Source organism: Stegostoma tigrinum, chromosome 8 (assembly GCF_030684315.1).
Source record: "Stegostoma tigrinum isolate sSteTig4 chromosome 8, sSteTig4.hap1, whole genome shotgun sequence".
NCBI classification, from domain to species: domain Eukaryota; kingdom Metazoa; phylum Chordata; class Chondrichthyes; order Orectolobiformes; family Stegostomatidae; genus Stegostoma; species Stegostoma tigrinum.
In genome coordinates this window covers 98,455,813-98,527,901 of record NC_081361.1, presented here as the reverse complement: position 1 = coordinate 98,527,901, position 72,089 = coordinate 98,455,813, and the positions used below count along the sequence as shown (strand labels likewise).

General features: G+C 43.4%; 2 protein-coding genes across 6 annotated transcripts in view; both read right to left on the bottom strand.

Annotated features, from left to right (window-relative positions):
• LOC125456081 (di-N-acetylchitobiase-like) overlaps window positions 1-24,927 on the bottom strand; it is a 29,915-nt gene extending 4,988 nt beyond the window's left edge. For 2 of the 4 annotated variants that reach the window (XM_059648167.1, XM_048538775.2), the window contains exons 1-6: window positions 24,544-24,927; window positions 23,212-23,350; window positions 19,142-19,338; window positions 11,167-11,338; window positions 10,984-11,081; window positions 1,256-1,417 (exon numbers count right to left, since the gene is read on the bottom strand). In XM_059648167.1, coding sequence (XP_059504150.1) covers window positions 1,256-1,417; window positions 10,984-11,081; window positions 11,167-11,338; window positions 19,142-19,338; window positions 23,212-23,350; window positions 24,544-24,696 — 921 coding nt within the window. In that variant the 5' untranslated portion in view covers window positions 24,697-24,927. Of the gene's footprint in view, window positions 334-1,255; window positions 1,418-10,983; window positions 11,082-11,166; window positions 11,339-19,141; window positions 19,339-23,211; window positions 23,351-24,543 lie in introns of all 4 variants that reach the window. The other 2 variants (XM_048538773.2, XM_048538774.2) reach the window with 2 other exon arrangements.
• Window positions 24,928-43,892: 18,965 nt separating this feature from the next.
• Window positions 43,893-71,104, bottom strand: LOC125456620 (di-N-acetylchitobiase-like). 2 transcript variants are annotated; one of them, XM_059648266.1, is made up of 7 exons: window positions 70,956-71,104; window positions 69,813-69,951; window positions 65,930-66,126; window positions 57,467-57,638; window positions 54,630-54,727; window positions 46,591-46,752; window positions 43,893-44,594 (listed from the first exon to the last, which is right to left on the bottom strand). In XM_059648266.1, the coding sequence occupies exons 1-7, from the start codon at window positions 71,073-71,075 to the stop codon at window positions 44,391-44,393; spliced, it is 1,092 nt and encodes a 363-aa protein (XP_059504249.1). In that variant the 5' UTR covers window positions 71,076-71,104; the 3' UTR covers window positions 43,893-44,390. The 2 variants fall into 2 exon arrangements, with proteins under 2 accessions (XP_059504249.1, XP_059504250.1); XM_059648267.1 differs by lacking the exon at window positions 65,930-66,126 and having other exon boundaries at window positions 69,813-69,929.
• Between the last annotated feature and the right edge of the window lie 985 nt (window positions 71,105-72,089).

Sequence of the window (72,089 nt, the reverse complement as noted above, 5' to 3'; positions counted from 1 at the left end):
ACCTTTGCAAAACTAAACTATTTACATAAGGTGTATAATCTGTTCCTTACATCTACATTACTTTATTTCATTTTTTTTAAATGTTGGAAACTAGCTCACTAAGATTTAAATTGTGTGAAGATTAATGGTTCAAGTTCTCCATTTTAATCTGATCGGGCAGAGAGCATTCCACATGTCTTCGGTTTGCATTGCTGCTGTCGGATTCGCGCTGTAGTTTAGGCTATTTCCAAACCAGGCCCCGATACCACCAAGTTTTAATTTCTTCACAATAGATGACTTTAATGAAAGACTCTCTGGGTCATCATACCAGACCTCATGGTAAGTATCTTTATCCTGCCAGAAGAACCAACAAGAGTTAGATATAATTCTTATTCCTAAAGGGATAAAAAGGTATAGGGAGAAAGCGGGGACAAGGAACTGAGTTGGACAGTCAGCCATATTCATATTTATGGCAGAATACGTTCAAAGGGCTGAGTGGCCTACTCCTACTCCTATCTTCTATGTTTCTACGTTACTTAGGCCAATGCACAGTTCCAGACACAATGCTGAATATCTGCTGTTTCAGTATTTAACATACGTTGAACTTTTAATTGTATTAGATTGACAAGTTCAGGTGATCTGAGAAACACGTTGTTCAATACTGAATCAGAAATTTCTGCAGAAACTCAAAGTCTGGCAGCATCTGTAGAAATAAAGAGTTAAGAGTCCAGTGACTTTTCTTCAGAACTTGTTAGTAGGTGGTATATATATTATGCTAAAGACAGGGTGGGGAGGGCATGGAGAAGGAGTGAGCGTACTGATGGAGATGGATACCCAGATAGAGAGAAAACACACGTAGGCACATGGATTACAGTAAACCAGAAGCAAAGAAAAACTGATCATGAAAACCACAAGTAGGTGTAAACGGGTTTCCTATGCTGAAAGCAGCTCATGTGATGACAGGAACTCGGGTATGGAGGTGGGAAAAGGGCATGGATGAAGATATTCAGGAAGATATTATGAAGATATTATGGAACTCAAAGTATTCACCTGTGGATTGGACAAAATGTTTAACAAAATGCATTGGTTTTGTTTCTTTTCTATTAACTCCCAATGTCTTGTCAGTTGTCCAATTTCTCATATTTTTGACTGCACAAATTGGATATTCTGAACTTTGCTAAACTCGGTGCACAGCAAGTACTGAATCATGAAACACTCGCTCGACAAGGAATGGTGTAGTGCCAAGCCTCCACTGTGTTTTTTCTGATAGTCTTACCTTGTAAACAAAATACGGGGATTTGTAGTTATCATCCCAGTATCTGCCAGTGATTGATCTGGGCAACATCTGCATGATCTGTTTGTATTCCACCTGCTCTACAACTGGAGAGCTGCACGAAACACTTTCAAAAGGAAATACTTTCAATTTGCATCTTCCAGGCTGTAAATTACAAAAGGAGTGAAACAATAGTATTTGTGCTTACAACTGCTTTGCTAACATCAAAACCATAAAAATTAACTGTTTCATCTCCATGTTTATAGGCTGAGAGACAGTTAGCAACAAAAGCTCAATTGAAATGTTCAAAGCTTACTATTTGTATTAAGAGTTACGGAGCTCAGGGAAGATATTGTTGTCTTCACAGCTGATGGTAATCCTGTACAAGTCCACTCCCAGGTAGTATAAGTATTATTTCCTTTTTGATCACTGTGGAGGTCAGTCATCGAAAATAGTCACAAACCAATGTACTTTTAGCAAGGTTTATGACCTTATCTGATTGTACTGACAGATAGGTCAGGTCCCAGAATGAAATATGGCATGACAGATCATATGTTTAATTATTTGGTTTCTTATAGTTAACCTTGAGGTGTAAGGGACCACAATTTGTGTTCCTTTTTGGACTATAAACAGGAATGGAGGTTTAGTACTTGTACTTAGCTGAAATGCCAGAAGAATTTTGCAATTTGTAAAAGTCAAGCATGTCCAGCAAGTGAAGCAACATTGCTATTCGAGTAGTGAATGAACGAGTCAGAGCGACACCTGGAGTTTTTGAGATAAGGATAGATTGCCTGATGACTGTCCTTGGATTGGTCCAGCTCCAGTTTTCTACAGATCTGTACATGCAGAGCAGCCAGAGTTCTCTAGATTCCCCAAATAAATGTACTGTGTGTAGCCTATTTAGATTGATACGTGGTCACGAGACAGGCAGTCTTTTAAACAGATTAAGGAAACAACTTGAAGGCAAAAAGGCAAATTTTCAAAGTTGGTTTATATGTCCAGGCTTCCAGAGTGACACAAAGGTGCATGTGAAGTACCAAAGGCGCATTTCAAAATTTCACTGGCAAAAGTCAAATATTGGGGAGCCAAACTTATTCTAGGCAGAACATACCAAACAGGAGACAAAGTTTTTGTGTTGTTACCATTACAAGGTGTTCCTTTGAAAGTGAGGTAATTAAGAAAGATAGTGAAGTGAGTCATCTGGTTCATAATCCCAATTGCAGCAAGAAGAACTGGTTATGTACGTAAACATGTTAAAGTGATATCATCATTGAGAGGAAGATGAGAAAGAGCAAGTGTGTTGGGTGGGAAGAATAGTGGAAGATGACAGGGACAGCAAAGTTATGGCATAAGAGAGGCTGGCAGTTCACAAAGTGAACCTTCTGCAATCCAACTAGCTTACACGGAAATAGCATGACAGCTTGCCGATGTATTCTCATATTTAAAGCGCGAACAACAGTAAGATCTTTTAGATTACAGGGAGGCAACAGCCTAGTGGTCTTGTTGTTGGGCTGTGAACCCAGAGACCCAGGTAATGTTCTGGGGACCTAGTTTCAAATCCCATCACGACAAATGGTAAAATTTGAATTTAATAAGCATTTTGAATTAAGAATCTAATGGTGTCCATGAAACCATTGTTGGTAGCGTAAAAATTCATCTACTTCACAAATGTCCTTTAGGGAGGGGAATTGTCTTCCTTATCTGGTCCACCCTACATTTTACTCCACACGCACAGCAATATAATAACTTTCTGCTGAGCGATTATAGACAATAAGTGCTGGCTTAGCCAGTGACACCCGCATCCCATGAATGATTTTTAAAAGAAATATCACAAAGAAAATTCAAGAAAATTTGTAAAGCTATACTGAGGTGTACAATGTTATCCAGACATGATATGGATGTAGGGCAATCCATACCATTGTAACAGACTCCTTGTTGGTTAAGCAGAGAAAATAAAACAAGCTCAGGTAGAAATGAAGACTTAATATATGCTGAAAAGAACCTAGCCAAAGCAGCTACAGCTCACCTGTGCTCTTTGTTGCGAAACTAGATGGCTCAACAAGACTCTGCATAGATTACAGGTAAGTAATGCAGCAACAACAGGTATATATCGAATACCTCAGTTGGAACATTGTACTGATCGGATGGGCAGTGCCTCATTCCTTTCTAAGATTGATCTATTGTACAGGTGCTGGTAAATAATATTCACATCAAACTAAAAGAGAGCCAAGAGCCAAAGAGACAGCCTTTGTTACACCAAATGCATTAAAACAATGGGGAGTCATGCCATTCAGGTTATGAATCATGAAAGCCACATGACTCCTGAACCAAATCACAGCTAAAGTGCCAAACTGTGTAGTTTATTTAGACGGAGTTGGAAGAAAAAGTAAAGTTGGCTGGTTCAGCAATAAATCTCTGTAGGAATAGAAGTAACTTCCCCAGAACACATTGTATGACAGGGATAACAAGGTGTGGAGCTGGATGAACATAGCAGGCCAGGCAGCATCAGAGGAGCAGAAAAGCTGACGTTTCAGATCTGGACCCTTCCTCAGAAATGGGGGAAGGGAAGGGGGCTCTGAAATAAATAGAGAGAGGGGGAGGCAATGATAGAAGGTGGATAGTGGAGCAGATAGGTGGAGAGAAGACGGACAGGTCAAAGAGATGGGATTGAAGCCAGTAAAGGTGAGTGTAGGTAGGGAGCTAGGATGGGGTTGGTCAGTGAGGAGGGAGGGGTGGGTAGGTGGGAGGAAAATGGATAGGTCAAGGAGGCGGGGATGAGGCTAGTAAGTAGGAAGTGGGGGTTGGTCAGTGAGGTGGGAGGAGCAGATAGGTAGGACAAAAGATGGTAAGGTCAAGGAGGCGGGGGCAAGAGGGGAGGCTGGTCTTGAGAATGAGGTCAGGGGTGGGGAGATTTTGAAGCTTGTCCACATTCAGACCATAGGGCTACAGGGTTCCCAGGCAGAATATGAGTGCTGTTCCTCCAGCCTTCGGGTGGCATCATTGTGGCACTGGAGGAGGCCTAGGATGGACATGTCATCCAAGGAGTGGGAGGGGGAGGTGCAGTGGTTCACGACTGGACGATGTTGTCATTTGTCTGCTTCCGCATGGTTTCCTCGATAGAGAGGAGGCCACGTCATGAACAGTGGGTACAATATACCACACTAGCGGATGTGCAGGTGAATATCTGTTTAATGTGAAAGGTTTTCTTGGGGCCTGGGATGGAGTCAGGGTGAGCTATAGGGGCAGGTGTAGCACTTCCTGCAGTTGCAGGGATAAGTGCCAGGGGTAGTAGGGCTAGTGGGGAGGGTGGAGTAGACAAGGAGAGTCCCGAAGAGAATGGTCCCTCCGGAAGGCAGATAAGGGTGGGGAGGGAAATATATCTTTCGTAGTGGGTCAGATTGCAGGTGGCGGAAATGGCGGAGAATGATGCATTGAATCCGGAGGTGGATGGGATGATGTGCGAGGACAAGGGGAATTCTGTTTTTGTTTCTATTGTGGGGAGGGGATGTGAGGGGCTGAGGTGCAGGAAATGCAAGAGATGTGCTCGAGAGCGTTTTCAACCACTGTAGAGGGGAAATTGTTGTCCTTGAAAAACGAGGACATCTGGGATATCTGGGAGTGGACCATGTCATCTTAGGAGCAAATGCGGTGGAGGCAAAGGAATTGAGAATAGGGGATGGCATTCTTGCAGGAGGGTGGGTGATAGGAGTTGTATTCTAGGTAGCTGTGGGAGTCAGTGGGCTTGAAATGGATATCAGTTTCCAGGTGGTTACGAGAGATGGAGACAGAAAGGTCCAGGAAGGTGAGAGAGGTACCAGAGATGGTCCAGGTGAACTTAAGGTTGGGGTGGAAGGTGTTGGTGAAATGGATGAACTGTTCAAGCTTCTCGTGGAGCTGGGAAATAAATAGTGAGAGGAGGGGTAGGGTGGGGAAGGTAGGTGGGATGGTGATAGGAGAGTACAGGTAGGCAGTGGTGAGAATTGGCCAGTGGAATGGGTGGGCAGGTAGGTGGGAGAGAAGATGGACTGGTTGTGTCCTGTCAAGGAGGTGGGGATGAAAGGGAGGGTTGGACATGGTACAAGGCCGGAGGTCTCTAAGTTAAAACCAAGCTATTTAAACAATGAATGCAATCAGAAAAACTTAAAATACACAACAAAACAAGGGCTCAACTGATTTCCAGAAACTTTTTATTACAGAGAAGCAAATCTGATAAATTAGACTGTTGGATCAAATCTTTCAATTCTGTTTCACTGATTCTCCCCAGTTTCTATCCAGTGAATTGTGGAGTCTTCATGTATGAATATGCACAAAACTGAGAGCTTCTATTTTCTTACCATCTCATAAGCTGCTGATTTTTAACTTAATGCTCCAGGTCTGGAAACTGCATCAACTTAATTTTTGAACTAAGTAACTGTTTTCCATGATGTGCACTAAGCTAAAACTGCCTTTAAGAAAAGAACCAATAACTCCTTCCCAGACAACAAAGTGTGGAGCTAGATGAACACAGCAGGCCAAGCAGCATCTCAGGTGCACAAAAGCTGACGTTTCAGGCCTAGACCCTTCATCAGAAAAAGGGGATGGGGTGAGGGTTCTGGAATAAATAGGGAGAGAGGGGGAGGTGGACCAAAGATGGAGGGAGGAGACAAGAGAGTTGCAGTGGGAGAGAGATCCCCTGAGGTTGGTCCAGAGGGAGGAGGGTAACTTCTTCAGGTTAGGCATCCTGGAAAAGGCTTCGCAGTGAGGTTAAAATTGTGATCAGAGATAATGGGAACTGCAGATGCTGCAGAATCCGAGATAACAAAGTGTGGAGCTCACATACCACCCCACCAACCTCTGGATCCTCACAGACCACCCCACCAACCTCCGGATACAATGCATCATCCTCCGACACTTCTGCCATCTACAATCCGACCGCACCACTAAAGACATTTTTCCATCCCCACCCTTGTATGCCTTCCGGAGAGACCACTCTCTCTGCGACTCTCCTGTCCGCTCCACACTCCCCTCCAACCCCACCACATCCGGCACTTTTCCCTGCAAACGCAGGAAGTGCTACACTTGCCCCCACACCTCCTCCCTCACCCCCATCCCAGGCCCCAAGATGACTTTCCATATTAAGCAGAGGTTCACCTGCACATCCACCAATGTGGTATACTGCATCCGCTGTACCCGTTGTGGCTTCCACTACATTGAGGAAACCAAGCGGAGGCTTGGGGACCACTTTGCAGAACACCTACGCTCGGTTCGCAATAAAAAACTGCACCTCCCAGTCGCAAACCATTTCAACACCCCCTCCCATTCCTTCGACGACATGTCCATCCTGGGCCTCCTGCAGTGCCATAATGATGCCACCCGTAGATTGCAGGAACAGCAACTCATATTCCACTTGGGAACCCTGCAGCCCAATGGGATCAATGTGGATTTCACCAGCTTCAAAATCTCCCCTCCCCCCACTGCATCCCAAAACCTGCCCAGCTCGTCCCTGCCTCCCTAACCTGTTCTTCCTCTCACCTATCCCCACTTCTCACCTCAAGCCGCACCTCCATTTCCTACCTACTAACCTCATCCCGCCCCCGGAATGACCTATCCCCTCCCTACCTCCCATCTATACTCTACACTCCACTTTCCTCTCCTCCATCCATCTTTGGTCCGCCTCCCCCTCTCTCCCTATTTATTTCAGATCTTCTCCCCATCCCCCTTTTCTGATGAAGGGTCTAGGCCAAAAACGTCAGCTTTTGTGCTCCTAACATGCTGCTTGGCCTTTTCTGTTAATCCAGCTCTACACTTTGTTATCTAAAACATGCACATCACAGGAGAAAATTGCCTTTTCCCCCCCACTAAAAGAACCCCTGCCATATTCCTTCTCTCTCTCTCTCTGCATGTCATAAAACTCAAGTCAGAAAGCATTGCAGTAATTAACTGCCCAGGCGGCTTGCTGGTAATCACCTTTTTTTTGAAATACTGTTTTGAACTTTGTGTTCAAAATGACTTTTTTAAAATTCACTTGTGGGATTGGGGCTGGCCAGCATTTCTTGCCCATTCCGAGTTGTCCTTGAGAAGGTAGTGATGAGCTGCGTTTTTGAACAGCTGTAGTTTATTCCCTTGGGTTGACCCACAATGCTATTAGGGAGGCAATTCCAGGATTTTGACCCAGTGACAGCGATATATTTCCAAGTCAGGATGGTGAGTGACTTGGAGGTGATGGTGTTCCTATATATCTGCTGCCCTTGTCCTTCTAGATGGAAGTGGTCATGGGTTTCGAAGGTGCTATCTGAGGATTTTGGTGAATTTCTGCAGTGCATCTTGTAGATAGTACACACTGCTGCTACTGAGCGTCGGTGGTGGAGGGAGTGAATGCTTGTAGATGTAGTGCCAATCAAGTGGCTGCTTGGTCCTGGATGGTGTCAAGCTTCTTGAGCGTTGTTGGGGCTGCATTCATCCAGGAATGTGGGAAGTATTCCATCACACTCCTGATTTGTGCCTTGTAGATGGAGGTGAGTTACTTGCCGCAGTATTCCCAGCTTCTGGCCTGTTGTTGTAGTCACTGTGTTAATGTGGTGAGCCCAGTTGAGTTTCTGGCCAATGACAACCCCCAGGATGTTGATAGTGAGGGATTCAGAGTTGGTAACACATTTGAATGTCAAGGGGTGGTGGTTAGATTGTCTGTTATTAGTGATGGTCATAACCTGGCATTTGTGTGGCATGAATGTTACTTGCCACTTGTCAGTCCAAACCTGTTTATTATCCAGATCTTTTTGCATTTGAACACGGGCAGCTTCAGTCTCTGAGGAGTCACGAATGGTGCTGAATATTGTGCAGTCATCATCAAATATCCCCACTTCTGACCTTATGATGGAGGGAAGGTCAGTGATGAAGCAGCTGAAGATGGTTGAGCTGAGGACACTATCCTGAGGAACTCTGACAAAGTTGTCCTGGAGCTGAGATGTCTGACCTCCGACAACCATGACCATCTTCCTATGTGTCACGTATGACTCCAACCACCGGAGCGTTTGCCCACCGATAGCCATTGATTCCAGTTTTGCCAGGGGTCCTTGATGCCACACTTGGTCGAATGCAGCCTTGATGTCAGGGGCTGTCACTCTCACCTCACCTCTGGAATTCAGCTCTTTTGTCCATGTTTGAGCCAAGGCTGTAATGAGCTCAGGAGCTGAGCGGCCCTGGCAGAACCCAAACTGGGCGTCACTGAGCAGGTTATTACTGAGCAGGTGCTGCTTGATAGCGCTGTTAGTGACACCTTCCATCACTTTACTGATGATCGACAGGAGACTGATGGGGCGGTAATTGGCCGGGTTGGATTTTTCCTGCTCTGTGTGTACAGGACATACCTGGGCAATGTTCCGCATTGTCAGGTAGATACCAGTGTTGTAGCTGTACTGTAACAGTTTGGCCAGGGGAGTAGCAGGTTCTAGAGCACAAGTCTTCAGTACTATTGCCGGAATGTTGTCAGGCCCTGTAGCCTTTGCAATATCCAGTGTCTCCAACCGTTTCTTGATATCATGTGGAATAAATCGAATTGGCTGAAGACCGGTATCTCTCATGCTGGGGACCACTGGAGGAGGCCGTGATGGATCATCCACTCAGCACTTCTGGCTGAAGATTGTCTCGAGTATTTCTGCCTTACCTTTTGCATTGATGTGCTGGGCTCTTCCGTCATTGAGAATGGGGATATTTGTGGAGCCTCTTCCCGCGGTGAGTAGTTTAATTGTCCACTACCATTCACAACTGCATGTGGCAGGACTGCAGAGCTTATATCTGATCCTCTGGTTGTGGGATCACTTAGCTCTGTCTATCACTTGCTGCTTTCGCTGTTTGGTGTGCAAGTAGTCCTGTTTGGTGGCTTCACCAGGTTGATACCTCGACTTCAGGTACACCTGGTGCTGCTCCTGACAAGCCCTCCTGCACTCTCCATTGAACCAGGGTTAATCCCCTGGCTTGATGGAAATGGTTGAGTGGGGGATATGCTGGGCCAAGAGGTTACAGATTGTGTTGGAGTACAATTCTGTTGCTGTTTATGGCCCACAGCGCCTCACGGATGCCCAGTCTTGAGTTTCTCGATCTGTGTGAAGTCTGTCCCATTTAGCACAGTGATAGTGCCACACAACACGATGGAGGTTGTTCTCGACGTGAAGGTGTGACATCTGTCCATAAGGACTGTGCAATGGTCACTCTTACCAATACTGCCATGGACAGATGCAACTGCAGCTGGCAGATTAGTAAGGATGAGGTAAAATATGTTTCTCCCTCTTGTTGGTTCCCTCACCACCTGCTGCAGACCCGGTCTAGTGGCTCTGTCCTTTAGGACCCGACCAGCTCGATCAGTAATACTGCTGCCAAGCCACTCTTGGTGGTGGACACTGAAATCCCCCTCCTAGAGTACATTTTGTGCCCATCCCCAGTGCTTCCTGTAAGAGGTGTTCAACATTGAGGAGAGACTGATTCATCAGCTGAGGGAGGCCGGTATGTGGTAATCAGCAGGAGGTTTCCTTGCCCATGTTTAACTTGAAGCCATGAGACTTCCTGGGGTTCGGGATCAGTGTTGAGGACTCCTAGAGCAACTCCCTCCTGACTGTATACAACTGTGTCTGTCCTGCCAGTGAGACAGGACCTAACCAGGGATGGTGATGGTGATATCTGGGACATTGTCTGTAAGGTATGATTATGTCAGGATGTTGCCTGACTAGACTGAGAGACAGCTCTCCTAGTTTTGGCACTAAATTCCCAGATGTTAGTGAGCAGAATTTTGCATGGTCAACAGGGCTGTTTCTGCTGTTGTCTTTTCAGGACCTAGGTCGACGCCAGGTGATCCGTCCAGTTTCATTTCTTTGAGTCTTTGTCGTGATTGGTAAATCTGAGTGGCTTGCTAGGCCATTTCAGAGGGCAGTTGAGAGTCAACCACATTGATGTGGGTCTGGAGTCACATGTCGTCCAGACCAGGTGAGGGTGGCAGACTTCCTCCCCTGAAGGACATTATTTAACCTAGGTGTTCCCAACAATCGGCAATGATTTCATGGTGATCAGTAGATTTTTAACTCCAGACTCTTTTTTGAATTCCAATTCCACCATCTGGCATAGTGGGATTTGAACCCAGGTCCCCAGAACATCAGAGATAATGGGAACTTCAGTTCGGTTTCTAGATTAATAGTCTAGTGATAATACTACTTCCCGACCTCTAAATTAAACAAGTCCGACCTTTGTGAAACATAAATCTAAAAATCCATTTTCACCCAAAATCTCAACTAAAACTATTGTAATATGAGCCTTCTTCAGAGTTTGGGAGTTCAAGTACAGATTTGGAAAAACTGAACAGAACCATGGTCAGATTCGAAGGATTGAACCTTCTACTACATTTCCAATGTTTCTTTAGATCTGAGCAATTTACAATCTATTGCACAACTGATAATAGTTTATAATACGAAATCTACAAGAACACAGTTCTTAGAGCACCCTGATGAATTAAACTATTAATTGTAATGAATAAGGTCCAGACAGACAGTACATTAATGTAAACTAGAGAAAAGTGAGTGAAGGGCAAGTACCAAAATTGTAACATTTCTGAAAAATTCTAGAAGGAAGCTAACTAATTTCAAAATAATGGGCTTTTCCAAAGTAGATGCCCTGATGGAGCAATGAGTGTGCCAGAGGAATTGGTTTCCAAAAAACCAACTTTACTCTCGTTTCTTGCATAATGCAAACTAACCATTTCTCCTTACCTCATAGAAATGGTCACAAGAGTAGTCATAACCAAACCATGGGAGTCCAAGTACAAGCTTTTTGGGATCCACACCCAGCTTGATATAATAAGATAGACCTAAATGGGCAGAAAAATAATGGTCTTAGGTCAACATTGATAAGGAGTAGGCACAGTCTTCACCAGAAGATCATACTGTTCATACCTGATAATGTCTCATCATAGGGAGCATTTGCTTTCGCAAAGCAATCGTCCCTCATTTCACGTTGCATGTCATAGGCCCTCACATATAAAAAGTCACAGGACTGTGCTAACGATGTGTAATCATAGCACTCACCACCTGTACAGTCTGGAGTCCAAGGAATACTCAATGAGACCTATGGAACAAACAAGAGAAAGTTAATCATATCCCACAACTTATATTGAGTAAGACTAACATTATGTGATTCTTTGAAGTGCTCCCAATTGTGAATGGCTTATGGGAACTGTGAAATGAACAGGGTAGAAGTACACCATTGATGGTGACATTAGAGCAAAGGAAGAGGCCATGTGGCCCAGTATATCTCAACCAGTGCAATTCAGCCAGTCTCAGTCTCCCCATCTACACTTTACACGTTATACTTACCCAGATTTTTCTCAACCTGCCATAATCTTTTGCCTTCGGTCGAATCTCCCCTCGGTCTTCCTTGATCCAAGGACAAGTCCAGTTGCCCCAAACTAACCTTGGAGCCCCACTCCAGAAACTTGGAACAACTTTGATGAGTGTTCAAGTCACAGTCTTAAGGAATACCACTTACCTCTTAAAATGTGTGGACCAGAACTACCTTCATAATTTATTTCTGGAATATGGGCATTACTATCTGGGACAGCATTTATTCCTGTCCCTTGTTGCCGTTGCAAAGGTGATAAGTTGCCTTCGTGCACCGCTGCAGTCCATACGCTGTAGTAAACTCATAATGCCCTTAGAGAGGGTATTCCAGATTCTTGTCTCAGCAATACTGAAGGAATGGCAATATATTTCCAAGTCAGGATGGTGAGTGACTTGGAGGGGAACTCACATGTGGTGGTGTTTTCATGTATCTGCTGCCCTTTTCCTTCTGGAGACTTGTGATGGTGGGTTTGGAAGGTACTGTGAAAGCATCTTTGGTGAATTTCTGCAGTGCATCTTGTAGATAGTACATTATGCTGTGACTTAGTGTCAGTGGGATAGGGAGTGAATATTTGTGGATACGGTGCCAATCAAGCAGGCTGCTTTGTCCTCAATGGTGTCAAGCTGCTTGAATAGTGACGGAGCTGCCACTCATCCAGGTAAGTAGGGAATGTGACAGTATGGTGCCTTTAGAGAAATGTGTTCTTTGCTATTTTTCTTCCAGAGAGGTGTTGCCAGAGTGGTACTGGAATGTCTGCTTCAGACAGGCATTTGGTAAACAGCTTGTGAATCCTCCCGCGCATTTTTCTATTAGAATGAGACTAAAGACGCCTGAGTGGGTAGGATCAGGGCTCACACAGACCCAGGAAGGCTTTTAGTTTAGCTTACAGTTAGTTGAAGATTTATGCTGGGTGCCAAGCTAAAAGCTTGCGTTCTCTGCAAGAGTGAAGTTTCTTTTTGATTCATTCACAGGATGAGGGAGTCGCTGGCCAGGCAGCATTTGTTGTACATCCCTAATTAAGTGTCAACCACATTGCCCTAGGTCGGGAGTCACACGTAGACCAGGCCAGATAAGGATGGTAGTTTCCTTCCATAAGGGGCATTAATGAACTAGATGAGACTTTCCTGATAATCAACAATGGTTTCATGGTCATCATTAGACTCTTAATTCCAGATTTCTATTGAGTTCAAATTCTACCATCTGTCATGGCAGGATTTGGACCCAAGTCCCCAGAACCTTATCTGCATCTCTTAAAAGTAAAGAGTGTTTTCCTTAAAGCCTAGTGGTAGACCAATCAAATCACATCTAGAACACAGCATGTTACACTTGCCTTTAAATAAATGTAAAAGTTAGCTTCTAGTCTATCTCCGAACACTACTTTGGGGAAAGGGATCTGATCTGGTCCATAAAAAAACTGGGAGCTCTTGTTTTGGATAAAAAAATTCTCTAATTCTAGGTTGGGTTTTGCTTTATTGGACTCAAAAACAGTGAGTGGTGAGTGTTGGTGTCCTCTAATTGGATGCTGCACATGGTTGGGTTACATAAGGATTACCTTGTGTAATAATGGCTCTTTCAGAAGCTAAGGATTTCCTGGGGGAGTAAGCAGTCACTTTGGGTGGTTTACTGAAGGTCAGAGGTTTCAGAACTGGGGGACAAACTGAAGTTGGGATTGCCTTTGTCCCTGAGGAAAGGTGTTGTAATTGCAGCAGTAACTCAGCATTTACAATTGCCAGGAATGCAATCAGAATCTTTGGAAATGGCTAAAATTCAATTGCAAATAAAGCGGTTTGAATTACTGGCAATGGCAAGAGTGAAAAAAAGAAAGCAAAGCAAAAGAGAGGGAGACAATTACAGTGGAACAAAGAGAAAAAGAGTTAAAACATTTCAAATATGTAAGCGGTGGTGATGACCTGGTAGTATAATTACTGGGCTATTAATCCAGAATTCCTGGTAATGTATGAAGACCCAGGTTCCAATCCTGCCATAGCAGATGGGGGAATTTGAATTCAATAAGTATCTAGAATTAAAGGTCTAATGATAACTATTGTCAATTGTTGGAAAAGCCCATCTGGTTCACGAATGTCCTTTCGGGAAGGAAACTGCCATCCTTACCTGGTCTGGACTACATGTGACTCCAGACCCACAGCAATGTGGCTGTCACTTAACTGCCCTCTAAGCATTTAGGGAAGTGCAAAAAATGCTGACCTGGCCATGACTCCATATCCTGTGGAGGAATAATAAAGATATGAAAAGAAGGTGAAGCAGTTTGAAATGCAATTATAAGCAGAAAGAAGGGTTGAACTTTGACAACAAAGGGAGAAAGAGAGAACTTTTGAACTTCGGAAGTTGGAAATGAAAAGTGAAAGTTGACTTAAAATGGCAGAGGTAAAAGTGACAGGTGGGAGTTGAGATGAAGACAGTGATGACGAGCAATCCCATTGTAGCCAAAGGCCTGGTGGGTATCTGGTTATTAAATATGTCCACGCGTTACCAAGGTTCAATGAGAAGAATGTAGAAACCTTTTTTACTTCATTTGAGAAGGTGACTAGATATGTGAAATGGCCACTGAGCTTGTGGATATTGTTGATTCAAACGAAGTTGGTAGGTAGAGCTAATGAGGTATTTGCATCACGATCAGACGTGGTATCTCGGGAGTATGAGGAGGTGAAAAATGTCTTTTGTTGCATTTGCACGAGCACCAGAAGCCTACAGGCAAAGTTTCAGGAATCTAAGAAGGGAACCTGGTCAAACATATGTAGTGTTTGAAAGGTTGAAACAAAGTAACTTTGATAGGTGAATAAGGGCTTTGAAAATTAATCAAGTATACGAAATATTCTTAGAGAGACTGTTACTTTTGAGAAGTTCAAAAATTCACTCTCTGAAGTTGTGAGAACTCATGAGGAAGAGCAGAGAGTTAAAACTGTAAGATTAGTAGTAGAAATGGCAGGTGATTATCAGTTACATCGTTCATAACTTCGGGGAACACGGTGGCTCAGTGGTTAGCACGGCTGCCTCACAGCACCAGGAATCCAGATTTAATTCCAGCCTCGAACGACTGTGTGGAGTTTGCACATTCCCCCCCATGTCTGGATAGGTTTCCTCCTGCTGCTCCAGTTTTCTTCTAGATTCCAAAGGTGTGCAGGTTAGATAGATTAGCTACATTACCTGTAGTGTCCAGGAATGCGTAGGTTAGGTGGATTAGTCATGGAAAATGTAGGGTTACAGGGATAGGGTAGTGGGGGTGAGATGCTCTTCAGAGAATCAGTGTGAACTTGTTGGGCCAAGTGGCCTGTTTCCACACTGTTAGGATTCTATGAACTCAAAGTTGGCTTCTCACATCAATTTCAAGATGTGAGGGATAGAAATTGGGGGACAAAGAAATCCTCAGGTGGTAAGGAAAAGGACAGGCTATTGACAATAGTTTACCACAGGTTAATAGGAAACATGGGGGAAGAGAAATAAACAAAAAAAAACCATCAGGTGTTTTCAGTGAAAAAGTAGGCCACATGAAGTCACAGTATTGGTGGTTTTAAAAGAAAACAGAGAAGATGGGTGTGGGGAAACAGGGTAACCCTATGGGGTTGTTGAAGTGCTAATGGAAAGCACAGTTGAATCAAAAAAGTTACAAAAGAATGTTACAGCCCGGTCATGAGTTGGTTAAGAAGAAAGTGCCGGATTGCTTAAAGAATTTACTCACATGGGTAAGGTTTATTCATGTGTACCAGGAGGAGTAGGTAAAGAAAATTGCGATTTTATGAGATATGGAAGCAAGTCAATCTATTCTGGTGAGAAGTGTCCGATTAGGGAAAGTGCCTCGGAGAGTCCAGTGAAAAGCAGTGATGTGGTAGTAAGAGTAATAGGAAAATTCTCTTTTCTGAATGTGCAGTTTATTCTCAGTAATGATATAGCTGGATCACAGATGGGAGTGATGTCTTCTGTGGTTGAAAAGCCAGTGGAAAATCAAGCAACTGAGGTGAAACAGCAAGTAGATCCTGGATTTTTCATGATTGTATGGTAACAAGGTCACAAAGCCACAGGTTGAAACAGGAGGAGAAATCAAAGAGCAACAATGATGGAATTGTAGTTCAATTATCAAACTATTTTTGATCAAGTGATTGAGAAAAAACAAGAACAGATGGAAAGTAAAGTGGGTATTTTTAGTTCAGAGTGGTTTACTGAATTACAACACAAAAAGATGGAAAGGTAAACAAGTTCAAGTTGAAAAGCATACACAGAAGAAGAATCTGACTGTATCCAGAATGTCACTACCTTAAAAGTGGTTAAATATACATTATTTGTTAAGTATTTCAAGAGACTGAAGGTCATACCAATTTGTTTTATTTTTTAACTGTGATGTAAGAATAAAGTGTGTTTTGCTTAAAGCCTGATGATGGACCTATCAAATCACATTTGGAACATAGCATTATACACTTAGCATAGACCCTGACTTTTACATTTATCAAGAGGGGATTTATTAAAGGATGATAGTTGATTATCTCTTGTTGGACATGGTCATTGTCTGATCATGACCATGGGTAACCATTCAACACAGTCAACCGTTCCCACTTTCTCTCCATACCATCTGATCCCTATAGCCTTAAGAAATATATGTAACTTCTTTCTATGAAAGACAAAGACAATTTGATGCCTCACTGCTCTCTGTGTGAAGAAAATTTGCCTCAACTCAGTCTTACCCCTGGTTCTGGTCTCCACAGTCATCAGAAACATCCTTCTTGCCTTTATTCTGTTTGGCTCTGTTAGAATTTGAGGATTTTATGAGATCCCACTCACTTCACCTACCTCCACCCCCTCACCATTTCTTGTAAGCTCCAGTGTATATGATCCTAAGCCAGTGTCTCTTCAAAAATCAGTTCTTCTATCCCAAGAATCAGTCTTATAAGCCTTCATTACATTCTTCCCTAGCCGAACTATCCTTCCTCACATAAGGAGACCAAGACTGCTTGGAATGCTTCAAAGCATGGTCTCAGCAAGGCCCTGTACAATTGCATCCTTGCTCCTGTTAAGTCTGTTCTGCCTCTCCCTTTCTCCACATGTCCCACCTGGGACATGCTCATATTAATTCCTTTTGTGCATTCATCTGCCAAGTATTTTAGATTATATCCATGCAATCAATCAGCATCATATTCACTGTTTGGCAAACTTTCACATTTACTGTAAACAGCATAGTTGTGTACCTTTGTCTCAAAATGAGAAGATTGAGTTTCATCCTGATTGAGGATTGGACATGACAATGGAAGTGAACATGATATCGTGGGAAGTACTGAGTCTTACAAGCTGTTATCAAAATACTCATTACATTCAATTCTCCAACGCTCAACCATTTTTTTGCCATTCTTTTACTCCTCTGTTTAAGGCAAAAAGTCGTGACCAAACTGCAATCTCAAAAGTGCCGTTTGTATTTTCATAATGAGCCTGAGTATCCACATGCTTTAAAATTAAGCCAAACATTGAGTGCTGGCAGGCTGTTGATCATTGGCTGGGATGGTGTAGTGGTAGAACACAGTTGGTGACCCTGTTTGTTCACAGTTTCTGTATTGAGGATGTTATGTAGCTATTGGATGGTAGATTTAATCCATCCTGCCTCACTGAATCTCCAGTACGACGTACCCTTCGGGGGAAATTGGACCTGTAAGGGAGCTCAGCTGAGTTTGAAAATAACTTCTCAGAGTAACATCACAGCAAAGTCACGAGTTGTAATTGGTTTTTCAGCTGCTACCATTGAATGCTATGCTTCAACTCTGGTAATTCTGAGACATGTAAACTTCTAAATGAGCAGAGGCAAAGTAAGACTAAGAGATTTCAGAGTACAGTGGAGAATTTCAACCTACTTCTTGTCTCCAGTTTATAGTTAGTAGAATAAGAGTAAGCTTAGAGTACGTTAACGTACAAATAATTAAAGTTAGAGTAAATAAACAAATTTAAAAGATTAATATGCGGCAGAAGTCAGGATTTGAGGCTAATGGAATTGATGCCTTAACCAGAAGACATCTGTGAACTTGAATTCAAAACTAATTGAGAAGGGCCAGTACTTGTGAGGTCTTGTGAAAGCATTTTAACAATAACTTTTTTGTTGAAAATGTTACCCAGTTAAAATGTATAGAGTGCTGTTTACTACTTAAAGGCTCCTTAATTTTGGAAGAGATAGTAAGAACTGCCGATGCTGAAATAAGAGATAACATAGTGTGGAGCTGGAGGAACACAGCAGTCCAGGCAGCATCAGGGGAGTAGGAAAATTGATGTTTTGGGTTGGAACCCTTCTTCAATCTTGACTCGAAACATCAACTTTCCTACTCCTCTGATGCTGTCTGGTCTGCTGTGTTCCTCCAGCTCCACACTGTTATCTCTTAATTTCAGAGGAACCCTTTGTAAATGAATAGATAACTCTTAAAGAATCATGCGGGGATTGTGTAAATACACAATTTCCTCTTGTGGTGATTAGAATCAGGTGGATCTCATTGACTATGAGATCCTTAATTGGGATTGTTAATTTGGGCCAATCGGGGGCCCTGGGTGAGAGATTTAAACATAAGATTCAGAATCTCCTCACTTCAGGCGACTGACTCTGATCTTGCCAGCTACAGCCTGTGTACTGCGCACATGTAAACAAAGTGGGACTTGGTGATAAGACATTGGCCTCTGTGCAGTTATTTTTATCTCTCCTTTACCAAGAGTCTTGATGGAGATAATAAATATAAAAGATTTCCCATGGCAGGAGGCTCAGTAAACAGGATTCACAGTTTCAGAAAATTGCCCTCAGAGCCAGACATGAGGTGAGATGAGTGTTTTGCACATGGAGTTGAAATGTAGAGTGAAAGTTGATTCAATAGCAGCTTTCAAAAGGGAACTGGATAAAGATATGAGATAAACTGGAGAGCTATGAGGGGAGAGTAGGGAGTCACTGGTTCTTTCAATGAGCAGGCACAGGGCATGATGGCCAAATGAACTCCTCCTGTGCTGTGTCATTCTTAAACACATGTGATAGTTACAGTTTAGATCTAGACAATGGTGGAAGCTGTGCGTCGATCCAGCTGTCTCATTGGAGGCTCAAATTGCTGCATTACCGAGACCTGCTGTACCTGCAGCTGAGATAATAAAATGTGGAGCTGGATGGACACAGCAGGCCAAGCAGCATCTCAGGAGCACAAAAGCTGACGTTTCGGGCCTAGACCCTTCATCAGAGAGGGGGATGGGGTGAGGGTTCTGGAATAAATAGGGAGAGAGGGGGAGGCGGACCGAAGATGGAGAGAAAAGAAGATAGGTAGAGAGGAGAGTATAGGTGGGGAGGAAGGGAGGGGATAGGTCAGTCCAGGGAGGACCTGCTGTACCTGCAGCTGAAGTTGATTCAGTGTAAAATAGCTTAAAATTGCCTTATGGCAGGATGATGGTCTAAGAAACAGCAACTAGAAATCACCTCTCCGGGGAAAAAAAGATCCATGTTTATTTATAAATATTTAATTAGTTAAACAAATAGTGTCTCTTTAATACAATTTTTGAAAAAAAATCTTTTACCTGAGATCCAGATAATTTCTTTCTGAAGACATTTTTAACCAGTACGACAAGCTTGTGCAGTCCTTGAACATTTGAAGCATGCTCGGATAGTTCCAGATGCAGTCCGTCCAGAAACTGACGCTTTGTGAAAATCAAATTCTGATTAATCCATTCATTTCGTTGAGATACATCTCCCAAAATATTCCGTTCCACATTAACTGAGGCATAAAGAAGCATCATTTTAAAAACTTTAGTCCAGGAACAGACAGTCTCACAGCACTTTACCAAACAAAACTGCCAACTTCAAGTGGAAAGGAGGGTAGGAAGAATTATTTCAAACCTGCATTTACATAGTTCTTTTACATTTTCAGAGTGTTTTTACATATTGAGAGATACTTGCCTTAATTAGCCACCATGTAGAATACAGGAGTAAGAAAGTTGTTAGAACTTTATAAAACATTGGTTAGGCCACAGGTGGAATACTGTGTGCAGTTCTGATTGTCCAACTGTTGGAAGGTTGTGATTACAGTGGAGGGGGCGCAGAGGAGATTCACCAGGATGGTGACTAGGATGAAAAGTGTCAGTTCTGAGGAGAGACTGAATAGGCTGTATATATTTTCCTTAGATCAGAGAAGGCTGAGGGCGGTGGGAGATCTGTGTAAGGTATACAAAATTATGAGAGGCATTGAGGAATTGTGAAATTGAGGATTATCAGATCAGCCACGATCTCAGTGAACGGTGGAGTAAATTCAAAGGGCTGAATGACCTACTTCTAAACGTACATTTTGTGCCTTATGGCCTTCAGTCAAAGATGGGCAAATAATTCTTCTTATTACCAACTATTGCTCCACCTTGGCTGATGAATCAGTGTAACTCTATGCTGAAGCTTTACTTTGAGGAAGCATTCTGTGCCATTTTGCGCACAAAATATACTCTGGATAGAGGACCTAGGCCAGGTAATGGACTAGTGTTATTATTGTTGAGTATTAATCCAGACACCCAGGTAATGTTCTGGGAACCTGGGTTTGAATCCTGTCATGGCAGATTGTGGAATTTGAATTCAATATTAATCTGGAATTAAGAGTCTAATGATGACCATGCTGATTGTCAGGAAAAACCCATCTGGTTCACTAATATCCTTTACGGAAGGAAATCTGCCATCTTTACTTAGTTTGACCTACATGTGACTTCAGACCCAGAGCAATGTAGGTGCCCTCTGAGCAATTAGGGATGGGCAATAAATGCTAGCCCAGGCAGCAGTGCCCACTTCCCATGAACGAAGTTTGAAAAAAATCTACTCCTAGAGGAGTCTGTTAGAACAATTACTGACAAGTTGGTTGAGTCCTGAAGAACAGAGTTGCTAGACTGGATCAGTGGCAAATGGTCAGAAAAGAAGCGGGAATAAATGTGACAAAATCCCATCTTCAAACTCAGGATACCATACACTATATTGTGTGGTAGTACCACTGCGGTAACTAAGAGAAATGCACATCAGAACTAGCAAAGTTGTGTATCCTTGCAGCACTTTAGGTCACTGCAATAGCAGAATTGTATTTAATCCATAATCTCTCACTTCATGGCTCAGCGTCTGCCTCATTTGGGATTGAAATTCCCAACCAAAGTACTGACGACACGTTTCTAAACTTGCCATGCCCTGAACAGGCTGTTTCAACACTGACCAAATTTCTGTAATTAAGTACCTATTGATTACCATGAAGGCATTGTTGATTGTTGGAAAAAAACCCACCCGGTTCATGAATGTCCCTCAGGGAATGAAATAAGCCATGCTCACCTGGTCTGACTTACATGTGACTCCAGACCTACAGCAAGTTAGTCAACTCTCAGCTGCTCCCAGAAATGGGTAAGGAAACTATTCAGTTGTATCAATTGATACAAGTTTCAACAAAGAAATTAAACTGACAGACCACCTAGCATGGACCTAGGCACCTGAAATGATAATGGCAAAAACAGCCCTGTCAACCCCGCCAAGTCCTCCTAACTAACAGCTGGGATCTGGTGCCAAAGCTAGCTGACTTGTTTCACCAGTTGGTCAAGCAACAGACTGACTAGTCATATTCACGGAATCATGCCTTACAATATCACAGACACTGCAATCAGCATCCTTGGTTGTATCCTCAAATCAGTCAGAGGTTAGAAATACTGTGGTAAGTAACTCCTGACTCCCAAAAGTCTGTCCACCACCCACTAGGCACAATGGGGAGTAATGGAATACTCCCCATTCACCTGGATGGGTGCAGCTCCAAAAATACTCAAGAAGCTTGATGCCATCCAGGAGAAAGCAGCCCACTTGACTGGCACAACATCCACAAACATTTACTGTCCCCTCCACTGATGCCCTGCAGCAGCAAAGTTTAACATCTACAAGATGGACTGCAGATATTCAGCAAAGATCCTCAAATAACACTTTTTGAACTCACAAACACCTCCATCTAGAAGAACAAGGGCAGCAGATACAAGAAACACCACCACCTGTAAGTTCCCCACTTACCATCCTTGTTTTGAAAATATATTGCCATTCCTTCACTGTGGCTGGGTCAAAATCCTAGAATTCCCTCCCTAACAGCGTTGTCTGTCTACCTACCTACAGTACATAAACTGCAAGTAGTTCAAGAAGGCAGCTCACCACCACCTTCTCAAGACACAACTGGAGATAGGTCAATAAATGCTGGCCAGCCAGATATGTCCAAGTTTCTCAAATGAGTAAAAAACAATGTGGCAAATTATCTAAGAATGCCTTGATGCGAAAGTGCAGAACAAATTCAATTAAAATTCAATTTAATTTCTCCAGATTTAATTTCTTCTTGATCACGAGCAGGTGGTGACAGGACTATTAGTGTTAAGGAAAGCAAATGGATGTTGACATTTATTGCAAGAGGTACGGAAAATGACAGGAGTGACATTTTGCCACAATTGTACGGGGTTTTGTGAGACCACATCTTCATAGTGTATGCAATTTTGGTCTCCTTATTGCAAAATCGATATCTTTGTGCAAGAAAAGGGCCACTCAATTGATAGCTGGGATGAAGTTGTTATTGTATAAGGAAAGTTGGAGAGATGGAGCTTGTGACTATCAGAGTTCAGAAGAAAAAGGGGCTCTCACTGAACAGATCCTGAGGCAATTTGACAAGGTGGATTCTGAGATGTTATTTTGTGTGAGAGATTATTATGGGGGACACATTATAATAATGCTGGATTGCTCATTCAAATAGGTCTTAGGAAGTATTTTTTTCTTTTCAGAAGGTGATTAATGCTTGGAATTCTTTTATCCATGTGGGTACTCAAGGTGAGTTATTAAATAATTTTAAGGCTCAGATGGATCGAACCTTAAGTCAAAAATGACTGGGGTTGGACAAGTGAGTGGTGTTCAGACCACTGTCAGAGCCTCCATGATCTTAGTGAATAACAGAGCAGACTTGAGGGGTCAAAGAGCCCAAACTGCTTTGAAATTGTATGTGATAAATGTGGATAGCAACACCAAAGAGATAAAGAAAAAACCAAAAGAACTGCAGATGCTGTAAATTAGGAACAAAAACAAAGTTGCTGGCAAAGCTCAGCAGGTCTGGCAGCATCTGTGGAGGAGAAAACAGAGTTAAATGTTTCAGGTCTGGTGACCCTTCCTCAGAACTGATAAACATCTGTATTCACAGAGAACATTGAACACAGAAAATATTATCTAGAACACTTAATGGAACCCACACAATATTATAACTGGAAGAAGTATCCATTATTTTATGAAAGAATAGTCCAACAGCAAGTAAGATTGTATAGACATCAGAAGAGTAGACAAAAGCTTCTTGTGTTACAAATGGGATACGGAAAAATCAGCAAGGCTTTTATCAGAGCAACAGAGCAACTTCAACATGACCGTTACAGATAGCACAGCCATTTAATCACAATAAATACACAGCACATTAACAGACCATTCAGCCCAACTTGTTGATGCTAGCAATTATGTTCCAGTTCAGCCTGAAAACTGCAAACTGCATGTTCCCTTTCAGAATTCCCTACAATTCCTCATGCATTAGGAGGCACAAAGACATATTATTCCATGAGAAGGTGCATTACAATACCTTTCCAGACAACCCGAACCCCATTTGCATGAGCATGACACAGAAGTTCAGAGGGATGACCATGTGTAACCACAATTGTCGTAATCTTCGACCAGTCGTAATGTTTCCATTCAGGTCCTGTATTATCAAAGACAACAGCCTGGTAGAGAACAGAGCAGTCATCAATTCTGCTTAGAAACACACAAACTAGAAGCAGGACTAGGCCATTTGACCCTTTGGGACTGCTCTAGCATTCTATACGATTATAGATAATTCCATCTTTCCTCCCATACTCTTTGATAACTTTTGCCAGAAGAACTATATCCAGCAGTTTCGTGAAAACCTTTGAGCCTTTGGGTCATTTGCTGGATCATTTGTGTCCATACTCTCCACTTTGCAACATTACACTGAAGTGCATACTACCCTCAGCAACTACTAATCAGTTACTTTGTCATTTTACACCATGGTTTGTCCCAGGATTGTTACATTGTATTACTTTAATCCACACCAGAATCTCAGTTTTACAAAGACTGAGGTCAAATCTTTAGATCAATATTCTGTGCAGATTGCAATCCTGAATCACGGGATTAAACTGTCAGCGTGGATCACACTTCATTTCAGAGGCTGTACATCAGGGACACAGTTTAAGAGAATTTTTTTCCCTGCTGCTGCCCTTATTAAAATATTTTTGCTCTGCTCAGTCTTCCCGAGGCCCCTGTTTCACACAGGCTGTAACTAGAGCAAGCTTCACACTTTCCCATCTGGATTGTAGACAATAGGATGTTCTCTGCATCTGAGCTGGCTCAGCTTCCCCGATCCCGAGCCGGACTCAGCCTGGACCAGATCCTTGGCTTGTGTCAACAAGCCTTGTCCAGTGGGACTGGAGCCAGGCTGAGAGGGACACTCTCTTTCCTAGCCGAAGCCAGGCCATCCCCGAGGAGGGAGGGAAAATGAACATCCTAAAGAGGAGAATTTCTCCCAATTCCCACAACCGAGCAGAAAAGATCGAGCACGGGGTAGAGAGAGGAGCTGCAGCACATGGGGAAAGACAGGAGCTCCCGTCCCACTGTTCCAATCGAAGTAAAAACCGAAAGAACAGGAACAAAAACAGAAGTTGCTTGAAAAGCTCAACAGATCTAGCTGCATCTATGAAGGAAAAAACAGAGTTAATATTTAGGGTCTGGTGACCCTTCTTCAGTTCTGACCCGAAATGTTAACTCTGCTTTTTGCTTCACAGATGCTGCCAGATCCTGAGCTTTTGCAGCAACTTTGTTTTTACTCCTAGTGTTGAAAAGTGACCTTCCAAAGACATCTTCGAGGCAACAAGAGAATTGAATGGTTTGCAACACCCACCTCGACTCGATACTGATATCTCTCGGGCAGATGCCTGCACAGTTCCAGGGATGAACATGGGCAGAAACCGATGGGTTCAATCCCGGAGCCTGGGCGCGTCCCCAAGGCCAGAACCGCCACAAGCTGCGCCGATACTAAACTCCAGCGCATCATCTCGGGCGGGGACGAAGATCTATCAGACGCAGCGAGATGCGTTATTTATACCGAACCTTATGTGAGTGATGATGCCACCTCCTGGCTCTCTATCTCTATTTCAGTTAGTGTGACAACGAGAAAATGCTGACGCAAACACTTGCCCGGCAAATGTAACTTTGTACAGAAGTCCCTTTCCTCCTTTCGTTCCCTCGTGGACAACATTCAACATTGAATCATAGTCATAGAATCGTATATAACAGAAGGAACGCTCGGCCTATCAAGTCTTTGTCGCCAGAAACACACTGCTCCCTGCAAGATAACAAGGTGTGGAGCTGGATGAACAGAGCAGGCCAAGCAGCATCAGAGGAGCAGGAAAGCTGACGTTTCGGGCCTAGACTCTTCATCAGAAAGCGTCTAGGCCCGAAACGTCAGCTTTACTGCTCCTGAGATGCTGCTTGGCCTGCTGTGTTCATCCAGCTCTACACCTTGTTATCTTGGATTCGCCAGAATCTGCAGTTCCTATTATCTCTGCTCCCTGCACTCGTCCAACTTTCCTGTACTTGGCCTGAAGCATTGAATGTTATGAAACTTCAAGTGCTCATCCAAGCACTTTTTAAAGTTTGGAAGGTTTCCAGCCTCAACTACTCTCCAAACCCCCAGCACCCTGTGAGTGAAAGGGTTTTTCCCTCAAGTCACCTCTCTCCCTCCTCCCTTGCACCTGAACATTAAGATTCCTTGTTATTGACTCTTCAACAGGGGAATAATTACCTTCTATTCATGCTAACCATGCCACTTTTAATCTTATCCACCTGTATCAGGTCCTTCCTCAATCTTTTCTGCTGAAAAGAAAACAAGCCCAGCTTATCCAGTCTCTTGTCTAGCACAGCTGAAATGCACTATCTCAGGCAACACTGGGGACATAATGGTATTATGTCTAAACTATTAATTAAAATGCCTTAGAAATTTTCTGGGTAGTTGAGTTTGAATCTGGCCATGGCAGATTGTAGAATTTGAATTCAATTAAGAACCTGAATTCAGGGTCTAATGATGACCATGAAACCATTATCAATTGTCAGAAAAAAAATCTGGTTCACTAATATCCTTGAGGGAAGGAAACTACCATCCTTAGCTGGTCACACCTACATGTGACTCCAGACCTATAGCAATGTAATAGACTCTCAACTTCACTCCTGGCAATCAGGAGTGGGCAGCGAATGCTGGTCTAGCCAGTGGCACTCACATCCTGTGATTGAACTTTAAAAATTCTGTAAATTTCCTGTGCATTCCCATCGGTGCAATCAGACTGGTCTGGAGGACAGTTGAGGCAGGAAACCTTGCAACCTTTAAAAATTGCTAGGATGAGCACCACAAGAGTCAGAACATTCAATCACACCATTCTTATAGTGTGGTGACCAGAACTGCACACAGTACTCTAGCTGTGGCCTCACCAACGTTCTGCACAGTTCCAACATGACCTCCCTACTCTTATAATCAATGCCATGATTGATAAAGGTAAAGGTCCCTTGTGCCTTCTTTACTACCCTTATATCCTGACCTGCCACCTTCAGAAATTTGTGGATAAGCACCCCAATATCACTGTGTTCCTCTGAGCTTTCTAGTGTCCTGCCATTTGTTCAGTACTCACCAGTCTTGTTCCTTCTTCCAAGCTGCAACTTTCACCCAGCACCTTTGAGGGTTAAATTTCATTTGCCAAAGATCTTTCTATCCACCTGTAAGGTAAAAATTTCTTTCTCACTTAGCCAGTTTTTTTTACACGTCACCCCCACACCCCCATTCTTATCTTCATCATGTGTATGTGCATCTATAATGAAGAATGGAGAGTCAGCACTGATCCCTGTGGCACGCCTGTGCGCAATGGCTTTCAGTCACACAAACAGCCTTCTTCTACCACTCTTTGCTTCTTACCATTAACCCAATTTTGTATCCAATTTACCAAGGTACCTTGGATTCCATGTGCTTTACCCTTTTTATTAATTTCCCTTGTCAAATGCCTTGTTAAAATTCAATAACATAAACTGCACCATCCTCACCTATGCACCTGATCACCTCCTCAAAAAAATTCTCTCAAACCTCTCTGGCATGATTTCCCATGAACAAAGCCATGCTGACTAACCCTAAGCAGAGTCCCCTTGCCACGTCCCTAATGCTGGAGAAAAAGTTGCCACTCCTCAGTGCTATCTCATCTCCACCGATGCCTTTACCACTGTCAGTTCTTGCTGGACTTCACCAATGTATATATTATCAAGGGTGCCAAATACCCAACTCCACTGCTTTCTCCAATAGTTTCCCTTTCACTGTTGAAAGACACACTGGTCTGTGATTCCATTACCCACAAGGGAGGAGATTGATGGGACCTTGACAGAAATCATTGTATTCTCTTTAGCTACAGTTGAGACCCCAGAGGACTGGAGGATAGCCAGTGTTGTTCTTTTGCTTTAGAAGGTCAACAGGGATAATCCAGGAAATTATATACCCAATGAGCTTTACATCAGTGATAGGGAAATTATTGAAAGAGATTCTTAGGGACAGGATTTATTCACATTTTGAAAAGAATGGATTTATTAAGGATAGTCAGCATGGCTTTGTGCAGGGAAGGTTTTGCCTCACAAAACTGATTATTTTGTGTAGGTGACAAAGATGATTGATTAATGCAGGGCAGTGGATGTTGCCTACATGGTCTTTATGAAAGCATTTGACAAGTCCCCCAGCTCCACTAATCCATGCCATAATGACAGTTCATTCCATCACCCCACCTACTCACAATAATATCCGCTGCGGTCCATGGTCAGTTACCTCATCCTTCCTCTGGATCCCACCCTTGTTGAAATGAGCTGTATGATCTTGAGCTTAATTGTAGGGGATGAGGTTCTTTTGGTCCTTCCCTCTATACTGCTGTACCTGACTGAACACTTGCTCAAAATAACTAATATTTATATATAGGACCTATCTAGACAATGTGCTGTTTTGAATGAAATAAAGTATGGACCTGTTAACTTCCTGCTGCCTTCTCCATTGTAATGATTCAACCAATCAGTGTCAACTTGCCATCAGCATTGTATTTTCAGTTAATATATGACAGTAGGCACTGAAACAAGTGATTAATGAAGTTTTTTCCAACTAGTAAAATGAATGACAAGTTTTTGTAAATCTCAGTGATGGTAGCAGATAAGAGGAGGAATGAATTACACATTGAACCACACATAAATCCTCCTCTCAGTTGTCTCCTTCACTTTGTGACATCATCAACCATATGATCAGTGAAGAGCAGAGCCCTACTGACACTGATAGAACAGAGAAGTAATAAAATGAGTAACTACAAGCCAAAACAGAACATTCAGTTCCTGTGGTGAAAGTGACCCCACACAATGCTGCGAAGGAGGAGGTTGGAGATTGTGACACAGTGACATGTTTCCACAACAGGATGGGGTTTGAATTGGGAAGGAGCTTGGTATTGATAGCAATCCCGTTCTGGAGGTAATGCCTGTTGAAACCAATGGTTCTGGTTAAAGGGAGAAACTAGGAAATGATCCTGGATCACAGCCAGTAACTTACATGATGCTTTCTGTACCTGTTTAATCCTCAATGCACAAATAACGCACAAACAACTGGCTTTGTATTGGCTCAGAAAAGCAAACTTTATTGGAGAATTTGGAAGAATATTTAATTATTTTTCATCTACTGTGCTTCTCGTTCACTGATTGCTGCAAACTCTGTAGTTCAGAATTTTCAACGAAATGCACAAATTTATGTACAGTTTATGCATGCACTCTGATTCATATATACATTCTGAATCATATACGCATTCTGAATCACATACACACTCTGAATCATGTACACACCCTGAATCATGTACATACTCTGAATCATGAACACATTCTAAATCATGTACATGCTTTGAATCATGCACCCACTCTGTGGAGGCAATGGTCTAGTGGTATTATTGCTACACTATTAATCCTGAAAGTCACCTAATGTTCCAGAGAGAGTAGGAACTGCAGATGCTGGAGAATCTGAGATAACAAGGTGTAGAGCTGGATGAACACAGCAGGCCAAGCAGCATCAGAGGAGCAGGAAAGCTGACATTGGGTCTAGGCCCGAAACATCAGCTTTCCTGCTCCTCTGATGCTGCTTGGCCTGCTGTGTTCATCCAACTCTACACCTTGTTATTTCTAACGTTCTGGAAACCTGGGTTGAAATTCTGCCACAGCACATAGTAGAATTTGAGTTCCATAAAAATATCTGGAATTAAGAATCTGCTGATGACCATGAAACTGTTGTTCCTTGTTGCGGGAAAACTAATCTAGCTCACTGATGTCCTTTTGGGAATGAAACTGCTGCCCTTACCTGGTCTGACCTATATATGAGTCCAGACCCACAGCAATGTGGTTAACTCTTAACTTACCTCTGTCTGGCCTAGTAAGCCATTCAGTTGTACAGATTATTACAAAGTCTCAACAAAGAAATAACTCTGGACAGACCACCTAGTATCGACCGAGGGACTGAAACAACAACAGCTGAAACAACCATATTGATGCTGCAAAGTCCACTTCACTAACATTTGAGAGTTGGTGCCAAATTTGCAAGAGCTGTCTTACAGACACATCAAACAACAGTCTGACACAGTCGTATTTATGGAATTATACCTCACAGAAAGTATTCCAGATTCCACCATCACCATCCCTGGATATGTACTGTCCTACTGGCTGGACAGACCCAACAGTAGTGGCGGTACAGTGGTATGGAGTCGGAAGAGAGTTGCCTTCAGAGACTTAAACATTGACTCTAGACCCCATGAAGTTTCATGGCTTCAGGTTAAACATGGGCAAGAAAAACTTCACAGATATCCTCATCCTCAATAATGGAACAGCCCAGCACATCAGAGCAAAAGATAAGACAGAAGTATTTGCAATAGTATTCAGCCAGAAGTGACAAGTGGATGATCCATCTTGGCCTCATTCAGTGGTCCCCAGCATTACAGATACAAGTCTTCAGCCAACTTGATTCACTTGTGATATCAGGAAACAGATAGAGACACTGGAAGCCAGAAAGGCTACAGGCCATAACAACATTTTAGCTATAGTACCGAATATTTGTGCTGCACAACTGGCTGCTCCCTGAGCAAAGCTTAGCCAGTGCCGTTGCAACTCTGGCCTCTACCTGACAATGTGGAAAATTGCCCAGGTATGTCCTGAACACAAAAAGTGGGACAAATACATCCCATCAGTGTACTCTTGAACAACAGTAAAGTGCTAGAAGATGTCATTAACAGTGCTATCAAGCAGCACCTGCTCAGCAAAATAACCTGCTTCAAGCCCACTGACTCCCACAGCTACCAGAATACACCTCCTCCCACCCACCCTCCTGCAAAAATTCCATACCCTATCCCCAATTCCTCCGCCTCCACCGCATCTGCTCCCAGGATGAGGCATTCCACTCCCGCAAATCCCAGATGTCCACATTCTTCAAAGACCGCAACTTTGCCCCCACCGTGGTCGAGAATGCCCTTGAACGCGTCTCCCGCATTTCCCGCAACACATCCCTCACACCCCGCCCCCGCCACAACCGCCCTAAGAGGATCCCCCTCGTTCTCATACACCACCCCACCAACCTCCGGATACAACGCATCATCCTCCGACACTTGCGCCATCTACAATCCGACCCCACCACCCAAGACACTTTCCCAGCCCCACCCTTGTCTGCCTTCCGGAGAGACCACTGTCTCCGTGACTCCCTTGTCCGCTCCACATTCCCCTCCAACCCCACCACACCTGGCACCTTCCCCTGCAACCACAGGAAGTGCTACACTTGCCCCCACACCTCCTCCGTCGCCCCCATCCCACTCCCCAAGATGACTTTCCACATTAAGCAGAGGTTCACCTGCACATCTGCCAATGTGGTATACTGTATCCACTGTACCCGGTGTGGCTTCCTCTACATCGGGGAAACCAAGCAGATGCTTGGGGGCCGCTTTGCAGAACACCTCTGCTCGGTTCACAATAAACAACTGCACCTCCCAGTCGCGAACCATTTGAACACCCCCTCCCATTCTTTTGACGACATGTCCGTCATGGGCCCCCTGCAGTGCCACAAGGATGCCACCCGAAGGTTGCAGGAACAGAAACTCATATTCCGCTTGGGAACCCTGCAGCCCAATGGTATCAATGTGGACTTCACCAGCTTCAAAATCTCCCCTTCCCCCACCGCATCCCTAAACCAGTCCAGTTCGTCCCCTCCCCCCACTACATCACACAACCAGCCCAGCTTATCCCCTTTCCCCACTGCATCCCAAAACCAGCCCAGCCTGTCTCTGCCTCCCTAACCTGTTCTTCCTCTCACCCGTCCCTTCCTCCCACCTCAAGCCGCACCTCCATCTCCTACCTACTAACCTCATCCCACCTCCTTGACCTGTCTGTCTTCCCTGGACTGACCTATCCCCTCCCTACCTCCCCACCTATACTCCCCTCTCCACCTATCTTCTTTTCTCTCCATCATCGGTCCGCCTCCCCCTCTCTCCCTATTTATTCCAGAACCCTCTCCCCATCCCCCTCTCTGATGAAGGGCCTAGGGCCGAAACGTCAGCTTTTGTGCTCCTGAGGTGCTGCTTGGCCTGCTGTGTTCATCCAGCTTCACACTTTATTATCTTGGATTCTCCAGCATCTGCAGTTCCCATTATCTCTGCTTAGTAATGCCCAGTTTGGGTTCTGCCAGGGCCACTCAGCTCCTGACCCCATTACAGCCTTGGTTCCAACATGGACAAAAGAGCTGAATTCCAGAGGTGATGTGAGAGTGACAGCCCTTGATATCAAGGCCGCATTCAATCAAGGAGGCTAGCAAAACTGGAATCAGTGGGTATCCGGAGATAAACACTCTGCCGATTGGAGTCATTTCTGGAAAATGTTTTTTAAATTTCATATATTTTTGGGATGGAGTGTTACTGGATGGCCAGCATTTAATGCCAGTACCTAGTTGCCCTTGAGAAGGTGGGGTGAGCTGCCTTCTTGAACCACTGCCCTCCACCTGCTGTGGGTTGACCCACAATGCCATTAAGGAGTGAATTCCAGGATTTCGACCCAGCGACAGTGAAGGAACAGTGATATATTTTCAAGTCAGGATGGTGAGTGGTTTGGAGGCGAAATTGAAGGTGGTGGTGTTCCCATGTATATGCTGCCCTTGTCCTTCTGGATGGAAGTGGTTGTGGGTTTGGAAGGTGCTTTTTGAGAATTTTTGGTGCATTTCTACAGTGCATCTTGTGGATAGTGCACACTGCTACTACTAAGCTTCAGTGATGGAGGGAGTGGATGCTTGTGGATGTGGTGCTAATCAGGCGGCTGCTTTGTCCTGGATGGTGTCAAGCTTCTTGAGTGTTATTGGGGCTGCACCCATCCAGGCAAGTGGGGAGTATTCCATCACACTCTTGACTTGTGCATTGTTGATGGTGGACAGGCTTTGGGAAGGCACTCGTCACAGTATTCCTAGTTGTCTAACCAGCTGAACATCATGTTACAAAATCATAAATTGCTGGAAAAACTCAACAGATCTGGTGGCATGGGGAGAAAGCAGAATTAACATTTTGGGTTCAGTGACACTTTGTTTTTTCAGCAATGAGAAAGGGTAATTGGACCCAAAATATTAACTCTCTTTGTCCACACAGATGCTGCCAGGCCTCCTGAGTTTTTCTAGCACTTTCTGATTTTGTTTGTGATTTCCAGCGTTCGCTGTTCTTTGGTTTATTGAACATCCTGTTAATTTGCTTCAATACACACCCCAGTCAAACAGAATCAGGTAAGATCAGAAATGGTTATTGTTATAGCTGTGGAGAATGTGAATGTAAAGGAAATCCAAACCAGTGCAATCAATGTAGAAAGATTGAACACATGTAACTTACATGGCAAAACACAAACTGTGATAGAGCGTTTCTAACTGTAAGTGCTGAATTAATATTCCTTTAATTAAATCTGGTATTGAAAGCTGGACTCAGTGATGGTGACCATAACAATCAGTGGAAATCTGCTGTTCTTACCTGGCCAAGCCTACACATGCATCCAGACCCACAGCAATGTAGTCGATTTTTAATTATCATTGGAAATGGTGAGATAAGATATTCAGTTCAAAGTGGTTCAAGAAGGCAGCTCAGCACCACCTTCTCAAGGGCCACCAGGGCTGGGCAATAAATGATGGCGCAACCAGTGATGCCCATATCCCAGAAATGAGTTTAAATAAACGTTTCACCTGAATTTGACTTTGTTGCCATTTCTATTCGAAAGTTGGAAACTCTGTAAGCCTTGCACATTGAGGAAGGACATATTACATTAGAGAGATACACAGCCTGAGCGAGTATACAGTTCAGGAAATTTGGAGGCAACAGGGGAATAGAACTTGTAAATCTTTTCTTTCTCCATTTTAAAAGTTTACAATGCAGCAAATCACTGAATAGGTTAATAACGCCACTGATGCAGCTGACTGAAGCCTGAATAGGTCCTTATTAGGTGTTAATTACTACTGAAGCTTGACTAGTGAGACTTGTTTCAGGTCAGGTCACCTCTGTTGAAGAGAGGACCTATTTAAAAGCACATGAACCTGAGCTTCGCTTGATCAGGAAGGAGTGATCCCGTCCTGAATGAGGCACAGCCCGAATGAGTATAGTTTGAAATTCAGAGGCAGCGCGGGATTTTGATTCAGAGGGGAAGACGTGTTTTTTGCTTGATTTTTTTGGGCTCATAATTTGTAAACCATTTTTAATCAGGATAAATTGAAGCCTAGAATCAGGAGCCGAGTATGGAAAGAGTGACATCACAGGTAAAATGTAAGTTTATTCGTCGCTGATAGTTCCTAATTCATCTATAGGTTCCTTTCAGAGACTGAAGTTAAGTAGGGGAAATATTTACAGGCTGCAAACTGAAAGAATGGGAAGTCTTTAAAAAAGTCACATTAACACCTAAGTCTATTAATACCTCTATTGAAATAGAGTTGTTAGACTAGATGATGTGTTATACCGGCAGGGTGTTGGAGCTGGTGGACCGCATTATGATTCATGGTGACCACATCTGTAGGAAGTGTTTGTTGCTGGAGGAACTTTGGCTGAGTTGATGAGCTGGAGTCTGAGCTTCAAAAACTGCGACACTTCAGGGAGGGGGAGAGTTACCTGGACATTGTGTTTCAGGAGGCAGTCACATCTCTTAAATTCACTGCTTCAAATTCAGTCAGTGGTCAGGGACAGGAGAGTGTGACTATGAATGAGGCAGGTAGAGGAATCCAGAAGGCAGTACTCAAGGAGCCTCACTCCTTCAGCTTGTCTAATAGGTTTGAGATTCTTACTCCCTGTGTGGATGGGAGTAGGGGCTGTAGGGAGGATGAACAAAAGGACCATAACATTGTGGTACAGGAGCCATTCAAGATGGGGGAGAAAAGAGAAATGTAATCAGGAAGGAGAATAGACGCTGTTCTCCATTGCCAGGATCAAGAATCCGAAAAGCTGAGTTTCCCAGGTTCAGGATAACTCATCTGGGCTGCAGAGGAATTTGGAGTGGGAGGGGAAAGATTACAGAAACATGGCTGCAAGTGCATCAGGGCTGAGAAAGAAAGAAATATCCCAAGGATACACATCCTATTGAAAGGACAAGCAGATGGACAGAAGGGGCAAGGCTGCCTTCTTGGTAAGAAACTAAATGAAATTGATAGCAACAAGTGATATATGACGGAAGAAGTGGAAATTGTGTGGTAGATTGAGGAACCACAAAGGACAAAAGACATTGATGGGAGTTACAAACATACCACAGAGCAGTAGTCAGGATGTGGGGAAGAAAATGCATCAGGAAATGTAAAAAGGGATTCAAGAAAGGCACTATTACAATAATCACGGGGGCTTCAAAATGCAGGTACACTGGGAAAATCAGGTTGGTAGTGAGACTCAACATACTAAGGGAAGGGCGAGGCAAACAAGGCTGACAAAGGAAGTCACAGACAGCATAAAAGCAAAAGAAAAAGCAGACAATGTGATGAAGCTTAGTGGGAATTCTTTAAAATTCTGCACAGGAAAGCTTAAAAATGAGTACCTGGGAGATGATGAAATGAGGGTAAGCTAGCTAGATATATAAAAATTTACAAGAGATTTTTTTAAAATATATTTTTTAGGTATCTAAAAGATTAGAGAAAGGCAAGAGTGAGCATGGACCACTAGAAAGTGAGTTTGGAGAAGTAGTAATAGGGAGCAAAGAAATAGTGGAGGAACTGAACGAGTACTTTGCATCAGTTTTCACAGTGGAAGGCACCAGCACAACAGAATTTCCAAATGATTCAGGAATATGTTGAATGGCCATCACTAAGGAGAAGGTACAAGGGAAGCTGAAAGGTCTGACAATGGATAAATTACCTGAGTCAGATGTACTTCGGTCTAGAGTTCTGTTGGAGATAGCTGAGGAGATTGTTTGCCTTCTTTGGTCAAAACATTGAGTACAACAGTTGGGATGTCATGTTATGGTTGTGAGGCCAATTTTAGAATGCTGTGTACGATTCTGATTGCCCTTCTAAAGATATGATTAAACCTAAGAAGGTGAAGATGAGATTTACAAGGATGTTGCTGGGACCAAAGGGTTTGAGTTATAGGGAGAGGCTGAACAGGCTGGGACATTTCTCTCTCGAATGTCAGAGACTAAGAGTTTACCTTATAAACATGAGGGTCATGAATAGTGTGAATAGCCAGGATCTTTTCCCTACAGTGGGAGAATCGTAAACTAGACAGCATAGGTATAAGTTGAGAGGGGAAACATTTAAAAGGGACCCAAGAGGGCAACTTTTTCACACAGAGGTTGAGCATGTATGGAAAGGGCTGCCAGAGGAAGTGGTAGATTGGGGTAAATTTACATTTTCAAGGCACCTATATGAATAAGAAGGGTTTATAAGAATATGGGCCAAATGGGACTAGGTCAGTTTAGGGATGCCTGGTCGGTGGGATGAGTTGAACCAAAGAGTCTGTTTCTGTGCAGTAAGACTCTCTGGCCGTAGAGGCACTGTTGGTGATCTTTCAGGATTCATTGGAGTCAGGGAGGGTCCCAGAGGATTCAAAAATGGTTAATATAGTATGCCTGTTGTAGAATGGAGGGAGGCAGAAGAAAGGAAGCTACAGACCAGTTAGTCTGACCTTGGTCATTGATAAAATTTTAGAGTCTATTATTGAGGATGAGATTGTGGATGACTTGAAAGTGCATGGTAAAGTATAGCAGGGTCAGCACCATTTTTGTAAACAGGAGGTCATGCCTGACAAATCTGTTCGAATTCTTCGAGGAGGTAATGAGCAAATTAGACAAAGGAGAGCCAGTGGATGTGATCTATTTGGATCTCCTGAGGCCTTTGACAAAGTACCATACAGGAGACTGCTAAATAAGACCCCATGGTGTTTTGGGCAATATACTAGCTTGTATAGAAGGTTGGCTGACTGGAAGAAGTCAGAGAGTAGGGATAAAGAGATCTTTTTCAGGATTGCAGCTGATGACTAATGAAGTTCCACAGGGGTTTGTTTTGGGTCCTTTACTGTTTATGGTATACATTAACAATCTGAATGAAGGAACTGAAAGCATTGTTGCTCAGTTTGCAGCTGACACAAAGACAGGTGGGTGCACAGTTGTGTTGAGGAAGCAAGGAGGCTACAGAAGAACTGAGATGGGCTAGTAGAGTGAGCAAAGAATTTACAGATGGAATACAATGTGGGGAAGTGTGAGGTTATGCACTTTGGTAGGAAGAATGGAGACATAGACTATTTTCTAAATGGGAAAAGGCTTCAGAAATCTAAAGCATAAAGGGACTTTGGAATCTTAGTTCCGAATTCTCTTAAGGTTAACATGCAAATAGCATGTTTCCATTCATTTCAAGAGGGCTGAAATACAAGGGGGGGGGTTAACCGCTGAAACTATACAGGCTCTGATCAGATCGCATTTGGAATTTTGTGAGCATTTTGGGTCCACTATTTAAGGAAGGATGTGCTGGTGTTGGGGAGCTCCAGAGGAGGTTTACAAGAATATTCCTGGGGATGAAAGCTCAGAAAAAACAAAGAAAAATACAGCACAGCAACAGGCCCTTCAGCCCTCCAAGTCTGTGCTGACACATTTTGCCCCTCCATATTAAAACTGCCTTCGCTTACTGGATCTGTATCCCTCTATTCCCTTCTTGTTCATGTATTCGTCCACGTGCTTCTTGAAAGCTGCTAATGTGTCTGCTTCCACCTCCTCCTCTAGCAGCGCGTTCCAGGTACTTTAAATTTCCTCCCTCACACCTTGAACCTGTGTCCCCTAGCAATTGACCCCTCCACCCTGGGAAAAGGCCTCACACTTTCCACTCTATCCATGCTATTCACAATCTTATAAACTTCTATCAGGCTGCCCTTCAACCTCCTGCATTCCAGTGAAAACAAACCCAGCCGATCCAACCTTTCTTCATTGCTAAAACCCCCCATACCAGGCAACATCCTGGTAAACCTTTTCTGTACCCTCTCCAAGGCATCCACATCCTTCTGGTAGTGTGGTGACCAGGACTGTACGCAATATTCCAAGTCTAGCCTGACTAAAGTTCTACAAAGCTGCAGCATAACTTGTCTATCCTTATGCTCAATGTCCCTTCCAATGAATGCAAGCATGTCATGTCTTTTTTTACTAACTTACCTACCTGCGCTGCCACCTTCAGTGATCTGTGTACTGGTACACCCAGATCCTTCTGCATACCCTAAGGGTTCTGCCATTCACTGTATAATTTCCACCTGTATTTGACCTTCCAAAATGCATCACCTCACATTTATTCGGATTAAACTCTATCTGCCACTTTCCTGCCCGTGCCTCCATGATCTATATTCTGCTGTATCCTCTCACAATCCTCCTCACTGCCCACAATCCTCCTCACTGTCCACAATCCTCCTCACTGCCCACAATCCTCCTCACTGTCCACAACTCCACCAATCTTTGTGTCATCCACAAACTTACTAATTAGACCAGCAACGTATTCCTCCAAATCATTTATGTAGACCATGAACAGCAGAGGTCCCAGCACTGATCCCTGTGGAACACCACTAGTCACAAGCCTCGATTTGGAAAAAAACATCCTTCCACCGCTACCTGCTTTCTCCTATGGCTAAGCCAGTACTGTATCCATCTTGCCAGCTCACCCTTGATACCATGAGACTTTACTTTCCGTACCAGTCATGAGGGACATTGTCAAAACATTTACTGAAGCCCATGTAGACAACATCAACTGCTTTCCCCTCAGCAATCATCTTCATCACCTCCTCAAAAAACTCGATCACGTTACTGAGGCATTACTGCCCCTGAACAAAACCATGCTGCCTATTGCAAATAAATCCAAAGAGGATACAAAGATGTCTCTCAGTTCTCCAGCAATCTGTTCTCCTGGCGACCCCAATATTCTGGGTTACGTTAGGGATCTGGGGACTTATCTACCTTCTTACTTTTTAAGATGGACAATATCTCTTTTTAACAGCAACTTGGCTTAGAAATTCCACACTCCCTTCACTGAGATCATCCTCCACCAATTCCTTCTCTTTGGTGAATACTGATACAAAGTATTCATTTAGGTTCTCATCTACATCTTCTGGCTCCACATGTAGATATCCTCCCTTGTACTTGAGTGGGCCAACCCTTTCCCTGCCTATCCTCTTGCTTTCTATGTATGTATAAAAAGCCTCAGCATTCTCCTGAATCCTATTTACGAATGACTTTTTAATGAACCTTTGTAGTCCTTCTCATTCCTTGTTTAAATTCTTTCCAACTTTCCTTATATACTTAAAGGGCTTCATTAGTTCCCATCCTCCTAGACCTTACATATGCTTCCTTCTTCTTTCTGACCAAGGTCATAACATCCAAGGTTCACATACCTATCCTTCATTCTCACAGGAACGTGCCATTACTGAACTTCTTATCAACTGCTGTTTGAAATACGCACACATGTCCAAAGTGGATTTACCCTCAAACAGCCGCCTCGAATCAAAATTCTCCAGTTCCTGCCTAAGTTCATCTGCCTTGCCCAATATACTTCTCGCATTGAAACACATGAATTTCAGATCACCTACCCTGCTCTTTTCAGCAGCATTTCACTGCCTGTTCTTGTTCTTTCTACTGTTTGAGTTGTTTTCTATCTCTTCCTCAATTTCTACATATACAGCCCTGGTCTTCCGGTTCCGATTACCCTGCCACACTCGTTTAAATTCTCCCCAAACACTCTATCAAGTATTCCCCAAGGACATCAGTCCTGGTCCAGCCCAGGTGTAACCTGTGACAGTTTGTGCAGGTCCTACCTCCTCTAGAACCAGTCGCAATGTCCCATAAATCTGAAACCCTCCCCCTCACACCATCTTTTCAGCCATGTGTTCATCCTATGTGTCTTGCTGTTTCGATGCTGACTAATTACCGAAGATAACTACCTTTCAACTTTCTTCCTGGTTCTCTATATTCTATTTTTGAGAACTTATCCCTATTTTTCACCAATGTTGTTTCCACCAACATGTACAATGACCACTGATAATGGGAACTGCAGATGCTGGAGAATCCAAGATAACAAAGTGTGGGGGTAAGGGAGGAGGTGACTCCCACAGCTACCTAGAATACACCTCCTCCCACCCACCTTCCTGCAAAAATTCCATCCCCTATTCCCAATTCCTCCGCCACCGCCGCATCTGCTCCCAGGCTGAGGCATTCCACTCCCGCACATCCCAGATGTCCAAGTTCTTCCAGGACCGCAACTTTCCCCCCACAGTGATCGAGAACGCCCTTGACCGCGTCTCCCGCATTTCCAGCAACACATCCCTCACACCCCGCCCCCGCCACAACCGCCCCAAGAGGATCCCCCTTGTCTTCACATACCACTCCAGCAACCTCCAGATACAACGTATCATCCTCCGACACTTCCGCCATCTACAATCCGACCCCACTACCCAAGACATTTTTCCATCCCCACCCTTGTCTGCCTTCCAGAGAGACCACTCTCTCTGTGACTCCCTTGTCCGCTCCACACTCCCCTCCAACCCCACCACACACGGCACCTTCCCCTGCAACCGCAGGAAGTGCTACACTTGCCCCCACACCTCCTCCCTCACCCCATCCCAGGCCCCAGCATGACCTTCCATATCAAACAGATGTTCACCTGCACATCTGCCAATGTGGTATATTGTATCCATTTCACCCAGTGTGGCTTGCTCTAATTGGGGAAACCAAGCAGAGGCTTGGGGACCACTTTGCAGAACACCTTCGCTCGCCACAAACAACTGCACCTCCCAGTCGCGAACCATTTCAACTCCCCCTCCCATTCCTCAGACGACATGTCCATCATGGGCCTCCTGCAGAAACTCATATTCCGCTTGGGAACCCTGCAGCCCAATGGTATCAATGTGGACTTCACCAGCTTCAAAATCTCCCCTTCCCCCACCGCATCCCAAAACCAGCCCAGTTCGTCCTCTCCCCCCACTGCATCACACAACCAGCCCAGCTCATCCCCTCCCCCACTGCATCCCAAAACCAGCCCAGCCTGTCTCTGCTTCCCTAACCTGTTCTTCCTCTCACCCATCTCTTCCTCCCACCTCAAGCCGCACCTCCATTTCCTACCTACCAACCTCATCCCACCTCCTTGACCTGTCCATCTTCCCTGGACTGACCTATCCCCTCCCTACCTCCCCACCTATACTCTCCTCTCCACCTATCTTCTTTTCTCTCCATCTTCGGTCCGCATCCCCCTCTCCCCCTATAGCACTGTTTGGAGAAATTCGAGATCCAGCATTATGTTGCAGTCATGAGATTGAGAGGTTTGTGGATAATACACATCAGATGTGGTCTCACCACAGCCTAAGGAAGTTCAGGCAGGGAGGAAATGGGTGACCACCAAAGAGAATGGAACAGGCAGGGGTGTGGGCAATCCTGGAGCATATCTCACTTGAAAGCCATTTTTTGGCCTTGGAAAGTGGTGATAATGACAGGTCCTGTGGGCAAGCCAGCTGGAGCAAAGTTCATGGCACTTTGGGTGTCTCGCTGTTCAGGAAAGGAAGAAGAAGTGTGAAAGGGCAACAGAGATGGGGGATTTGTTAGTGAGGAGAATAGACCAGCAGTTTTGTGAGTGTGGACCTGAATCCAGGATGATATGTTGCCTCCCGGATGCCACAGAATGGCTGCATGGTATTGTGAATAGAGAGGGTGAACAGCCAGAGATCGTGGTCCAAACCTGGACTACAATGACTTAGAAATGAGGCTCTGAAGTAGACTTTAGTGAGTTAGATAGGAAATTGAGAAGCAGGGGTTGAACATTAATAAACCCTAGGTGCTATATCAGAAAGTATGGACATAGAAGGAGACAGTAGATCAAGGTTGGGCTGGAGAGATGATGCAACAAGAATTGTAACAATTTTTAATCCTGATCCAGTTTTTTTCTACGATAATGTGTTTTCAGCATTTCCTATTGATAGTTATGTTCCACTTAATGCATCTATAAGATAACAAGACTACAGGACCACAAGGTATGGAGACAGAATTAGACCATTTGGCCCATTGAGTCTGCTCTGCCATTTGACCATGGCTGATATGTTTCTCAACATTATACTCTTGCTTTTTTCTCGTAACCCTGATCCCTTTACCAATCGAGAACTTATCTATCTCTGTCTTAAATACAGTCAAATTCTTGGCCTTCAGAACCTTCAGTGATGATGAGTTCCACAGATTCTGGCTGAAGAAATTTCTCCACATCTCAGTTCCTCCTCATTTTGAGGGTGTGCCTTTGGGTTCATGTCAGTCCTTCTAGTCAAAATATCTTGTCTACAAACTGTCTTTCAGCCTCTCAGTTTCAATCAGATCCCTCCCTCCTAAAGTGAATCAAGTACACCCTCGCCACTCCTTGTATGACAAGCCAGTAGGCATAGAAATACTATAGTTACAGGGGATTTGATTGCAAATGGAATAGATAGGCATTTCCGCGGCTGCAAATGACAGTCCAGGATGGTGTCTTGCCGCCCCAGTGCTAGGGTTCTGGATGTCTGAGCAACTGCAGGACATTGTTTTTGTTTTTGTTCCTGATTTGCAGCATCCATAGTTGTTTCACTTTTATTTACTACTATGGTTACTTTGTCCCAATTAAACTGTTGGCCTTCATTGTCTAAACGTACAAATATTAGGGACAGTTTGTTGTACCGTTTTGCTGCTATCTGATGTTTGTGTATTCTGATGGCTAGTTTCTAATTACTAGATGTGCTGCCTCACCTCTTTAATGGTCAAATATACAAACAGATCACCTGTACACCAATGGGGTCACCCATTTAGGATTCATCACAGAAGCAGTCATGCAAAGACTAAACACACCACCCTCCCCCACATTCAGACCTAACTGTGGATCTGGTATGTAGATGACACATTTGTCATTATTAAACACAACAAATTACAAGAGATCCAACACCTCATCAACAGCGTATTTATAGGTATTAAATTCACAAGGGAAGCAGAAACCAACAATCAACTTCAGTTTCTGGGTATTAAGGAGGAACGACTGACAGACGTGGGGTTCCAAACCTCAGTGTACAGAAAAGCAACTCATACAGATCAAATCCTCAAGTTCCACAGCAACCACCTCAACATCCACAAACCAAGCTGCATTAGGTTATTATTTAAGTGGGCTAGGACACACTGCAACACTCCAGAATTATGCTGGGAAGAAGGAGAACGCTTATACGAGATCCTCGCTTTAAATGGATATCCCCACTACTTCACCAACAGATGTCCACACAACAGACAACAACAGGAGGACATCAGTACGACCCAACACATTTACCGCACTTCAATACATCAGGAACATATCGGAACTGACAACAAGAATCCTAAGACCACGAGGAATCATAGAGGCCTACAAGCCCACAGCCACTCTGTGACAAACACTTACAAGGATAAAACATGCACAACATGCAGAACAAACATGGTTTACAAAATACCATGCAACGACTGCACAAGCATTACATTGGACAGACAGGAAGGAAACTAGCCATCAAAATGCACGAATATCACCTAGCAGCAAAATGGTATGATGAATTCTTCTTAATATCAGTACATTCAGACAGTGAAGGTCATCAGTTTAACTGGGGTAAAGTAACCACAGTAGCCCAAGCAAAATATAGACATGCATGGGAATTCCTAGAGGCATGGTTTTCCACCCATACTTCAATCAATAAACATATAGAATTGGATCCTATACATAAGCCCATAGAAATCAAAACCGGAAATGACAGTACTCACCATAATGAACTGGACAGCACAAATTCCAAGCAGAGTAGAATTAAATTGCTGCACTGGAGTTCCAATGATGATGTCACCTAGCATGGTCACGAAACGTTTGAACAAAAACAAGCCAGCTCGTCGAGCAAGTCAAGAACCTTGTTATCCCTCACTACTTCAAAAAGCAATATTAATTGGCACAGCTGACTCTGTACATTGTTTGATTTTTCAAGGTTGGAAAACTCTTCTGGTATTGCAGTTATAACACCCAAAATATAAAAATATGTGATAGCAAGGTGTAGAGCTGGATGAACACAGCATCAGAGGAGCTGCTTGGCCTGCTGTGTTCATCCAGCTCTACACCTTGTTATCTCAGATTCTCCAGCATCTGCAGTTCCTTCTATCTCTGAAACATATATATAAATAAATATGTGCTCTCTTACTTGGGTGCAGAACCAGCAAACCTAGTCTCAGGATAAAGGGAGGTGCCATTTAAGAATCAGATGAAGACGAACGTCTTTATTCAGGATCATGGTCAAGCTTTGGAATTTTCTGGGGAGACTGAGAACTGGGTAGATGGGGTGGGTTAGAAAAGCTGAATGGCCTCCTCATGCCTCTGTATTGTAGAAGGACAAGGGCAGACAATGCGTGGGAATCTTCTCCTCCAAATCACTCACTGTCTTAACTTTGAAATATAATGCTGTTCCTTCAGTGAAAATCCTGAAATTGCCTCCTTGGTGGATGTACACAAGGACTGCAGTGGTTCGATAGGGCAGCTCCCACCTCATTCTCTAGGATAATTAGGAATAGGTAATAAATATACTGCCCTTGGCAATGACTCTTGAATGAAAAGAAAAGCATTTTCAAAATTTCAAAAGTCTTCAAACAACTCACTTTAAAAGCAATACTTTATTGCTTTTAATATACATATTTATGCAAAAATTCACATTGCTTTTCAGAAACGAAACCCATCGTGTGGAACAGATGGTAAATAGTTGTGATAAATGATTTGTTTTAATGCATTTAAAATTGCAAACAGTGAAAATACATCTTTGTTTATTCACACCATAATTATGGAAGCAGAAAACAAAAAGATCTTCTGAGTTCAAAATTAAGGTTCAGACAAAATGAACAGCACACATGCAAAATAAACACAAATTGCTGGAGAAATACAGCAGGTCTCACACCCTCTGAAGAAGGCTCTCTCGACTGAAGAAGAGTCATAATTGAATTACCAGCATGAAACCTACGTTGCAAGATTCCGGAATCTTCATTGCAGTGAAGCCTGTGCCGGCACATGACCCCTTTTCTAACCTAAGAACCTTTTACAAACATTGTGAAATCTGTTCCTGACGCCTACGTTTTTCGTTTCCTTTTTCAATGTTGGAAGCTTATCTCACTTTTTGCCACGTTACTTGTATAACTAAAGATGCACATTGTGCGAACATTAATGGTTCAAGTTCTCCATTTTAATCTGATCGGGCAGAGAGCATTCCACATGTCTTCAGTTTGCATTGCTGCTGTCGGATTCGCGCTGTAGTTTAGGCTATTTCCAAACCAGGCCCCGATACCACCAAGTTTTAATTTTTTCACAATAGATGACTTGAGTGAAAGGCTCTCTGGGTCGTCATACCAGACCTCATGGTAAACATCTTTATCCTGCCAGAAGAACCAACAAGAGTTAGATGTAGTTCTTAGGACCGAAGGGCTCAAAAGGTATAGGGAGAAATTCAGAATAACGGTCTGAATATGATGTTCAGCCATGATCATACTGAATGGCAGGGCACGTTCTAAGCGCTGAATGGCCTCCTCCTGTTTCTACATACTTAGGAGCAAAACTTGGGGCATTGCACACTTCCAGACACAATGCTGAAAATTTGTTGTTTCAGTATTTAAAATACGTTCAACTTTCACTTGTATCAGAGTGAGAAACACAGATATGAAAAGCTAGATTGTTCGATACCCAATCAGAAATTTCTGGAGAAACTCAGCATGTCTAGCAGCATCTGTGGAAAGAAAGGAGCTAGGAAAAGGTGGTACATATGTATTAGCTTGAAGACAGGGGTGTTGTAGGGGATGGGGATGGGGGGGGAATGCGGTTGTGGAGGAATGAGTGGATAAAGGGAGACAGACACCCAGAGAGAGAAATAACAGATGGGCAGATAAAGGGATGGAAATAGTAAGCTAGAGAGAAAAAAAAGCTAATAATGGGGAGCATCATGAAGAGAGAATGGGTTGGCTGTGCTGAAAGCAGCTCACGTGATCACAGGCTTATTGAACTCAAAAGTATTCAATGCAGATTAGACAAAATGTTTAACAAAATGCACTGGTTTTGTGGCTTTTTTTAAAAAATCAACTCCCAATGTCTTGTCAATTATCCAATTTCTCACATTTTCAACTGTACAAACTAGATACTCTGAACTTTGCTAAACTTGGTGCACAGCAAATGCTGCATCATGAGACACTGCATGTTCTCACTCAACAAGGATTTTTTTTTTCTTTATTCATTAATGGGATGTGGGCATCACTGGCTACACAGCATTTATTGTCCATCCCTGATTGCCCAGAGGGCAGTTCAGAGTCAACCACATTGCTGTGGGTCTGGAGTCACATGTAGGCCAGACCAGGTAAGGATGGCTGTTTCCTTTCCTAAAGGGGGAAGGTCATTAGTGAACCAGATGGGATTTTCTGACAATTGACAATGGATTCATGGTCATCATTAGACTCTTAATTCCAGATATTTTATTGAATTCAAATTCCATGATCTGCCATGGCTAAATTCGAACCTGGGTTCCCGGAACATTATCTGAGTCTCTGGATTAACAGCCCAGCAATAATACCACTAGGCCATTACCTCCCCTGCTGTTGTGCACAGTCTCCACTGTGTTTTGTCTGATAACAAGCACGCCAGCATCCACAAACAGAGCTGTGTCAAGACTCTGTTTAAACAAGGAATAACTCACTGTAGCATCCTGGAGTGACACAAAAACAAACAGGAACACTGAAACAGAGTCTTTGCAAACAATGGTTATCCTAACAGCTTCGTCTGCTGATGCTTGGCCACCCTACCCTATGTTAGAAACATATCAGAACTGACTACAAGACTCCTACGACCTCTTGGAATAAGGATAGCACACAAACCAACAGCCACACTTCACCAGTTACTCTCAAAGACAAAAAAAACTGCATACTCACAATGAGCAGGACAAATTGATATATAAAATACTTCCGGCAGCCACAAGAAACACTATATAGGACAGACAGGCAAGAAACTCACCACCAGGATACCTGAACACCAATTCGCAGCAATACGACACAGCCAACTCTCCCTCGTTCCATTACACTCCGACATAGAAGTGCATCAATTTAACTGGGACAGTATTAGGGCAAAACAGACAGACAAGCATGAGAATTCCTGGAGACCTCGTTTTCAACCACTGATGCAATAAACAAACATGTTGAAATAGACTCCATCTACATACCACTACAGCACAAAACCAAAAACCGCTATGACAGACTGGAACAGATAACTTCACAGCGGGACAGAACAGCAGCACTTCAACAGAGACTACAGAGCACTGACAATGTCACCTAGACGAAACATTTGCAGTGAAACCAGTTAGCTTGGCAAACCAGCCAACAAGTCCAGTCTTACCTTGTAAACAAAATACGGGGATTTGTAGTTATCATCCCAATATCTACCAGTGATTGATCTGGGCAGCATCTGCATGATCTGTTTGTATTCCACCTGCTCTACAACTGGAGAGCTGCACGAAACACTTTCAAAAGGAAATACTTTCAATTTGCATCTTCCAGGCTGTAAATTACAAAAGGGAAGAAACAATTGCATTTGTGCTTACAATGCTTTGCTAACATCAAAAACGTAAAAGTTAACTGTTTGATCTCCATGTTTATAGGCTATGAGAGACAGTTAGCAACAAAAGCTCAATTGAAATTTTCAAAGATTAGGATGTACATTAAGGGTTATGGAGCTCATGAAAGATATTGTTGTCTTCGCAGCTGATGGTAATCCTGCACAAGTCCACTCCCAGAGTGTAACCTGGTTTGGTCGGCTACACATATTCCATTTTGTTTACTGTGAAGGTCAGTCACTGAATACAGTCACAAACCAATGTACTTTTAGCAAGGTTTATGACCTCAGCCAATAGAACCAACAGACAGGCCAGGTCACAGAATGAAACATGGCATGGCAGATCATATATTTAATTTTTTGGTTTGTTTTAGTTAACCTGGTGGTGTAAGGGACCACAATTGTTATCCTTTTTAGTACTATAATCCAGAATGAAAATACAATACTTCTATATAGCTGAAATGCCAGGACAGATTTGCAATTTGGAAAAATCGAGCATTTTCAGCAAGTGAGGAAACATTGCTGTTAAAGCAGTGAATTAATGAGGCAGTTTTAAAGTTAAGATTGCGTGATGAAGGCCCTCGGATTGGTCCAACTCCAGTTTGCTAAGGATCTGTAAAATCTGTAATCTCTGGATTTCCCAAACAAATGTACTGCGTGTAGTCTATTTGGATTGTTAGATGATAATGAGACAGACAGTTTATTAAACTGATTATGGAGACAATTTGAAGACAAAAAGACAAATTGTAAGAGAAAGAACACCTGGGAAGAATAATATCAAGTAATTAGAACTTTAGTCATTACAATCAACAATAAATTTCTGCAAGAATAAAAATAACTTTCCTAGAACACACTGTATGACATGTAAGCTGTTGAAGAACACGACTTCCCACCACCTTCACAAGGACGACTGGGGATGGCCAATTAATGCTGGCCCATCTAGCAATACCCACAGCCCATGAACAAGGGAAAGGGGCAGGCAATGCCAAAACCCCAAAAGTGAAGGCTGTCATCAAACTTCCTGTCCTAACCCTGAATGGGACATCGTGAAATTTCTGTAAACGTGTGGTTTTATTGGAAATTTATGTCTAACCTCAGCATAAAGCTGTACCACTAATAGTTTTATTACAAAAACAGGCAAAGATGGTATGTTTCAGCAGAGTGTCAAGCAGTTTTGAAGAAACTGAGGGCAATCCAAATAAATGAATGGGTGTTGGATGTCCCTGACTTAAAATGATGAAAAATAAAAGGAAACAAAGTTAAGTGGCATTGTAGACAGTGTCAATGACGGCACAAAACTACAAAAGGATATTAAGAGACAAAGTGACTGGGCAAAACTGTGGCAGATGGAGTTCAACATAAACAAGTGTGAGGTTATCCGTTTTGAACCAAAAAATGACTGACCAGGGTACGTTCTTTATGGTGTGAAATTAAATGCAGTGAATGTATGAAGAGACTTGGGGGTTCAGGGGCATAGATCTTTAAAATATCATGAACAAGTGTAGAAAATAATGAAGAAAGATAATGCAATGCTGGCCTCTATATCTAGAGGATGTGGGTGCTAGGATGTAGAGGTTATGCTGCAGCTATACAAAACCCTTAGTGGTAGATCCCACTTGGAGCACTGTGAGCTGATCTGGCACCACACCTAAGGAAGGGTATATGGACCTTGAAGGAGTACAATGCAGATTTAAAAGATTGATATCTGGATTTCAGGAGTTAAGTTATGAGGAGAGATTTTACAAACAAGGCCCGGTTTCTCCAGAATTTAGATGGAGAATGGGAAATCAAAGTGTTCAGGAAATGTCAGGGTAGATAAAAATGAACTATTCCCACTGTTTGGGAATTCTGGAACTAGGGGGCATAGTCTGAGAATTAGGCCAGACTGTTCAATAAAGACGTTAGGAAATATTTCTGCACAGAAAGGGTGGCAGATGTTTTGAACTCTTCCACAAATGGCAGTGGATGCTGGATCAGTTGTTAATTTTAAATCTGAAATACATAATATTTTGTTCAGTAAAGATATTAAGGGATATGCGCTAAAGGCAGGTTTATGGAGTTGGGCCACAGGTCAGCCATGATTTCATTGAATGGTAGAACAGGCTCAAGGGGCTGAATGGCCTGCTCATGTTTCTATGTTCCTATAACATGCTGTTTTATTGCAAGGTGATGTATCAGGAATACAGGAACCAGTCAGATACATTTCTAAGAAATGAAACCAATACCAGAAGAAACGAATACCTCTGAAAGTAGACTTTGGGATTATTATTGGCTCTTTAACATTTGAAGCTGATATCTGTTATTGTTGCAACAAAAACTGCTGCTACAATAGTGATAACAACATGTTAGCTTCTGTTGATAAATGTAAAATTGTTCCAACAGAGGTTCTTAATAGAATATTTAACACAAGAATTGTTCACATTTCTTGAAATGTCACAACAGGTCATAGTGTAATACAACACAAGAAACAGCCTTTCAGTCACCAGAGATAACAAAGTGTAGAGCTGGATGAACACAGCAGGCCAAGCAGCATCAGAGGAGCAGGAAAGCTGACGTTTTGGGCCTAGACCCTTCTTCAGAAATGGGGGAGGGGAAGGGGGTTCTGAAATAAATGGGGAGAGAGGGGGAGGCGGATAGAAGATGGATAGAAGAGAAGATAGGTGGAGAGGAGAAAGACAGGTCAAAGAGGCAGGGATGGAGTCAGTAAAGGTGAGTGTAGGTGGGGAGTTAGGGAGGGGATAGGTCAGTCCAGGGAGGACGGACAGATCAAGGGGGCAGGATGAGGTTAGTAGGCCGGAGATGGGGGTGGGGCTTGAGGTGGGAGGAGGTGATAAGTGGGAAGAAGGACAGGTTAGGGAGGTAGGGAAAGGCTGAGCTGGTTTTGGGATGTGGTAGGGGAGGGGAGATTTTGAGGCTTGCGAAATCCACATTGATACCATTGGGCTTCAGGGTTCCCAAGCAGAATATGAGGTGCTGTTCCTGCAACCTTCGGGTGGCATCATTGTGTCACTGCAGGAGGCCCAGGATGGACATGTCATCTGAGGATTGGGAGGGGAGTTGAAAATAGTTCACAACTGGGAGGTGCAGTTGTTTATAGTGAACCGAGCGTAGGTGTTCTGCAAAGCGGTCCCCAAGCCTCCTTCAGTCACCATGTCTATGCTGATCAACAAACACCAAACTACAATAATCCCATTTGTCTGCACTTGGTCCGTAATCTATGTGGCCCTGGCATTTTAAGTGCTCGTCCAAATGCTTCGTTAATGTTATGAGAATACCTGCCTTCACCAACCTCTCAGCAGCACCTTCCGTATTTCTACCACTCCCTGGTCAACTTAAAGCTGTGCCCTCTGGTCTGAGTCATATCTGCCATGGGGAAACCCATACTCCACTCTGTCTATACCGCTTATAATTGTGTATACCTCAATCAGAGCATCTTCCTGCCTTTTCTGCTCCAAGGAAAACAAACCCAGCCTATCCGGTCTCTCCTCATAACTTGACTTTTCATCCCATACAACATCCTGGTGCAAACAAAAAATGTTAGAGATCACAGCAGGTCAGGCAGCATCCTTGAAGAGAAAGCATGTTGTGATTAGGAGTTATCCAGACACAGAATGTCAGCTTGCTTTCTCTCCATGACTGCTGTCTGACCCACTGTGGTCTTCAGCACTTTTTGTTTTCAGTACAGATTCTCGCAACTGCCATAATTTCTCTAATATCTTGGTGAATTTCTTCTGCACCCTCTCCAGTGCAACCGTGTCCTTCTGATAGTATGGTGACCAGAACTGCTAACAGTATTTCATCTGCAGCCTAACTAACGAAAAAAAGTTGTAACAAGACTTGCTTGCTTCTATATTCTACACTGAAGTCAAGTATCCCGTATGCCTTCTTCACCACCCTGTCTACCTGTGCTGACACCTTCAGGGATCTATGAACTTGTACACTAAGGTCCCTTTGTTCCTGTGTATTGCCTGGGAACCTACCATTCATTGTGCAAATCTTTCCCTTATTAGACCTCTCAAAATGCATCAGCTCACACTTATCAGGCTTAAATACTATTGCTCTGCTGTTTGTCATTTTTATAAATGACCTGGATGAGGGCGTAGAAGGATGAGTTAGTAAATTTGCAGACGACACTAAGGTCGGTGGAGTTGTGGATAGTGACGAAGGATGCTGTAGGTTGCAGAGAGACATAGGTAAGCTGCACAGCTGGGCTGAGGGGTGGCAAATGGAGTTTAATGCAGACAAGTGCGAGGTGATGCACTTTGGTAGGAGTAACCAGAAGGCAAAGTACTGGGCTAATGGTAAGACTCTTGGTAGTGTAGATGAGCAGAGAGATCTCGGTGTCCATGTACACAGATCCTTGAAAGTTGCCATCCAGGTTGACAGGGCTGTTAAGAAGGCATACAGTGTTTTAGCTTTTATTAATAGAGGGATCGAGTTCAGGAACCAAGAGGTTACGGTGAAACTGTACAAAACTCTGGTGCGGTCACACTTGGAGTATTGTGTACAGTTCTGGTGCAGAGGAGATTTACTAGGATGTTGTCTGGTATGGAGGGAAGGTCTTACGAGGAAAGGCTGAGGGACTTGAGGCTGTTTTCATTAAAGAGAAGAAGGTTGAGAGGCGACTTAATTGAAACATATAAAATAATCAGAGGGTTAGATAGGGTGGATAGGGAGAGCCTTTTTCCTAGGATGGTGACGGCAAGCACGAGGGGGCATAGCTTTAAATTGAGGGGTGAAAGATATAGGACAGATGTCAGAGGTAGTTTCTTTACTCAGTAGTAAGGAAATGGAACACTTTGCCTGCAACGGTAGTAGATTCGCCAACTTTAGGTACATTTAAGTCGTCATTGGATAAGCATATGGACATAGATGGAATAGTTTAGGTTAGATGGGCTTGAGATCGGTATGACAGGTCGGCACAACATCGAGGGCCGAAGGGCCTGTACTGTGCTGTAATGTTTTCTGTTCTATGTTCTAATTTACCAGCTGATCCAGTTGAAACTGTAACCTGGTAATTTCGTAGGTGGTGCATTTTCAAGAATGTGGTCGTACTGGACTAGTTTGAGAATTTGGAAGCAAAATGACAAGATTGTTTTTATAAATCTTGCAGAAAGAGTAAGTTAGATTGTGTTAATGTAATTTTCTTACGTTGGTTTGTATATATGTTATGTTTCCCTGCTGATGAAACACATTTAAAAACAGGGTCTCATCTCTGTAAGGGTGAGGGCATGTGAGGCTTCACATTTTTTTTCATTTTTTCACTTTAAACTGGAACGGGAACTGGACACTGCTATATAATTGAAAAACTTTTTTTTGCAACTTATAAAAATGAAGTAGAGCACCTTTCTACCTCTGCGAGATAATGTTGTTGGAACGGTTTAATCGATGCATTGAGTTCAAAGGTCAATTGGGTGACAAACTTTGGATGAGTTCAGCTTCAGCCTGCTACAGATCTATGAGTGAGCAGCAGCCAGAGACCTCTAGAGATGGTAAACAAAAAAATCTCTATCTCCTCGTGTGAGTGAAATGACAAAAAAAAAGTTTTAAGGAAAGCTAACAACAAAAAGGTTTGATGTGGAGGACTCGGGTGGACGAAGGCAGAAGTATGTGACATGAGGTTATAGTCCAACAGTTTTATGTGGAATCACACAAGCTTTCAAATTGCAGCCCCTTCGACAGGTCCAATGGGGCAACTGTCTCACTGTTGGACTGTAACCTGGTGGCATGTGACTTCTAAAAAAAATCTTGGTCACCAGATCAGTTACTGAAATAACAAATGACCACTGCTTTACAGACACCAGCTTGTCATCATAGTTGAAATCATAAAGAATTATGAGAGACAATTTAACCCACCTTTGTGACCTAAGCTTTTGACTTTCAGAATTTTGTACACCATTCAGATATCTCCCCCATAATTTCAGTGTCAAACTGCCTGTCTTAATCATAAGTGCAAATGCATGTATTTGGATTTTTTCAAAGGGGTACAGGTTAAGTTGCACAGTAGCAGATTGGTAATCCTTACCTTTCTCTCCCGCCTGTTAAAATTAGTTGTGTTACAAAAATTGGAACCTTTTCTATGAAAGACGAAAGTTGGTATCTATTGATTTTTGTTTTCTACAGTGGTCAATCAGGCAATTTGGTTACCTTGGCAATGACATTGGGGCAATGCAAGTTTTGTTACGGCTTCTGGAACAATGGGGCATAATTGAAAAGTGCACTCTTCCAGTTGTGACACTGTTCAGAAATTGGAACATGAGGCTACATTGGTTCTTCAACAATAGAAGTTAATTACACAAAACAAAAAATAAATCAAAACCAAGCTATTTAAATAAATAACACAATCAGAAACATCTTAAAATACACAGCAAACAAGGGGTCAACTTATTCCAGAAACTTTTTGTTACAGAGAAGCAAATCTGATAAATTAGACTGTTGGATCAAATCTTTCAATTCTATTTCACTGATTCTCCCCAGTTTCTATCCAGTGAATTGTGGAGTCTTCAAGTATGAATATGCACAAAACTGAGAGCTTCTATTTTCTTACCATCTCATAAGCTGCTGATTTCTAACTTAATGCTCCAGGTCTGGAAACTGCATCAACTTAATTTTTGAACTAAGTAAATGTTTTCCATGATGTGCTCTAAACTAAAACTGCTTTCTAGGAAAGAACCTATAATTCCTTCCTATCCTGGTCAGGCTTCCTCTGATATGCCCAAAAAGTTTTAGTCTTTGGGTTTTCTAAACTGAGAACAACCTCATGGCCTTCAATGTTGATCAATCTGTTGTAAACTACCACAATATAAACATAGAACATAACAGCACAGTACAGGCCCTTCGGCCCTCGATGTTGTGCCGACCTGTCGTGCCGATCTGAAGTCCATCTAACCTACACTATTCCATGTATGTCCATATGCTTATCCAATGACGACTTAAATGTACTTAAAGTTGGCAAACATCTTATTACATTGATCGTCCAGGGGTTCACAATCACCTGCTGTTTGATAGATGCTGGATCAGATAGCTGGTCACAGAGGACCATCTGATATTGACTAACCCTTCACAAAACTCCCACCTGTCATGATTTTGCAATCCAAACTCTAAAACATGTACATCACAGGAAAAAGTTGCCATTTTCCCCTAAAAGAACCCCTCCCATATTCCTTCTCTCTCTGCATGTCATAAAACTCAAGTCAGAAAACATCACAGTAATTATCTGCCCAGGTGGCTCGCTGGTCATCACCTAATTTTTTTGAAATACTGTTTTGAACTCTGTATTCAAAATGACTTATCGACCTTTAAATGAAACAAGCTTGCAGAACAGAAATTCAAAATCCATTTTCACCCAAAATTTCAACTAACAATATTGTAATATGAGCCTTCTTAAGAGTTTGGGAGTTCAGGTAGATTAGGAAATATCGAACAGAACCATGGACAGATTTGAAGGATTGAACCTTCTACTACATTTCCAATATTCTTTGAATCTGTGCAATTTACAATCTACTGTGCAATTCATATGAATTTATAATATTTTATTTACAAGAACACAAATCTTGGAACATCCTGATGAATTACAATATTAATTGGCATGAATAACATCGAGGCAGACAGCGTGTCAGTGTAAATTAGAGAAAAGTGAGTGGAGGACAGGTACCGAAATTGTAACATTTCTGAAAAATTCTAGAATGAAACGAATTTCAAAATAACATGAGTTTCCAAACTAGATGCAATGATGGAGCCATGAGTGTGCCAGAGGAATTTGTTTCCAAAAAACAATTTTACTCTCATTTCTTGCATAATGCAAACTAACCATTTCTCCTTACCTCAGAGAGATGGTCACAAGGGTAGTCATAACCATACCAGAGGAGTCCTAGTATGAGCTTTTTGGAATCAACACCCAGTCTGATATACTCAGACAGACCTAAATGGGCAGAAATGTATTGCAAAGTAAAAACCAAAAGAACTGCGGATGCTGTAAATCAGGAATAAAAACAGAAGTTGCTGGAAAAGTTCAGCACATCTGGCAGCACCTGTATGAAGAATCAGAGTTAACATTTCAGGTCTGGTGACCCTTCCTCAAAACTTAGCTAGGTAAATGGCAGTTTATATGCAGAAGATCGTCAGGAAGTACAAGAAGCTGGTGAAGATTGGGCGGGGTACTTTTGGGGAGGTATTTAAAGCTTGTCACTACCAGCCAGGCATAAAAGTGACTTTGAAGAAACTCCTAAGGGTTTCAGAGCAGCTCAGGGGAGAGCTGGACAGCAGCATTTAGGGAAGCAGCCCCGGAGCATTGTGCACAGAGCAAGTGCAGGTGGTGAGCGCAGGAACAGGCTGTTCTAGGGCCAATGGTGAGCGTGGTAACAGGCTGTTCTGGGGCCGATGGCGAGAACGGGAACAGGCTGTTCTGGGGTCGATGGCGAGAACGGGAACAGGCTGTTCTGGGGCCAATGGCGAGAATGGGAACAGGCTGTTCTGGGGCTGATGGTGAGAGAGGGGGAACAGGCTGTTCTGGGGCTGATGGTGAGAGAGGGGGAACAGGCTGTTCTGGGGTCGATGGTGAGAGAGGGGGAACAGGCTGTTCTGGGGCCGATGGCGAGAGAGGGAGAGCAGGCTGTTCTGGGGCCGATGGCGAGAGAGGGAGAGCAGGCTGTTCTGGGGTCGATGGTGAGAGAGGGAACAGATCGCCCAAGTCAGTGGTCAGAATGAGGTCAAGCCTTTGGAAGTGTCCAACCCGAACATGACCAGAAGCTTACAGACTGTGATTTTAATATCAACTGTGTTCCTTTGTTTTTGTACACTTTAGTAAGAAGGGCTGTAATGTTTTAACATCTGAACTTGCTTTATTTAGTTGTCTGCTTTGGACTCAGATTCTGTGCCTCGGTATTGTTATCTAAGATGGCACCATAAATGGTAGCTTATAAACTTTTCACTCTACTCATGCCAGTGAGTTTGTGACAATCAAAGCTAATTCTAATTCTAAAGAAGATGGGTGGGGTTGGGCCAGTAATGGGTGGACAATAGTTGGGGACAGTTCCCAAACAGAGAGAGGATCAGTTGGACTGACAAAGGAGTTAATAGCAATCTGGCTGGGAGGCTGAATAGCTGATAATGTGAAGTAAGATAACAAGGTGTAGAGCTGGATGAATACAGCAGGCCAAGCAGCATCAGAGGAGCAGGAAAGCTGATATTTCAGGTCTGGGCCCTTCTTCAGAAATGGCAGGGGGTAAGGGCATTCTGAAATAAATGGAGAGCGGGTAGTGGTGATAGAAGATGGATAGTGGAGCAGATAGGCGGCGAGAAGTCGGACAGGTCAAGTAGGCGGGGATGAGAGGGGGTGCTGGTCTTGGTTTGAGGGTGGGGAGATTTTGAAGCTTGTAAAGTCTCCATTGAGACCATTGGGTTGTAGGGTTCCAAGGTGGAATATGACGTGTTGTTCTTCCAGTTTCTGGGTGGCATCGTTGTGACACTGGAGGAGGCCCAGGATGGACATGTCATCCAAGGAGTGGGAGAGGGAGTTGAAGTGGTTCGCAACTGGAAGGTGCAGTTGTTTGTCACCGAGCATGGGTGCTCTACAAAGCAGCCTCCAAGTCTCCACTTGGTCTCCCCGATGTAGAGGAGGCCACATTGGGAACAGCAGATACAATAGGCCACATTAGCGGATGTGCAGGTGAACACGTTTGGTGTGGAAGGTTTTTTTTGGGGCCTGGGATGGGGGTGAGGGGGAGGTATAGGGGCAGGTGTAGCACCTCCTGCAGTTGCAGGGAAAAGTGCCAGGGGTGGTGAGGCTAGCGGAGAGCGTGGAGTGGATGAGGGAGTCACAGAGAGAGGCAGTTAAGGGTGGGGAGGGAAATATAACCTTGGTAGTAGGGTCAGATTGCTGGTGGCGGAAGTGGCAGAGAATGATGCAGTTGCGAACCACTTCAACTCCCCTTGCCGCCCCCAACCCACCCCCCGACTCCCTGGATGACATATCCATCATGGGTGTCCTCCAGTATCACAATGATGCCACACGAAAACTGGAACAACACCTCATATTCCACCTTGGAACCCTACAACCCAATGGTCTCAATGTGGACTTTACGAGCTTCAAACTCTCCCCACCTCCAACCTCATCTCAAGACCAGCCCTGCCCTCTCATCCCCACCTCCTTGACCTGTCCACCTTCTCTTCCACCTATCCGCTCCTCCCACCTCATTGAGCAACCCCCATCCCCACTTCCTACCTCCACTGACCTCTACTAGCTTCATCCCTGCCTCCTTTACCTGTCCAGCTTCTCTCCACCTATCTGCTCCACTATCCGCCTTCTATCACTGCTCCCCCATTTATTTCAGAGCCCTCTTCCACTCCCCCATTTTTGAAGAAGGGTCCAGACCCAAAACATCAGCTTTCCTGCTCTTCTGGTGCTGCCTGGCCTGCCGTGTTCCTCCAGCTCTACACCTTGTTATCTCAGACTCCAGCATTGGCAGTTCCCACAATCTCTGTTAATGGGGACTGCTAGTGACTAACAACAGGTGGTGTGAAATAGCAGGCGATGTGATAACAAGGCCAGGTGTGTGTTTTAGTGGGCTAGGACATGGGAGAGTTCTTAGGTTAATAGTCTGTAAGTTAACATTGATATGGAGCAGGCATACCATCTGCCAGAAGATCATAAGGTTCATACCTGATAACGTCTCGTCATAGGGAGCATTTGCTTTTGCAAAGCATTCATCCCTCACATCACTTCGTATGTCATGGGCCTTCACATATAAAAAGTCACAGGACTGTGCCATTGATGCATAATCATAGCACTTGCCATCTGGACAGACTGGTGTCCAAGGAATACTTACTGAGACCTACGGACCAAACAGCAAGAGAAAATTAATAAGACTAACATTACAGAACATAGAACAACAGTACAGGCCCTTCAGACCATGATGTTGTGCTGAACTTTTAGATTAGATTAGATTCCCTGCAGTGTGGAAACAGGCCCTTCAGCCCAACAAGTCCGCACCGCCCCTTGAAGCATCCCACCCCAATTCATCCCCCTATAACCCACAACACCCCTGAACACTATGGGCAATTTAGCATGGACGATCCACCTGGCCTGCACATCTCTGGATTGTGGGATGAAACCGGAGCACCCGGAGGAAACCCACGCAGACCCAGGGAGAATGTGCAAACTCCACACAGACAGTCGCCCCAAGTTGGAATCGAACCCCAGTCCCTGGTGCTGTGAGGCTGCAGTGCTAACCGCTGAGCCACCGTGCCGCCCGGTGTGATTTTACCCTGTGTGGTTCTTTGAAGCACTGCCAAATGTGAATGGTTCATGAGAACTGTGAAATTTACAGAATAGAAGAACACCACTGATCACATTACACCACAGGAAGAGGCCACTTGGCCCATCATATCTCAACCAGTGCTCTGTGTTGCAACCCAGACAGTCCCAGGCTCCCCCTGTATACTTTATACTTATGTACTTTTTTCTAAATCTGTCATAATCTTTTGCACTTCAGTCAGATCTCCCTTCAATCTTCCTTGATCCAAGAATAGCTCCAGTTGCCCCAGACTTAAATTGGAGCTCAACTCCTGCAACTCGTAACAACTTTGATGAGTGTCTAGTGCATGGTCTTAAGGAATATCACATACCTCTTAAAGTGTGGGGACCAGAACTAGTTTCATAATTTATTTCTGGGATGTGGGCATTACTGTCTGGGACAGCATTTATTCCTGTCCTTTGTTGCCGTTGAGAAGGCGGTGATGAGTTGATTTCTTGAACCACTGCAGTCCATACGCTATAGGTAAACTCAATATGCCCTCAGAGAGGGAATTCCAGACTTTTGTCTCAGCAATATTGAAGGAACGACGATATATTTCCAAGTCAGGAAAGTTAATGGCTTGGAGGGGAACTTGCATGTGGTGTTTTCATGCCTCTGCTGCCCTTGTCCTCTGGAAACCTGTGATAGTAGTTTCAAGGTTTGACTGGTCAGTTTGGACTGTTGAAAAATCTTTGGTGAATTTCTGCAGTGCATCTTATAGAAATTATTTAATACTCCTACTGAGTGTGCATGGAGTGGATGTTTGTTTATGTGGTGCCAATCAAGCTAGCATCTCTGTCCTGGATACTGTCACACTTATTGATTATTGATGGTGCTGCACTCATCCAGGCAAGTGGGGAGTGTGACAGTACTGTGTCTTTAAGAGAGATATGTTCTGTGTTGTTTCTGTTGCAGAGAGGTGTTGCCACAGTGGTAACAGAATGTCTGCTTCTGACGGGCAGTTGGTAAACAGTTTGTGAAGTTTCCCTGGGTATTTTTCTTTTAAACTGAGACTGAAGAAGCCTGAACGGCTAGGATCAGGGCTCACCCAGACTCAGGAAGTTTTTCAGTTTGGCCTTCAGTTAGTTGAAGATTCCTACTGGCTGCTGAGCTCAAAGCTTGAGTCCTCTGCAAGAATGAAGTCTTAGATTACGAATCTTCCTCTTGAAAATCAAAAGGGGCAGGTTGTTTCTTTCTTCTGGACTGAAGGGCGACAGCATGTGAGAATCGTAGCTATTTTGCTGAATTGCATTTTTGCCAAAGGATGCATTTATGGTTCTAAGGCAGGGTCACCAGACCTGAAACATTAACTCTGATTTTTCTTCACAGATGCTGCCAGATCTGCAGAGCTTTCCCAGCAACTTCTGTTTCTTGTTTTTTTTTGTGTTGCATTCGGTTGGTTTACAGAGGGATTACCTTGTGTAATAATGACTCCACACAGAATTTCCTGGGGGAGTAAGCAGCCACTTTGGGTGGTTTACAGAAGGTCAGGAATGTAGAGGTTTCAGAACTGGGGGACAAACTGAAGTTGGGATTGCCTTTGTCCCTGAGGAAAGGTGTTGTAATTGCAGCAATAACTCAGCATTTACAATTGCCAAGAATGAAATCAGAATCTTTGGAAATGGTTAAAATTCAGTTGCAATTAAAGTATTTGAATTAGAGGCAATGGCAAGAGTGAAAAAATGAAAGAGAGGTAAAAGCAAAATAGAGGGCGATAATTTCAGTGGTACAAAGAGCAAAATAATTAAAACATCTCAAATATGTAAGGAGTGATGATGGCCTGGAAGTATAATCACTGGGTTATTAATCTAGAATCCTTAGTAAAGTTCTGGGGACCAGGGTTTGAATTCTACCATAGCAGAATGTTGAATTTGAATTTAATAAATATCTAAAATTAAGAGTCTCATGACAACTATTGTTGATTGTTGAAAAAACCCTCGGTTCATTAACGTCCTTTAGGGAAGTAAACTGCCATCCTTACCTGGTCTGGACTACATGTGACTCCAGACCCACAGCAACGTGGCTGTCACTTAACTGCCCTCTCAGCATTTAGGGATGTGCAAAAAATGCTGACCTGGCCATGACCCCCATATCCTGTGAAGGAATAATGAAGATATGAAAAGGAGATGACGTCGTTTGAAATGTGATTAGGTCAGAAATCACACAACACCGGGTTGTCGTTCTCTCAGAGATAGTATGAACTGTTGATGCTCAGAGATAACACAGTATGGAGCTGGGGAAACATAGCAGGTGAGGCAGCATCAGTGGAGCAGGAAAAATTGACGTTTCTGGTCGGGATCCTTCTTCAGAAAGAATTTCCTGCAGAAATGTGTGTCTAGCCCAATAAGAAAGGAGGCACAGCTACACTGGGATCCTAGCAATGAGGTAGCACAAGTAGATCAAGTGACAGAGGGAGAACATTGAGGGAACATTGATCATTGTACATTGTACTTTCCAAGACAGATAGTAGAGAAAGGGCAGGCAACTACAAATCAGTTGAGTTGAGCATTAGTGGACCAGAAACTATTGGAGAAAATAGTAAAGCAGAAAATTAATCTCCACTTAGAGAGGCAAGGTTTTGATCAGGATAGTCAGTGTGGCGTTGTCAGATGGAAGTGGAAATCTGGTAAAGAATCTGGTGGGATTTTTCACGAACATCACCAAGTGATTAAATGATGACAGAACAGTTAATGTAGTTGATATGGATTTCAGCAAGGCCTTTGACAAGGTCTCATATGGGAAACTGATAAGGCAGGTAAACGTACATGGTGATTATAAAAGTTGTTTGCACAAATGACTTAGTGATAGGAGACGGTGGGTGGTCATCAAATAAAAACAGAAAGAACTGTGGATGTTGTAAATCAGGAACAAAAACTTGCTGGAAAAGCTCAGCAGGTCTGGCAGCATGTTTGTGCAACTGGAGCTTGGTGTGCGGTGGTGTGCCACAGGGATCAGTGTTGGGTCCCTTACTTTCTGTGTTATTCATAAATGATTTAGATGAAATGTGGGAGGACGACAAGTTAGTTTGAAATTGACAAAAGATTGGCCAGGTGGTTGACAATGAGGAGGAAGGTTGCAGGAGTGTAAAAATGGATTGATGGGATGGGCAGATCAATGGCAGGTGGAATTTAATCCTGATAAATGTAAGGTGATGCGCTTTTGAAGAAGGAACAAGATAAGGGAGCACTCAATAAATGGCAGGACACTATGAAGCTCAGAGGATCAGAGGGATCTTGGGGTTCTTGTTCACAGATGCCTTAAGGTGGTAGGCCAGGCTAACAGGGTGGTTAAGAAAGCATAGGAGATACTTGCCTTTATCAGCCAGGGCATTGATTATAAGAGCAGGGAGGTCATCGCGGAGCTATACAGAACTTTGGTTAGGCCACGTCCGGAGCACTATGTGCAGTTCTGGCTACCACATTGTAGGATTGCACTGGAGGGGGTGCAGAAGAGATGTTGCTCAGAATGGAGCGGTTTATCCATCAAGACAGGCTGAATAAGTTGAATAAGTTTGGGTTGTTTTCTTTGGCACAGAGAAGGTTCAGGGGGACCTGATAGAAGACATTAAAAAGACTTGAAGATGACATTCAATACAATGCCACACAACCGGCTTGTGAAAAAAATTGTGGATCATGGAATAAAAGAGACAGCAGCAACATGGACATAATATTGACTGAGGGGTAGGAAGCAGAGAGTAATAGTTAATGTGTGCTTTTCAAGCTGGTGGAATGTTTGTCATGGAATTTCCCAAGTGTCAATCGTGGGATCCTTGCTTTCCTGATAATGTATCTAGACCGGGGTAGCACGGTGGCTCAATGGTTAGCACTGCAGCCTCATAGCACCATGGACCCAAGTTCGATTCCAGCCTTGGGCGACTGTCTGTGTGGGTTTCCTCCGGATGCTCCAGTTTCCTCCCACAATCCAAAGATGTGCAGCCTAGGTTGATCAGCTATGCTAAATTGTCCATAGTGTTCAGGGGTGTGTGGGTTACAGGGGGATGGGTCTGGGTGGCATGCTTCAAGGGGCGTTGTGGACTTGTTGGGCCGAAGGGCCTGTTTCCACACTGTAGGGAATCTAAACCTTGGAGTGCAAGGGATAATATTAGTCTGTGAGTGACAGAACGCTTCAGAGAATTGCAAACTACGAGACGAGCAGTGTAGGTCATCAAGAAGACATTGAAATGTCGGGTGGAGTACTCAGACAGATGATGGATGAAGTTCAATGTGACACAGTGTGATGACCTTTGGCACAGAGAGACAGTATAAAGTAAGGGTACTATTCGAAAGGGCATTCACGAACAGGGAGACGTGTATAAATTTACATTAGTCACAAAAGTAACAGGGCAAGTAGACATAAGAGTTAATAGACCAGAAAATATTCTCGGCTTCATAAATGGGGCCTTAAGAGTACAAGAGCAGAGAGGTCATGATGTTTGGTATAATACACAGTTAAACCTCAGCTGGAATACTGTGTATAGTTCTGGATGCTGCTGTATACAAAGAATGTGAGTACATTGGAGAGACAGCAGCAGAGGTTCATGAGAATTGATCCACTGACAAGACCCTTTAGCCATGAGGAAATATTAGAGAGTTTGGGATTATTCTGCTCAGAGAGGGGAAGGATAGAATTTTCAAAATCATGAGAGGTCTGGACAGAATGGAGAGGGAGAAATAGCTGTGACTCATAGCTGGATCAAGAACAAAAGAGCACAGTTTTAAAGTGTTCTGCAAAAGAAAAAAAATGAGAAGTACAGATAGTAGAGATCGAACAAATCCCGAGAAGAGTATAAAGACAGTAGAAGTATACTTAAGAGGGAGTCAGAAGGACAAATACGGGACACAGATAGCTTTGGCAAATAGGGTTAAGGATAATCCCAACAGGATTTTACAAATATATTAAGGACAAAAAAACAACATGGGAGAGAATAGGGCCTCTTAAAGATCAGCAAGACCACCTATATTTGGAAGCGGAAGAGATGGGTAAGATACTAAACGAGTATTTTGCTTCAGTGTTTACTGTGGAGAAGGATAAGCAAACCAGATAACTTGGGGGAATAAATAGTGATATCTTGAAAACTGTTCGTATTATACAGGAGGACATTCTAGATGTCTTAAAATGCATAAAGGTGGATACATCCCCAGGACCTAATCAGGTGTAGCCTAGAACTTTGTGGGAAGCTAGGGAAGTGATAGCTGGGCCCCTAGCTGAGATATTTGTATCATTGATAACCATGGGTGAGGTGCTGAAAGTCCTCAGGCTGGTTAACTTGGTGCCATTATTAAAGATGGAAAGGAAAAGCCAGGGATCTATAGACTGGTAAACCTGACATCAGTGCGGGTCAGTTGTTGGAGAGGATTCTGATGGACAGGTAATTGAAAAGGCAAGGACTAGTCGGGGATTGTAAACATGGCTTTGTGCATGGGAAATTATATCTCACTAAATTGAGGTTTTTGAAGAAGTGATGCAGAGGATTGATGAAGGCAGATGGTGGACATTGACTGTATGGACTTCAGCAAGGCGTTCAACAAGCCTCCGCACGGTAGACTGGTTAACAAGGTTAGAGCACATGGATACAGGGAGAACTAGCCATTTGGATACAAAACTGGCTCAAAGGTAGGAGACAGAGGGTGGAGGATTGCTTTTCAGACTGGAGGCCTGTAACCAGCAGTGAGCCACAAGGATCAGTGCTGTGACCACTGCTTTTTGTCATTTATATAAATGATCTGGATGTGAATGTAGGTGGTGTGGTGAGTAAGTTTTCAGATGACACCAAAATTGGTGGTGCAGTGGAGAGTGAAGGAGGTTACCATAGAGTACAATGGAATCTTGATCAGATGGGCTAATGGGCCAAGGAGTGGCAGATGGATGTTTCATCCAGATAAATGTGAGGTGCTACATTTTGATGGAATAAATCAAGGCAGGACGGACATACTTAATGGTAAGATCCTGGGGAGTGTTGCCAAACAAAGAGACCTTGGAGTTCAGGTTCATAGTTCATTGAAAGTGGAGTTGCAGGTAGACGGGGTAGTGAAGAAGGCATTAAGTGTGCTTGCCTTTATTGGTCAGTGCATTGAGCATAGGAGTTGGGATGCCACTTTGAGGCTCTATAGGGTATTAGTTAGACCACTTTTGCAGTACTCTCAATTCTGGTCTCCCTGCTATAGGCAAGATGTTGAAAACATGAAAGGGTTCAGAAAAGATTTTCAAGAATGTCGCCAGCATTGGAGAGTTTGAACTTAAGGAGAGGCTGATTGGGCTGGGATCACTTTCCCTAGAGCAGCAAGGGCTGAGGGGCGATCCTATAGAAGTTCACACAATCTTGAGAAGCATGGATAGGGTGAGTAGCCAAGGTCTTTCCCCAGAGTAGGGGAGTCCAAAACTAGAAGGCATAGGTTTAAGGTGAGAGGGGAAAGGTATAAAAGGACATAAGGGCAGCTTTTTCACACAGAGGCTGGTGCATGCACGGAATGAAGTGCCAGCTAATGTGGTGGAGGAGAATACAATTACAACATTTATAAGGCATCTGGATGGGTACATGTGTACGAAGGGTTTAGAGGGATATGGGCCAAATGTTGGCAAATGGGACTGAATTAATTTACACTATCTGCTCAGCATGGAAGAGTTGGACCAAAGGTGTTGTTTCTGTCCAGTACATCTGTACACCTCTATGACGAAGTGAGAAAAAACCTTTTTCACTCAGTGTGTAATGAGGGTCTGGAATGCACTGCCTGGAAATGTGCTTCAGGCATATTAATTTGAGGCACTCTAATATTATTAAATACAAACAATGTGCAGCGTTATGGAGAAAACGCAGGAGATTGGCTATAAATTAAAATACCCATAGGTGCAGGCAATAGAGCTGAATGACCTCCTTTGGCACTGAAAATATTCAGTGATTTTTTGAGGTACACAGTGCCCTTCAACGTCCCAGCTCAGATCAGGTATGTCGGCAGAAGGCAGGATTTGTGAGGCTGATGGAATCGATGCCTTAACCAGAAGACATTCTTGAGCTTGAACTTAAGACCTCATTCAAAGTAGCCTGTATTAGTCACATCTTGTCATGTGTCAACATTTTGATAATAACTTTTCTGTTGCAAACATTACCAGTAAAAATGTTTAGAGTTCTCCATTCTACTTAAAGGGTCCTTAATTTCAGAAGAACCCTTTGTAAATGAGTAACTCATGGAGGATCATGCAGGGTCCGTATAAACAGACAATTTCCTCTTCTTTACCAAGAGTCTTCATGGAGTAAATAAGGACAAAACATTTCCCTGGGCAGGAGGCTCATAAACAGGATTCACAGATTTCAGAGAATTGCCACAAGAGCCCGACACAAGGTGAGATGAGTGTTTTACATGTGGAGTTGAAATGCAGCGTGGAAGTTGATTCGACAGCAACTTTCAAAAGGGAACTGGATAAAGATATGAGATAAACTGGAGAGCAATGGGCAGAGAGCAGGGAAATGGGAGTCACTGGGTGCCTTTTACAAACAGAAAGCACAGGGCTGATGGGCCAAATGGTCTCCTTCTGTGCTGTGTCATTCTTAAACACATGTGAAAGTTACAATTCAGATCTAGACAATGGTGGAAGCTGTGCGTCGATCCAGCTGTCTCACTGGAGGCTCAAATTGCTGCATTACCGAGACCTGCTGTACCTGTAGCTGAAGTTGATTCAACATAACATATCTTACAACTGCCTTATGGCAGGATGATGGTCTAAGAAACAGCAACTAGAAATCACCTGTCCAGGAAAAAAGATCCATGTTTATTTATAAATGCCTAGTTAGTTAAAATATAGTTTGCCTCAATGCCATTTTCGAAATCTTTTACCTGTGATCCAGGTATTCTTTGTCTGAAGATATCTTTAACTTGTGCAACAAACTTGAGTAGTTCATGAACATGTGAAACATGGCCCATTATATCGAGATGCACTCCATCCAGAAACAGATCGTTTATGAGATTCACATTTTGATTAATCCAATTCGATTGTTGAGACAAGTCTGCCAAAATCTTCAGTTGTACATCAGCTGAGGCATAAAGAAGCATACTTTTAAAACTTCAGTCCAGGAACAGACAGTCTCCCAACACTTTACCAAGCAAAACTAGAGCTTCAAGCGGAAAGGAACGGAGGAAGAGTTATTTCAAATTTGCATTCGCATGGTACCTTTTACATTCTCAGGACCTTCTTACATATTATGGGATGTTCGCCTTCATTAGCTGCAGTGTAGAATATAGGAGTAAGAAAGTTGTTAGAACTTTACAAAACATTGGTTAGGCCACAGGTGGAATACTGTGTGCAGTTCTGATTGTCGAACTATTGGAAGGATGTGATTACGTTGGAGAGGTTGCAGAGGTGATTCACCAGGATGGTTTCAGAGATGGTAGGAGAATCTGAGCTAACACGGTGCAGAGCTGGATGAACACAGCAGAACAAGCAGCATCAGAGGAGCAGGAAAGCTGAAGAAGGGTCTAGGCCCGAAACATCAGCCTTCCTGCTCCTCTGATGCTGCTTGGCCTGCTGTGTTCATTCAGCTCTGCACCTTGTTATTTCACCAGGATGGTGACTGGGATGGAAAGTCTCAGTTATGAGGAGAGACTGGATAGACTGTATTTATTTTCCTTACACCAGAGAAGGCTGAAGGCAGTGGGAAATCTGAGTAAGGTATACAAAATTATGAGAGGCATTGAGGAATTGTGAAATTGAGGATTATCAGATCAGCCACGATCTCAGTGAATGGTGGAGTAGACCCGGAGGTCTGAATAGCCTACTTCTGAACCTACATCTAATGTCTTATGGTGTTAAGGCAAAGATGAGCAAAGAATTCTCTTCCTTGTTACCGTAAGCTGTACCTCAGCTGATGAATCAGTGTACCTCCATGCTGAAGTATTACTTTGAGGAAGCATTCTGTGCAGAAGATACGTGGATAGAGGATTACAGTATCCAACACCAAGAGTGATCTGGTAGTACCATTATTGACCAAGATGGCTGAGTCCTGTAGGACAAAGCTGCTAGACTGGATCAGTGGCAAATGGTGATAAAAGAAGAAGGAATAAACATGACAAAACCCCATCTTCAAACTCAGGATATCATACACCGTATTGTGTGGCAGTATCACTGTGGCAACTAAGATAAATGCACATCAGAACCAGCAAAATTGAGCATCCATGAGATATGTTGGGTTATTGCAGCAACAGAACTGTATTTAATCACAATCTTTGACCTTGTGATTGATCTCAGTTCAGTGAAGAGTGCAGAACAGCATGCCAGGATCTCACCATATAGCATAGTGAAGCTACATCACCGGACTACCTGCATGTCAAACTGTGGAAGCAGCATGTGGTATGCTGGAGTAAATGAGTCAATAGCCAACAGATCTAAGATTGGCATCCTGCCACATCTAGTTGTCAATGATGAGGAGGACAAGGTTCTATTCATATTCCTGTCCTCAAAGAGGAGTGACCAGCACATTGGTGATAAAGCTAAAGCACTTGTATGACTGAAAAGTGACAAGTAAATGATCCATCTTGGCATCCTGATGTCTCCAGCATCACAAATGCCTGCTTTCAATTGAGATGCCAACTCAGTTCATTCCCTTTGACATTAAGAAATGGCATTGAGTACGGCAAAGACTACCGTAAAATCCAAATCAAAGTATTGAAGACATGCTCCAAAACTTGCCATGCACTGAACAAACTGGCATATATTTGACCAAATATCTGGAATTAGGATCTACAGATGACCATGAAAGCATTGTCAGAAAAACCCATATGGGGGTTCACCAGTGTCTGTCAGGGAAAGAAATAAGCCATCCTCACCTGTTGTGACTACATGTGTCTGGAGACCCACAGCACTTTTGTTGGCTTTCAACTGCCCTCTGAAATGACCCAGGAAGCCACTCAGTTGTATCAATCACAACAAAGTCTAAACAAAGAAATGAATCCAGGTGGACCACCTAGGAATACTGCGGCAGGTAATCGTCTGCTGACTGCCCAGAGTCTGTCCACCATTCTCAAAGCATCAGGACTGTGATGGAATACCCACCACTTGTCTGGATGGGTGCAGCCCCAACAACACTCAAGAAGCTTGACACTATTCAGGGCAAAGCAGCCCAGTGATTGGCACCACATCCACAAACATTCACTCCCTCCACCACCGATGCCCAGCAAGAAGCAGCGTGTACCATTTACAAGATGCACTGCAGAAATTCCAAAAGATCCTCAGACAGCACCTTCCAAGCCCACAAATACTTCCATTTAGAAGGACAAGGTCAGCAGATACGTGTACGTGGAAAGAACATCCCCACCTGCATGTTCCCCTCCAAAACACTTACCATCCTTGATTTGAAAATATATTGTCATTCCTTCTCTTCTGCTGGGTCAAAATTCTGGAATTCCCTCCTTTTGTGTCTACCAACAGTGCATGGACTGCACCACCATCTTCTTGAGGTGCACTTGGGGATGGGGCAATAAATGCTGGCCAGCCAGATGTGTCCAAGTCTCTCAATTGAGTAAAACAAAGTGCAGAATTATCCAGAAATACTTTGACATGAAAGTGCAGGACAAATTCAACTCAAATTCAGTTTAATTTCTCCATATTTAATTTCTTCCTGATCATAAGCAGGTAGTGACAATACTATTAGCAATAAGGAAAGCACATGGATGTTGACATTTATTGCAAGAAGAACGGAAAATAACAGGAGTGACATTTTGCCACAATTGTACTGTGATTTGTGAGACCACTTCTTCATACTGTATGCAATTTTGGTCTCCTTTTCGCAAAATGGATATCTTTCGGCAAGAAGTAATTCAGAGAAGGTAGCTGGGATGAAGTGGTTATTTTGTAATGAAAGGCTGGAGAGATGAAGCTTGTAACCATTGGAGTTCAGAAGAATAAGGGGCTCTCACTGAAACATTAGATCCTGAGGCAATTTGACAATGTCGTCTTGTGGTAGAGACAATTATAGACACATGTTTTAAAAATATGGTGTTACCCATATAAGAAAGCAATGGGTTGTATTTTTTTTCCTTCAGAAGATGGTTAGCACTTGGAATTCTTTTATCCAGAAGAGAACTGGAGGAGAGTTATTAAATATTTTTATGGCTCAGAAGGAACATATCTTAAGTCCAAGAATACTGGGGTTGGGCAGGTGAGTGGTGTTGAGACCACTATCAGACCCTCCATGATCTTATTAAGTAACGGAGCCTTGAGGGGTCAAAGAGCCCAAACTGATTTGAAATTGTACGCGATAAATGTGGATAACAACACCAAAGAGATAAAGATCAGTGTTCACAGGGAATATTGAACACAGAAAATGTGGTACAAAGCACTCAAGGCAACCCACACAATGTTATAACTAGAAGTATCTATTATTTTATGAAAGAATAGTCCAACAGCAAGTAAGATTGTATAGACATCAGAAGAGTAGTCAAAAGCTTCTTGTGTTACAAATGGGATACGGAAAAATCAGCAAGGCTTTTATCAGAGCAACAGAGCAACTTCAACATGACCGTTACAGATAGCACAGCCATTTAATCACAATAAATACACAGCACATTAACAGACCATTCAGCCCAACTTGTTGATGCTAGCAATTATGTTCCAGTTCAGCCTGAAAACTGCAAACTGCATGTTCCCTTTTGGAATTCCCTACAATTCCTCATGCATTAGGAGGCACAAAGACATATTATTCCATGAGAAGGTGCATTACAATACCTTTCCAGACAACCCGAACCCCATTTGCATGAGCATGACACAGAAGTTCAGAGGGATGATCACGTGTAACCACAATTGTCGTAATCTTCGACCAGTCGTAATGTTTCCATTCAGGTCCTGTATTATCAAAGACAACAGCCTGGTAGAGAACAGAGCAGTCATCAATTCTGCTTAGAAACACACAAACTAGAAGCAGGACTAGGCCATTTGACCCTTTGGGACTGCTCTAGCATTCTATACCATTATAGATAATTCCATCTTTCCTCCCATACTCTTTGATAACTTTTGCCAGAAGAACTATATCCAGCAGTTTCGTGAAAACCTTTGAGCCTTTGGGTCATTTGCTGGATCATTTGTGTCCATACTCTCCACTTTGCAACATTACACTGAAGTGCATACTACCCTCAGCAACTACTAATCAGTTACTTTGTCATTTTACACCATGGTTTGTCCCAGGATTGTTACATTGTATTACTTTAATCCACACCAGAATCTCAGTTTTACAAAGACTGAGGTCAAATCTTTAGATCAATATTCTGTGCAGACTGCAATCCTGAATCACGGGATTAAACTGTCAGCGTGGATCACACTTCATTTCAGAGACTGTACATCAGGGACACGTTTTCCTGCTGCTGCCCTTGTTAAAGTATTTTTGCTCTGCTCAGTCTTCCCGAGTCCCCTGTTTCACACAGGCTGTAACTAGAGCAAGCTTCACACTTTCCCATCTGGATTGTAGACAATAGGATCTTCTCTGCATCTGAGCAGGCTCAGCTTCCCCGATCCTGAGCCGGACTCAGCCTGGGCCTGATCCTTGGCTTGTGTCAACGACCCTTGTCCAACCTGGATCCCCCAGGATCCGGAGTGGGACTGGAGCCTGGCTGGGAGGGACACTCTCTTTCTTAGCCGAAGGCAGGCCATCCCCGAGGAGGGAGGGAATGAACATCCTAAAGAGGAGAATTTCTCCCAATTCCCACAACCGAGCAGAAAGAAAAAAACCGAGCAGGGGGTAGAGAGAGGAGCCGCAGCACATGGGGAAAGACAGGAGCTCCCACACCAATGCTCCATTCCATGTGTTTCTGCGCAGTGACCTTCCAAAGACAACTTCGAGGCAACAAGAGAATTGAATGGTTTGTAAACACCCACCTCGACTTGATACTGATGGTTCTCAGGCAGCTGGTTGCACAGTTTTAGGGATGAACATGGGCAGAAGCCGATGGATGGGATTGTAGAACCTAGGCGGATCTCCAGGGCCAGCACCGCCATAAGCTGCGCCGACACCAAACTCCAGCGCATCCTCTCGGCCGGGGACGAAGATCTATCAGACGCAGCGAGATGCATTATTTATACTGAGCCTTATGTGAGTGATGATGCCACCTCCTGGCTCTCTATCTCTATTTCAGTTAGTGTGACAAGAGGAAAATGTTGACGCAAACTCCACCCTGGCAAATGTAACTTTGTACAGAAGTTCGCTGCTCCCTTCATTCTCTTATGGTCAAAATTCAACATTGAACCACAGTCATAGAATCATGCAGGACAGAAGAGACCCTCGAATGTAATGGGGATCACAGATTACGGGGAGAAGGCAGGATAATGGGATTGAGAACCATTTCAGCCATGATCCAATTGTGGAGCAGGCATGTTGGGTCGAATGGCCAAATTTTGCTCCTGTATGCCTTGTTGTATTCAGCCAGTAGTCTGCACTTCCAAAAATATACTATTGCCTCCCCTCATCCCACTTTCCCTCACTTGGCCCATAGCCTTAAATGCCTTAAGACCATAATAGTTAGGAACAGGCGTAGGATTGCCCTTTGAGCCTGATCCACCATTCAACATCTGATTCAATATTCCTCATGTCCACTCTCCTGCTTTTCCTAGATTTCCCATGTAATCAAGAATCTACCTATCTCAGTCCCAAATGCATACAAGGACCCTGCCCCTCTGCTCTCTGCAGCAAAGAGTTCCAAAAACTCACAACCCTCTGAGAGAAGAAATATCTCCTCATCTCAATCTGAAATTGACGCCCCTTTATTCTGAGATTATTCCCTCTGGTCCTCAACTCTCAAGAGAGGGGAAACATTCTCTCAGCATTTACTGTCAAACTCCCTGAGAATCATAATTTTCAATGAGATCTCCTCTCATTCTTCTGAATTCCAGTGAATAGAGTCCCAAGCTGTTGAGCCTTAGCTCATAAAACAATCCCTTGCTACCAGATATCACATGACACTTCAACTGTCCTTCCAAGTATTTTGCAATGTTTGAAAGGTTTCTGACCTCAAC

Coding starts and splice junctions, on each gene's coding strand:
- LOC125456620 (XM_059648266.1), bottom strand. CDS start 71,075: ATGGCGGTGCTGGCCCTGGAGATCCGCCTAGGTTCTACAATCCCATCC. Junction 69,952..70,955: donor ACCATCAGTATCAAGTCGAG/GTGGGTGTTTAC, acceptor GTTCTCTACCAG/GCTGTTGTCTTTGATAATAC. Junction 44,595..46,590: donor CCCCGTATTTTGTTTACAAG/GTAAGACTGGAC, acceptor TTCTTCTGGCAG/GATAAAGATGTTTACCATGA.